This window comes from Suncus etruscus, chromosome 16, assembly GCF_024139225.1.
Source record: "Suncus etruscus isolate mSunEtr1 chromosome 16, mSunEtr1.pri.cur, whole genome shotgun sequence".
Classification (NCBI taxonomy): Eukaryota; Metazoa; Chordata; class Mammalia; order Eulipotyphla; family Soricidae; genus Suncus; species Suncus etruscus.
In genome coordinates this window covers 85,210,884-85,274,852 of record NC_064863.1, presented here as the reverse complement: position 1 = coordinate 85,274,852, position 63,969 = coordinate 85,210,884, and the positions used below count along the sequence as shown (strand labels likewise).

The following is a 63,969-nucleotide window of genomic DNA, read 5'->3' as shown; positions in this document are numbered from 1 at the left end:
GGTGAACTGTGAGTCACTTTCTCGTGTCTGTCTGAGTGTCAATGCAGGACAGCTGAGCCAGGCAGCCCAGTATGCAGACAAATGTCCTCAGCAAAGCTGGTTTCTGGTCTCTCGTGCTGGCCCTGCAGTTGCACCAGCCACAATGGGCCCAGCTGGGCACAGGCTCCAGTGAGCCTTCCCACTGAGTCAGCAGGGGCCCTTTCAGGACTTTCTCTAAACACCCTGAATCCCTGAAACAGAATTTCTCACTGGGAGCCAGGGGTGGTGGTGGTGGACCGTGGGGACAGCGGCTGCAGATGGCTTAGTACAGCTTGAACTTGGGGGTAGGGCTGTGGGTCACTGTTCTGATTTCAGGCCCCTTCTACTCTATTGTCTCCATAACCCCGGCTGAGTTAAACTCACTTCAGCTGTGACCAGTCCTGGCTGATGGCAGGGCTGTGGGGACAATTCCAGCTAGAGCACCCACCCTTGAACGCCCAGGAGTTGGGGACATTTGGAGGGGGACATGCTTGCTTTACTAAAGCAGCGAGGACAGTCACAGAGGATGGGGGAGTTGGAACAGCCTTACCATGGTCTTGGAGACAACTCTGCTATTGTACAGGGGTATAGGCCAGTACCTGGGTAGGGCAGTGGGCAGTACTAAGTGTGACCATGACAGCTCCTAACCCCTGAGCCTAGAGTTGTAGCTGGACAGGTTGAGATAGGCAGATTGGGAAGAAGCCAGAAGGAAAGCTCCTTTGGAAGGGAAACAGCAGCAGGCAGATGGTTCCCCCATCCAGATTCCAGCTCTGGAACTCCAGGACTTTCCGGCCCAGACAACCACCACACGAAACCACAAGCCCAGATGGCAGCTCAGCGAAGAAGCTGGTTTTCAAAACCTGCATCTTAACAGTGTTTCAGGTTAATTTCTTGACTCTATTGCATAGGTCTTACTGTTTTGTTCTAAGCCCCACCGCAAACAGAAAACTTTGTCTATCTAACTTTAGTGGTTCACAATTAATTTGCATTCATTAATGCACGTGAGTTTTAAAAGTTCTCAGCTATCTTTGTTGAAAATGAAATATGATTATAAAATTGAAATATATTAATCATGCTTCTAATTCTGTGAATCAGGCTCCTGTTCATTTGTTTAAAGTTTAACTAGAGCCCCAAAGCCAGAACAATGGACAGGACATACCAGGGCAGCCCAGGCCTGGAAGCCGGGGCAAAGGGCAGCTAAAAATGCCTTACCTTTGTCATTTTCTTTAAACTAGATATCGTCCTAGATATACCTTGAAACAAACATAAAAATAGTTGAAGGGGCAATAAGCTGACATATGCAAAATTCAGTGAGATGGAAGAGAATGTTTTTGGTTAAAAATTGAAGTATTGGGGCCGGGCGGTGGCGCTAAAGGTAAGGTGCCTGCCTTGCCTGCGCTAGCCTTGGACGGACCTCGGTTCGATCCCCCGGTGTCCCATATGGTCCCCCAAGCCAGGAGCAACTTCTGAGCACATAGCCAGGAGTAACCCCTGAGCGTTACCGGGTGTGGCCCAAAAAACAAAAACAAAAAAAAAATTGAAGTATTGTTGCAGAATTACTGCATTGTCTCTTAATGGCTTTTTTTTTTTTTTGGTTTTTGGGCCACACCCATTTGACGCTCAGGGGTTACTCCTGGCTATGCGCTCAGAAGTCGCTCCTGGCTTGGGGGACCATATGGGACGCCGGGGGATCGAACCGAGGTCCATCCTAGGCTAGCGCAGGCAAGGCAGGCACCTTACCTCCAGCGCCACCGCCCGGCCCCTTAATGGCTTATTGAATGATATATGTAATATCTCAAAAACTTATAAAAAGCTGTATGTGACTGGCACTCGGGGTCCACAGACCACTGGAGACAGTCCAACCTCTTGGCCAAGGTAATAAAATCCAATTGTTAATTGCATTGCCGACTGGTTGTCTTTCTCTCAGGTTGGTGGGGAAGGCACCAGGATTCTCAACTCGCTGTCCTGTCTTGGATGAGGGGGCTGCGAGCAGGTCTCCCCAGATAAAGACCTGTCCCCTGCAGAAGAAAAGCCATGCACCATTGATAGGTACATATTGGCCGAAGCAAACAATTGTCCCAAAAATTATTTGGCAGACTGCTCCTCTTTTAGTCAGGCTACTCTGACTCTAACATCTGAATAAATGTTTTCCAATTGCTATGATGTTTATTGTGTATCTTATGTAGCAGCCTATTTTCAAACTGTATTATCTGCAGAAATGTTCTTGTGAATTTGTTTAGAGAAATTTATGGAAAGGAGCTAGGATGTTCTAGACTTCTTCACAGTGCTTGGTGTAATAATGCTAAGAATTTCAAACTATAAGTATATTTGCAGAAAAGTTCTAATTTTTTTTGGCTTTTGGGCCACACCCAGTGATGCTCAGGGGTTACTCCTGGCTGTCTGCTCAGAAATAGCTCCTGGCAGGTACGGGGGACCATATGGGACACCGGGATTCGAACCAACCACCTTAGGTCCTGGATCGGCTGCTTGCAAGGCAAACGCCGCTGTGCTATCTCTCCGGGCCCGAAAAGTTCTAATTTTTATGCTCAGAGAAGTCTAGGAAAAATTTTGTGATATGTATAAGATATGGAAAAGGCTGATATTTTGAGAGGAATTGTGTATAATTTAAATTTTGATGATATGGGTTATGATATTAGAGTTCCTGCCTTTGGAAGAGAACAGGAATACAAAAGCTTTGTAACTTTTTTCATTTTTTTTGGTCACACCCAGCATCGCTCAGGGGTCACTCCTGGCTCTATGTTTAGAAATCGCCCCTAGCAGGCACGGAGGACCATATGGAATGCCGGGATTTGAACCATTATCCTTCTACATGCAAAGCAAATGCCTTACCTCCATGCCATCTCTCCCGCCCCACTTTTCTCATTTTTTTTTTTTTTGGTTTTTGGGCCACACCCGGTAATGCTCAGGGGTTACTCCTGGCTATGTGCTCAGAAGTTGCTCCTGGCTTGGGGGACCATATGGGACACCGGGGGATCGAACCGCGGTCCGTCCAAGGCTAGCACAGGCAAGGCAGGCACCTTACCTTTAGCGCCACCGCCCGGCCCCAACTTTTCTCATTTTTTTTTTTTTTTTGGTTTTTGGGCCACACCCGTTTGACGCTCAGGGGTTACTCCTGGCTATGTGCTCAGAAATCGCCCCTGGCTTGGGGGGGGACCATATGGGACGCCGGGGGATCAAACTGCGGTCCTTCCTTGGCTAGCGCTTGCAAGGCAGACACCTTACCTCCAGCGCCACCTACCCGGCCCCTTTTCTCATTTTTTAAGAGAGAGAGAGAGAGAGAGAGAGAGAGAGAGAGAGAGAGAGAGAGAGAGAGAGAGAGAGAGAGAGAGAGAGAGAGAGAGAGAGAGAGAGAGAGAGAGCCCCTTTTCTCATTTTTTAAGAGAGAGAGAGAGAGAGAGAGAGAGAGAGAGAGAGAGAGAGAGAGAGAGAGAGAGATGGAGATGTGCACATGGCTTATAGGGCCATGGAATAAACCGAGCTGACTCCAATGAAACCTTAACTGACTGCCTGTGAAATTATTTTGCTGTTTCTTTTTTCCCTCCCCATTCTTCCTCTCCCTCTCCTCCTCCTTCTCCTTACTTCCTGCCTCTCCTCTCCCTTTTCCTTTATCTTCTTTCTCCCCTTCCCTCCCCAGCCTTCTCCCTTTTCCTCTTCCTTCTCCTCCTTCCTCCCCTTCTCCATCCTCTTCCTCTCATTTCAACATTCTTCTCCCTCTCCACTCCCCTCCTCCCTTTCTTCTCTCCACTTCTCCCCTTTTCCTTCCTTTCTCCTCTTTTCCCTTTCACCGTCCTCCTTCTCTCCTTTCTTCCTCTTCCCATGCCCTCCTCCTTCAAAAAAATAAATAAATAAAAATAAAAAAAAGAAATTATTTTGCTGTTATCCTGCAACCTTCAGACCTGCTGGCCAAAGGGGCGACAGGCACTGTGCTGTGCCGAGAATGGCCTCACCCAGACACTAGGACTTTAATTTTTATTTTTATAAAAATTTTATAAATTTTAGAAATTATAAAAAAATCATAAAAATCTTATAAAATTTTATAAATATTTTATAAAACAACATGGAGTCTGCTAACTTCTCTTGGGCAAAAGAAAGCAAGGTCTATGCTTGGAGTCTGAAGGAGCTTCGAGAAATGGGGCTTTCTCACATTCTCTCTCCAGCTCTTCTGTGAGAGGACTCAGGTTCCTGGTATGTAGAAGCCAGCAGGGTGGAGGTCGTGACTATGAGCAATGCCAGAGGTATAGCAGGTCTAGCCCCCAAACAAACCTCAAAATAGAGCCCTTCAGAAGGATTGCATGATACTTCCTTCGCCCCAACCTTTATTTAGTTGCTGTGGCTTACCCCCAGAATCAGGTACCACCCAATGGTGGGATCAGATACCAACCAATGGTGGAAGCAGAATCAGGTACCACCCTCGGGTGGGGGCAGAATGCCAGGTCACACCCTAGGGTAGGGCACAATCACCAATCAGTTTAGGGTGAGTAACATAGTAATCCCCTAAATATTTACATACACAACACTTTAACAACAGAACTAGGCATATCTACCACCCAAGCATCAGCCTCTCTCCAGGGTCTCAAGGTTCTTTTCATCCCCTACCTCATACTCATGGCAAGTTCATTTCAATTTTTTTTTATTTTTGGTTTTTGGGTCACACCTGGCAGCACTCAGGGGTTCCTCCTGGCTCTACGCTCAGAAATCGCTCCTGGCAGACTCAGGGGACCATATGGGATGCCAGTACTTGAACCACTGTCCTTCTGCATGGAAGGCAAACGCCTTACCTCCATGCTATCTCTCCGGCCCCACTGCACCCCTTTTCAATCCACACTGTTCCCCTCCTCCCACCCATATGCTGGGGCTCTCCTTTGGGATCAATACACTATTGCTTCCTCTTTCCATTTACCCCTGGGACCCGGTTTGATTCCTGGCATCTCATATGGTCCCCCAGCCTGCCAGGGGGCGATTTCTTTTTTCTTTTTCTTTCTTTCACCAGGGGTGATTTCTGAATGCAGAGCCAGGAGTAACCCCCGAGCGCTGCGGGGTGTGGCCCCAAAACCAATCAATAAATAAAGTTAAAAATGGGGGGGCTCCCAGGCCTCCCCTAATGCCGACTGGTACATCAATGCAATGATATATGTTGCAGAGCAACCCTTGATGGGGTTGACTGATGGAGGGATGGAGGATGAGGTCTTTCTCCACCAGCTCGGACCACCGTCTGTCACCTGTTCAGCTGGTGGTTCGGAGGTGAATGCGGCGGGTATAAAGCTAACAGGCAGTCAGGCTTCAGAAGATATCAGCTTTGTTCCGTTGATAAGGCTGAAGCCAAAAGTCCCAGAATCAGCCCCAGAGAAAAAGCCTCAATTTTTTTTAAAACTGATCATAGTTTGCATTACACATTCATAATAGTGTTGGTGCTTATGGTTCGGATATACACATGTACCTCACCTCTCCACCACCAAAATGCCCAATAGCTTCCATGGCAGATCCTCAGACACTCCAGATCTCTCGAGCTGTCCTCTACCAGGAGTAGGGTGTGAGGGAGATTGTAGAATGCAGAATGTTCAAGAGTTGAATCTGCAGGGTTTTGAGCAGTGGGGTCCAGGAAATGAGGTTCTGAGGGGCGGGGTATAGGAAATACATTTCTGAGTAGTGAGGCCTAGTAGGTGGATTCTGAGGGGTGGGACCGAGGAGATGTGAAGACACTAGTCCTGATTGGAACCCAAACTCTAGGACTCTAGGTCACCCTTTCTTTTTTTTTTTTTTTTTTTTTTGGTTTTTTTTGGGCCACACCCGGCGGTGCTCAGGGGTTCCTCCTGGCTGTCTGCTCAGAAATATAGCTCCTGGCAGGCGCGGGGGACCATATGGGACACCGGGATTCGAACCAACCACCTTTGGTCCTAGATCAGCTGCTTGCAAGGCAATTGCCGCTGTGCTATCTCTCCGGGAGGTCACCCTTTCTTTACTTTTGTTTTGGCACCACAGCAGGTCAGGGGATACTCCTGGCTCTGCACTCAGGATTACTCCTGTTGGGGTTTGGGGTCTATATGGGTGCTGGGGCCCCTTGCAAGGCAAATGCTCTATCTGTTGTGTTGGAGTAACTGGTTTTCACTCTACTCAGGATAATTCTTTGCTTGTGCTCGTCACTCATGGACTAGAAGTATATCCGGATTGGTCCCCTATCCCTATTTATTCTCCACCCAAGAGGGAAGTCCTCTTCCCAATAAAGACCTTGGATCACAGGGAGAAGCCGCTTGCAGTTTCGGTTTCACAGCTAGCTTACATGCCTTCTGCTATTTTCTGCCAGCTAGCAGAAAGCTTGCGGTGGAAGCTTCCTGAACCTGTTTTATTCTCTTGAACCACGTGTGGATGATTGCTGTGTTGCCATTGCTTCCAGATACGCGTTTCCCAATCCCCCTGGCATGGGGTGATGAGACTTCTACGACACCATTGTACTATCTAGCCCTTCTCCTTGGGGGTGCTGAAGGCTGGGTAAGAGACCAGTGCATGGGCCGGAGCGGTGGTGCAAGCGGTAAGTCTGCCTTGTGCGCACTAACCTAGGACGGACCGCGGTTCGACCCCCGGCGTCCCATATGGTTCCCCAAGCCAGGAGCGATTTCTGAGCGCATAGCCAGGGGTCACCGGGTGTGGCTTCCCCAAAAAAGAGGCCACTGCGGGACCATATGACCTCTGAAGGACAGCGGGCATCGAGATCAGTGACTTTATAAGTGCTGCCTCTGAGCAGACACAGTGGCCTGGAGACTCCTGACACGGGGACATGCTGGTGCAAGGCCTCCTTGGGGAGGAGGCAAGGGAGTGAGGCACAAGGCAGGGTTCAGAGGGGCTGGGAAGCTGCTGGAGGGATGAGGGTGGCTCCCTCAGACCCCTGCAGTCCAGCTGCCCTTCTCTGGGCTGAGTGGGCAGGACCAGCCTTCCGCAGGGGATGAGCTCAGACAATCGCCTTTCCCAAGCCCAATCGCTGTGGCCTGGTGCTCCGAGGCGCAGCTTCTTCTCCTTCTCCTTCCCCTGCCCCCGGCGGTGGAGGAGCCTGTCTCCCTGGAAACGGGACTCATCACCGGCAGCGCGCTCACGAGTGGGAGCCACGGCTGCCGCACAAGCTGACTCACAGTGTCCGTTTTAGGGCTGAACACGCCATGGCAGAGCAGCTCCTCCGCTGCTTGCTTGGCAAGCCTTCCTGCCAGGCAAGGCCCAGGAAGCTGGGGACCTGCGCCCCGCTAGAAAATGACAGCGGACAGGCGCCCGGGGCGCAGCAACCGCCTCTCCCAAGTCAAGTTCGGGTAGCTTCCCACAGGGTCTTCCACGGTCGCTGGGTAGATGGTGCCGTGTCCATCTCCATCTCCGCAGGCGGCCCAAGGTCCAATTCCGTCCGCTCTTCGCCGTGTTGGCCTTCGGCTTCCCCGACAAGACGCGCCGTCCTTAGGCTCGGGGGTGTGTCTCCGGCCCCAAGTGTCCCGCGGGTGACAGGAGCGGGCGCACCCTCCAAGTGGCCACCGCGCCGTCCCTCAGCGCGTTCCCCAGGGCCAAGTTCCTAAAGGCGGCCTGAGCGGCGAGGTGACCCCGCACTCCCAGACCCGCAGCCTCATAGGCCAAGCCCATGCAAGGAGAACGGGGGGCGCAGGCCACTCGGGCCTGGGTCTCCCGGAGTCCTGCACTGGGCATCTGTCTCACCCTAGACCCCCCGCAGCGAGCGGCCTTGCTGAGAGCGAACCTCCCTCCCCGGTGGTCACCCCACTCGCGCCCCACGGCGTCCGCAGGTGCGGAGGACGCGCGGAAAGCCCCCCGCGAGCCCGGAGAAGGGGCAGCGCCCAGGAGCCGGTCCGGGGCACTCCCAGGGGCGCCAGCTCGCCCACCCCCGCGCCGAGGGGCCCCGCGAAGCCTCGCAGCCCAGCTACCCGTCCCTCCCGCTGGCTGTCCCCCACGCCTGACGCCCCAGGCCTGCAGATCCCGGCCTCGCTGCCCCTGCGCTTGGCGCCGACGTCTCCAGCTTCGCGGCCCCCGCAGCGCAGCAGGGCGCGAGAGGTGGGCGCGGCGCAGGTGGGGCCCGGGTCGCCCCCGCGGGGTGGACAGCCGGCCCCTCGGGCGGAGGGCGCGGAGGGGCGTCCCGGGGGCGAGGCGCGGGGGCGCGCCGCGTCCGGGGAGGGGCGCCGGCGGCTGGGGAGGGGGCGCGCGCGCCCTGCGGTCCCGGCGGCGCGGGAGGCGGAGGATGCGGGCTCCGGCGGCGGCGGCGGCGGAGACGCGGGCCCGGGCGGACGCGGGAGGATGAGGAGGCGGCCGGCGGTCCGGCCGTGCGGCGCCGGGAGGAGGCGCGGGCGGCGGCGGGGGCGGCGGCGGGCGGCGGCGGCGGCGGGCGCGCGGGGCGCGGGCCGGCTCGGGCGCGGAGGATGAAGTGGAGCGTCCGCGGGGCCTGCGCCGCGCTGTCGTCCTGCCTGCTGCTGGGCTGCGCGCTGAGCGCCGCCGCCGTGGGCCTCAAGTGCTTCTCGCTGGGCTCGGAGCTGCGCGGGGAGCCGTTCCGCCTGGGCGCGGCGGCGGGCGCCTTCTACTCGGGCGTGCTGCTGGCCGCCGGCCTGTCGCTGCTGGGCGCCGCGCTGCTGTGCTGCGGGGCCCGGGACGCGCCCCCGGCGGGCCCGGCGCTCGGGGTCCCCGAAGCGGCTGCGGCGGCGGCTGGAGCTCCGGAGGCCGCGCTGGGCGAGCCGGACGCGGCGGCGGCCGGGCCCCCGGGGCCGCTGAGCAGCCAGAACCTGCTGCTGCTGGGCGTGCTGGTCTTCATGCTGGGCGTGCTGAGCGCCTTCGCGGGCGCCGTGATCGACGGCGACACCGTGTCGCTGGTGGAGCGCAAGTACGCGCACTACTGCCTGGCCCCGCGCGCGCCGGGCCCCGCGCGCAGCACCCTGGACAGCGCCACGGCCGCCAAGTGCCGCCAGCTCAAGGACTACCAGCGCGGCCTGGTGCTGTCCACCGTCTTCAACGCGCTCGAGTGCCTGCTCGGCCTGCTCAGCCTGCTGCTCGTCAAGAACTACAAGTCGTCGCAGGCCCGGCGCGGCCGCCGCGGACGCCGGAGGGGAGGCCGCGCCCCGGCCCGGCCCCGCGGCGGCCCCGGGCTCCGCGCGCAGCAGCAGCCGCCGGCCGGCCGGGCGCGGCGGGGCCGGCGCGGGCGGCGCGGGCGGCGGCTGCAGCAGCAGCGGCCGAGCGAGGCGTCCATCCTGTGCCCGGAGGAGTCGGACCTGAGCGCGCCGGGGGACTGCGCGGGCTTCGCGGCGCTCCACGCCGTCTCCTACATCGACGTGGGCGTCCTGCGCGCGCTGGACGAGGCGGGCGTGGAGGTGTGCTGCGGCGGACACCCGTCGGTCGAGCTGCCGGGCTACGCGCCCCGCGACCCGGACCTCGACGCCTCCTACCCCTACTGCTGCCGGCCGCCCTGCGAGGCGGCGCGCCCCTGGGAGCCGGGCCGGGCCTGCTGAGCCGGGGGCCCGTGCACCGCGCGCCTCTGCCGTGCCGTGCCGTGCCAGGGCGCGCAGCCTGTTCGTGCTGGGGGTCCTCAGCGCCTTGGCCAGGCCCGCAGTGTCCGGTCTGCGTCTCTTCTCCGTGTCTCTTCGCGTCCGGATTCCATTTTCAAGTTTACAACCAACGGTCCAGGGTGGCCCGCCCCGCCGCTCTCCAGCAAGGCTGCTCTTCCCTGCGGGGACCCCTGGGGGGGTCCGGGGTGAGCGATCGATCGCTGGGCGAGAGGACAGAGAGACTAAGCGACTTGGAATCTCCGGAGCGAAAGATGTGGACAAGCACCCACAGCGACATTTTGTACACGGATGTGCCTGCTTTTGTTGATCCTTTCTTACTGTAAAAGCTCTCCATAAACAGTGAACATGTTTGGTAAATTTATTGCGATTTAAAATGGGTGAGTTCCTTTATTAAATGACTTGCAATGTTACTGGAAATATTCATCACGGTGCAGGTTCAGGATGCTACACACATCTATTTTTTTGGGGGGGGATAGTGGTCGAATTTGGTCAAATGTTGAATTTACACAGTTGTACTCTACTGGTTGGTTGGCTAAATCCAGCCAAGACTTGAAATGGACTTTCTCTCTGTGTAGACGAATACCAGGTCCCATTCTCCGCTCCTCTTTCTTTTCGATTTTTTTTTCTTTTTAAAACTGGTTCTGAGGTTTCTATAAGCTTAATTTTTGTTAATACATATGAACAATTCAATGCTATTTTGAAAAACCAATCAGTTTTTTTTTCCTGGCAAGATTATTTTCCTGTTGAGTCATCAATTTGTTATTCCAAATACTAAAGCATCTCATCTAAAATATACTCCTTAAATAGCCTTACATGATGTGAAGGTCATGCTTCTAAACTGCTAGGGCATACGTGTGTGCATGTTCACACATGAGAGGGGTGATTTCACACGAACGAGGAGACATGGCACAGTGGGCCAGCTGTGGGCCACTGAGAAGGCAGTCTGACTCCTGGTGGTGTGACTCCAGACAGCTGAATTGCAGAGCCACATCTGAACCGTCTTGTGGCCTGGGCCAGGATGAGGAGCACAAAAGTCTCCAGGTGAGCCACAGAGGCCTCAAGGAAGGCCCCGTTATGATCAGCAAGAGAGGAGGCAGCTCTTAGTAGGGTCAGTGCAGGCAGCCTGGGTGGGAGTCCGCTGTCCTCATGTGCCTGCCTAGGGTTTCCTCCATATTCAGCAGTCAAAGCATCGCCCCTAGGGATCTGGGTAGGCTGCGGGAAGCCCTTCTCTAGCCACAGGGATTAACCCCAAGTACCACTCTGCATGATGCTTAGACTTATTTGGGGATTTCATCAAAGAGGGAGAGGGCCAGTGTCCCCTTTCCATTTTTCTGTTGAAGCGACTCAAGAACAATTTCTCATGGCCAATTCACTAGGTTGTTAGCCACTGGTCTCTCAGGAACTGGTCCATAGTAGGACTCAGGACTCAGTGAGATCGAGATGTTACAAATGCATCTGGCCTTCCAGCAGTCTTATTTTTGGGTCAAACTCAGTGGTACTCGGGGTTTAATCCTAGATCTGTAGTAAGGACTTACTTCTGGCAGTGCATGGGGGACCATATGGGATGCTGGAGATAGAGCTGAGTTGGCTGTGAACAAGGTAAGTGCCATACCCACTGGACTATTACTCCAGCCCTACCAGCCCTTTTTTTTTTTTTTCAGAAGAAAAAAAAATCACTCAGCAGGCTTGTTTTTCAAGCCCATGTTCTCCCTTGAACACTTACTTTTCTCCTCTCACGTTTTTTTTTCCAAGCAAGTTTCATTCAATAAAAACTATCTTGCTTCACTAGAAGAATCATCACTGAACCCCTCTCTGGAAATCTCTTTTAAGTGAACAGATAGTGAGATAGTGTTTCCCAAACCCCTGTTCCCCAGAGGATCAATCATTCCAGTAGGGAATACCAGCACCCATTTTGAGAGACATTGGTTTATTCAGCTAGTCTGGTCATTGGTTCTTAAAGCCTGTCCTCTGTTCTCATACTACCAGGGCACAGACCATAAAATTAGGCAAAATATGTGATACATGCAGCAAGCACAGCTTTTTAGATATTTTCCCTGCTCACCAGAGTCAAATCAATAAGAAGTTACCAGATGTTCCCTATCCCCCAGCCCAGCTCCTCTGGTCTCCCAGAGCAATGGTGAGACTAGAGACCACCTAGAACTGTACTCAGGTTGTGTGTGTGTGTGTGTGTGTGTGTGTGTGTGTGTGTGTATCTGTGTGCGCCCACGACCACAAGAGGTAGGCACAGGACTGGCCCTGCAGAGGTTGCTAAAAGGGGAATGTCCGCTGAGAACAAACATGTTCACAGCACTGAAATGAGAAGTCAGTCTTTGTCTCCTGCAGGGTCTCACTGGCAGCATTTATGTAGCTTAATGTGTAACAGATGTTCTCTCAGTATTTCAAATTTGCAGTCAGAATTGGTCGACTCCTTCAGGTTTCACTCTTGTATAGTAGAGAAGGCAGAGGCAAGCAGAGTGAGCACCCACTCTACCCATTTTTTTGGGGGGGGCAGGGAGCAGGGAAGCAACTGAGTCTTGTCAGGGAACACAGACTTGTATCTTCCAAACACCAACTTGATGAGGTTTCAAGGTTGTGTTTGGGGCTGGAGCAGGAGGGAGAGTTCAATGAACCGGAGTACATTTTTTCACATCAGACAGTCCAAGGTTCAATTCCAGAGCACTGCTGGGATAGTACCTAAGTACTGAGTCAGGATATGGTGCCCAAACCAAGACAAAACAAAAAAGAAGTGTTTCTAATCTATGAATATTGTTAACTTTGGTTTATAGAGGTTAAGAACAATGTGGAACACCAAGGTTTTACCTTTTACAGCATACTAGAGAAAATCAAAGGATCTTTTAGTCCTGGTGTCCCTGTATTCCATCGTTCTGTTCTCATGTGAGTGGAGAATCACGAGTTGCTTCCTTGCAGGATGACTTCCTGCTGCTCTTCTAGCTCTGGTCCTTGAGGTTGTCTGGCTTACAGCAGACTTAATGGAAGCTTTTAGCTTAGCCTCTGCAGGGTGGTTTCTTCACGCTCATCAGAAGGCAACATCAGCTTTCACACTATTTTGGAGTTTGGGCCACACCAGTTGGTGCTTGGGGCTTATTCCTGGCTCTGTGCTCAGGATCACTCTTGGTGAACTGGAAGGACTATATGGGGTGCCAGGCATCGAATCCTGGCTGACTGTGCAAGGTTGGCCTGTTGCACTATAAATTCATCCCCAAAGCTTTTGTACCTTCAAAAGTGAAAAAGTGAGCCGTATTCTGCTTTTAAGACTCAAAATGGGGGCCAGAGATAGTATAGCGGTAGGGTATTTGCCTTGCAAGCGCCGACCCAGGACCAGTGGGATTCAAATCCCGACATCCCAATATGGTCCCTTGAGCCTGCCAGGAGCTATTTCTGAGCACAGAGCCGGAGTAACCCCTGAGCGCAGCCAGGTGTGACCCCCCCCAAAACAAAACAAAACAAACAAACAAAAAAAGACTCAAAATGAACTTCCTAAGAGTTCATAGCAGTTTGTTGAGTTCAGAACAGGATTTTTTGGTAACAAATTATCATAAGTTTAAATTAAACTAGACACATTTTTGCCTTTCTACATGGCTTAATTCTGAGTTGTAAAGTTATTAGTATTATTATTTTGGACGTTTGGGCCACATCTGGTGGTGTTCAGGAGCTACTCCTGGTCTTGTACTCAGGAGTCATTAATGATGGTGCTTGGGGGACCATATGCCATCCCAGGGATTGAACCAGTATCAGCCATATGATACCAGCCTCTTTGTCAGCGGGAATGCTCAGCCCTCAGCAACCCAAGCCTGAACAACACAACTAAACGTGATTGAAATCCAACTAAACAGTTATTCAATTAAATCAGTTGGTGTTTGTGGTACAGGTCAAACTCCTGATGATTAAAGATTTTTTCCGTATTTCTTTTTGTCATACTCAGTGTGCTTACAAGCCTCTAGGAGGGCCATGTGGTACTGAGAACTGAACCTGGGGGTCCTGCATGTAGATGATCTTTTACCCACCTCCCTGGCCTGTAAGGTTGTTGCTTTTTTTTTTTTTTTTTGGGTCACAGCTGGCAGTGCTCAGAGGTTCCTCCTGGCTCTATGCTCAGAAATCGCCCCTGGCAGGCACAGGGGACCATATGGGATGCTGGGATTCGAACCACCATCCTTTTGAATGAAAGGCAAACGCCTTACCTCCATGCTATCTCTCCGGCCCCAAGGTTGTTGCTCTTATGGTGTAATAACATAGTGTGGACAGAACCCTTAAAAATCCTTCTATGCGGCTGGAGAGATAGCATGGAAGTAGGATGTTTGCCTTGCATGCAGAAAGACCGTAGTTCAAATCCTAGCATCCCATATGGTCCCCTGAGCCTGCCAGGAGTGATTTCTGAGCATAGAGCCAGGAGTAACCCCTGAGCACTGTCAGTGTGACCCCCAAAATTTTTGTTTTATTTTGGGCTACACCCGTTGACGCTCAGGGGTTACTCCTGGATATGCACTCAGAAATCGCTCCTGGCTTGGGGGATCATATGGGACACCAAACCGCAGTCTGTCCTAGGCTAGCGCTTGCAAGACAGATGCCTTACCTCTAGCGCCACTGCACCGGCCCCTAAATTAATTTAATTTTTTTTTGTTTTTGGGTTACACCCAGTGGTGCTCAGAAATCGCTCCTGGCAGGCACAGGGGACCATATGGGATGCTGGGATTCGAATCACCATCTGTCCTGGATCAGCTGCTTGCAAGGCAAATGCCTTATCGCTGTGCTATCTCTCTGGCCCTAAGAACCCTTAAAAATTCTTGTACACATTGGGGCTGGAATGGTGGTGCAGTGGTAAGGCATCCTGTCTGGCATGGGTGAACCTGGGATTGCAGCATTGCAGGGTAAGCAGGTGGGCTCTTAACATGCCTTAGATGGCTCCTGTAGGTGCCGAGTTGCTCGGAGACTAGCACACTTGTCCCACTTGGGGGAACAGGATGATGGGATGGTTGTCAGCCAGAAGCCAGCAAAGCACCTCACTCTGGAGCTGTACTGATGAGCTGCGCCCTGTGGCTCCACCAGCACACACTGCTGCCATCCAGTGGACGTTGCTCTTTGGTTACCTCTTGGGTGTGCCTTGGCCCCTTCTGAGCAAGGTTGTGTGTGGCCACGTTTCCCAGTGCCTGAGCTCACCATTGCTGAAAGCACCATTTTCTCTCTAATATGCTCAAGGAAACTAAATGACAGTGATAAGGAAAAGAATGATTTGGGGCTGGAGAGATAGCACAACGGTAGGGTGTTTGCCTTGCAAGCGGCTGACCCAGGACCAACTGTGGTTCAAATCCTGGCATCCCATATGGATGGTCCCCTGTGCCTGCCAGGAGAGATTTCTGAGCACAGAGCCAGGAGTAACCCGAGTGCCACCGGGTGTGGCCCAAAAAGCAAAACCAAAACAAAAGAGAAAACAAATTAATTGCACAATGTAGTATATAAATCATTCACCACCAGGGAACCTGAGTTTGTGTGCATTCTGCACATGGACATCACCACCATCATGGAGATGTATCTTGAGGACATTGTGGGCCAGGCCCTGTGCTGAAGAGTCATGGTTCCCTCAAGACCAGAGCAGCCAGTGCTGGCTAGACTCAGGCTAAGAGGACTCCTGGGCTGTGTGAAAGTTTCTATTTCCCCAGACCCATGGGTACTTGGAGCACCCGAGGACCCTGAAAGGCCCCAGGAAAGGCCCCACTTGAGGAAGTGGTGGCACACCAACTCCATCAGACTCCACTGGAACCCTGTCCTGGGTGCTCTGCTTATTCTGCCAACCCGTCTGTCTGTCTTTACTCAGCCATGCATCAGGTGGGCCAGGCTCTGCAGTGTGTGCTCACCCAACTCAAGGGCATCTGCAGCCTTTGCAAGAACTGTGGGAAGGCCAGTGTTCCCTTTCGGCTATATTTCCATGAATTAAGAAACCTGGTGTGGGCCAGGGAGATAGCTCAGGGAGCTGGGGCGCTGTTTATACGCAAGAAGCCCATCACTAATGATGGTGGCTTGGGAACCATAGGACATGATGGGTTGATCCTGTGTTGGCTGTATGAAGGCAGGCTTTATCTCCTTAGAAGCTGAGCTGTGGACTTTTTGAAAATCACACACACACACACACACACACACACACACACACACACACACACACACATGGCTTGAACCCCTTGGAAGCAGAGCAGCTGGACTTTCTGAAAATCACACACATACGCACGTACACGCGTGCAGGTGACCCGCAGGAGCTGCTGGATTTTCTGAAAATCACACACACACACACACACACACACACACACACACACACACACACACGACAAACCTGAAACCTCTATTCATCATTTTCTATTTTTATTTAGTTCCTCTTATACTTTGCCTAGAATAGGGCCACAAAGATGATAACTACCAGAAGCAGAGCACAATTGTTACATGGTTGGTCTTGAATTAACTCTTGGTCACTGCATGTTTTGAGCCTTCTCATGGCTGCAAACTTGCTTTTGATTTTTAGGTTACATCTGGCTATCCTCAGGGACCATATGTGGTACTGTGGATCAAAATGGGTCAGCTATGTGCGTAACTATTGCCTCATTTTATTAATTTTTTGTAATCTCCCCAAATTAGTTACACAGCCCATAGGGAATTTAAGAAGTTAGGAACTAGAAAACTTTAAAAGCTCAAAAGTTTCTGAAGTGATGGTCAACAAAATGCTATAACTAATATTTATTATTGCTAAATTTTCATTTTTGTTTTAACTTTTCATCATCTTGAGTCATATTTAAATTATTTTATTTTATTGTTTCTAGATTGTTTCTAATTTTGGGCCATACCCAAATGTGCTCAGGGGACCCATTCTGGATGCCAGGGATCGAATCTGGGTTGGATACATGCCAGGCAAGTACCATACCTATAATACTGCTCCAGTCAGTCTTTATTTTTTTTTTTTTTTTATTTTGGTTTTTGGGCCACACCCAGCAGTGCTCAGGGGTTACTCCTGGCTGTGCTCATAGCTACCGGCAGACACCGGGATTTGAACCAACCACCTTAGGTCCTGGGTCGGCTGCTTGCAAGGCAAACGCTGCTGTGCTCTCTGGCCCCTCCAGTCAGTCTTAAACTAAGCATTTTATTTTATTTTTTTGGTTTTTGGGCCACACCAGTAATGCTCAGGGGTTACTCCTGACTAAGCGCTGAGAAATCGCTCCTGGCTTGGGAGACCATACGGGATGCCAGGGGATCAAACCGCGGTCCGTCCTCGGCTAATGCAGGCAAGGTAGATGCCTCACTGCTTGAGCCACTGCTCCGGCCCCATAAGCATTTTATTTTATTTATTTTTATTTATTTATTTATTTTGGTTTTTGGGCCACACCCGGCTGTGCTCAGGGGTTACTCCTGGCTGTCTGCTCAGAAATAGCTCCTGGCAGGCACGGGGGACCCTATGGGACACCGGGATTCGAACCAACCACCTTAGGTCCTGGATCGGAAGCTTGCAAGGCAAACACCGCTGTGCTATCTCTCCGGGCCCTCCCATAAGCATTTTAAAGTGATCTTTTATTGAATCATATTTAACCTAAATTAAAGTACAACAGTGAAAGAAATCAAGGTTACTCAAAAACTGTCAATTCATGTTTTTTTTTTTCCTGCATCTGAAGACTCTTCATTACTTTAATGAATCCATGAAGCAAACCGTAGAATTTAAAAATACATCATTTTTGGCTGGATAGAGTTCACCAGGTTTGACCCCCAGCAGTGCATATAGCCCTCGAAGTCCTGCGAGGAGTGATTCCTGAGTGCAGAAGCAGTAGTAAGACCTGAGCACAACCAGGGTAGTTAAAACACCCCATTCTCCTACAGAAAAAGCATTTTCCTAGTGGTCCAATGATTCAGTCAATACTTTACACTGGTGAAGAAGATACAGACAGTAGCTGTTATCAGTAGACGCATCCCCTCGTAAAGGAGTTTTGGGGAAAACACACTCCATATAAATAAGTGATAACGCAGTGACGTCACTAAAATAATGTATATGGAAACTGGAAAGGAACAAATCAGTGCATAGCAGAAACAAGCATGACTCAGTGCTGAGCGGCTGTCAATGAAAAGGGAAACATGTGTTAGTACCTGTCATTTCTGTACCACAGGTGGCACACTCACATGCACACATGCACAAGTCATCAGTATTTTCACTCTGAAATGACTAGCAATTGCTCTGGAACCAGAAGGCACTGCTTTTCCTTCTGCACATTCACTGGCTCACACTCCTGCCACGGCCACTGCACTTCTGCTGCCCCCGAGAAGAGACACATAGAAACCCAGGCACCGGCATGTCAATAAGAGATCAAGCCCAAGGAGAAAAACTGGGTGATCAGGGGAGTCTCAGGGTGAGGAATACTGTGGCTCTAATTACCTTTAAACTTTTTAGTAATGGTTCTACAATCCAACACATAGACAATTTGAGAATTTTTTAGAATGCTCCTCTAGAAAGTCCTGCTTCCAGCTGCAGAAATCTGAAATCCGGAGTCTTTTTTCCTTGTTTGTTTGTTTTTGGGCCATACCTGGCAGCGCTCAGAGGTTACTCTTGGCTTTGCGCTCAGAAATCACTCGTGGCAGGCTCTGGGGATCATATGGGATGCTGGGAATCGAATCCAGGTCTGTCCTGGGTCTGCTGCATGCAAGGCAAATGTCCTACTACTATGCTATCTCTCCGGCACCTTTTTTCCTTCTTTTTTAGTGCTGGGGACCAAACCTGGGGCCTCACATATGGAAGGCAGGTGTACTACCCCTGTCTCCCTCATTGGCCGATGGCTGAAATGTTTTGAATAGCCTGGAGATACTGAGGGGCAGATGCAAGAGAATTTTCCCTAATTTCTTCTACAGTCTCAGAAACATTTTTGAAAAATGTACCCCCTCACATAGTTTATTTAATAACTACATGCTTGATCTATACTAATATATTAGACCATACTAATATGTCAAGTACTTTTTTAGGCTAGTCAAGTGAAGCAGTGGGAGTGGAGAAGGAACAAAGAAATCTGTAACTGGCTGTGATCAATTAATTGTAAACACCACTGTACTCGGATCAGTCAAGTATTTTATAAATATGAGCAGTGAGCCACAATGGATGAGCCACATTCTTAAATCTCCTTGGCCTTTCTAAAGAAGCATGCCACTTGTTTGCTCTGGTTGGAGACACTGGCTCTGAGATATCAGGAAAGCTGAAAAAGCAAGCCTTTTCAGTGCAGGAACACTTCTCCCAAATTATGAGTGTCTTCCCTTTGGTGACAAGCAATTGTTACGTGAACATAGTCTGACTTGCATAACTTTTGGGCTCTGTGACCCTCTCTACGTCCCTGAGATCTGCACCCCTCATCCTACTTGCCACCCTCGAGGGTTCTGTGTCCTTCCTCTGCCTGCCTCCCGCCCCTCAACACTGTGCTGAATCTCTGAATGGCCGCTTCAGGGTGACCCTATGTGACATGTGTCTGCTACCCTGACTCCTACCATGCATGTAGTGTCCACAGTGCACTTCTGTCCTCAGGCCAGCACTAGTGGGCACGAGGATATAGACCTGAAGCCTCTGGGTGCTGGGGGTGGGTGGGCAAGAGCTGCCCACAGGCGTGGTAAGAGTGACTCCCAGTGAAGGCAGTAAAAGCCCAGAGAGGAAGCATGTTTGTGACTGTCTGTGTGAACTCGGGTGGGGCGAGTAAGTGTCCAACACATGTCCATACCTGTGTCCACCAGTGCCTGCATGTCTTTCCCAAGGGGCCAGGGAGAGGAGCCTTGGGGCTGGCTGGAGTGACGGGCACAAGTGCTCGAGGAGGTACCTCTTAGCAAAGGGACAGGCAGGCTACTCTGATCGCCAATCAAGTCTCTCCACAGATCCAGAGCATGAACCCCCTTGGCAGCCCCTCAGAACTTTGGCCTCCCTCTCTAGTGGGAACTCCATAGGTAAGAGTTATCATTTCATGGGCTTGTGTCCCCTAAGACAAAGCTGCCCTCCTAAGCATCCTGGGAACAAGCAAGAAGATACTTCCCAAGAAGGGGGTTTTCTCCCTGTGCTGCTTATGTTGGTAACCAGGCCTGGGCAGGAGGTGGAAGAGACAGGCTGGGACCATGGTCAGTACAGGTCCTGAAACTGTACCTCAGTCCCACACAGATCACATGCACTGGCCCATGTGTTGTGGGCTAATCTTTCTTATTTTAGGGGACAAATGATAAAAAAAAAACATCTTTGGCTTCCTGGGTATATCCAGTATATAGAATAAACGACTACTTGTTAAATCTAGCTAGGCCAGAGAGACAGTATAGGAATTAAGCCATTTCTCTTATACGTATAGACTTGCTGGCTTGATCCCAGCAACACATATGGTCCCCTGAGCCCTTCCAGAAGTGATCCCTGAGCACAGAGCAGTGTCTTGAGGTCCCAAAGCAAAAGAAAAATAAAAATCAATTATGCTTCTATCAGGTTTTGTGTTGAAGGGAAAAGACTCACCTGCTAATTTCTGAACTCAGGAAGTAAACTAAATGACTAGCCCAGAGCACAGGCCCCGAGTATGTCGCAAATGTGGTTAGGAGCAAGGCTGGGATCTCCACATAGCTGTCCAGACCCACAAAGCCCACGGAGATGTCCACCGTGGAGATACTGTTGGAATTCCCCTGGAAGACAGAGAGAAGTGCTGTTCAGTTTTCATCACGGCCATGTGGACATGGAGGTGTCCAGGTCCCAGTGCCCAGTCTCTGCTGTGATCCTTCCCCAGCCTCCATCCTGAGTAGTGGGATCACATGAACTATCTTGTACCTTTGAAGAGACATGCACAGATAAGCCAAATCTGAGTCTGCATATGAGCAACAGTGATCTAGCACTATTCTATAGACCTCTCCTTAAGGCTACCCTGCTGGTCTCCTCCTAGAAACCCTGCTGCTGTGGCCCCTGGGAGGCAGAGCAGTTGCCCGAGGCAGTGGACTGGAGGTCTCGCCTTCAGTACATGTACAGCTCCAATCACCACCCACTCTGCAAACTCTTACCCAGGCCACCTGCAAATGTGACGGCACCATTCCTGTCCAAGTGCAGCAAAGGCTCCCTGGATCTATCCCACTGCCTCGGACATTCTGCAGAGGGCTAAACTCCACTGGGTCCTCCTCTAGCTCAGTGTCATTCTTCTAACATCAAGTATGTCCCCGGGTCACCACAGCAGGCTGATATGCTGGAGGGTCCCCGAAACCTGAGAGATTCCCATCTACTCTGCTTTCAGGAGTTCCCTTGGGCTCAGCCTAACAGGATCCCCTCAGGCCAGAACACTTTATTTTAAAATTAAAAATTTATTTATTTAAAATTTAAATTTATGTATTTATTTTTGTTTTATGGGCCACACCCGGCAGAGCTCAGGGGTTACTTCTGGCTCTGTGCTCCAAAATCACAGAAATCTCAGTCTCAGGGGACCATATGGGATGCCAAGGATCAAATCCAGGTCCATCTTGGGTCAGCCATTTGCAAGGCAAATACCCTACTGCTGAGCTAACACTCTGGTCCCTAAATTTTATTTTATTTTTTTTATCCAGGGCAAATAGAGATACATTTTTATTTTTAGCTTTCTTTTTTTTTTGTTTTTTTGTTTTTTTGTTTTTGGGCCACACCGGGTAACGCTCAGGGGTTACTCCTGGCTATGTGCTCAGAAGTTGCTCCTGGCTTGGGGGACCATATGGGACACCGGGGGATCGAACCGCTGTCTGTCCAAGGCTAGCACAGGCAAGGCAGGCACCTTACCTTTAGCGCCACTGCCCGGCCCCTAGCTTTCTTAATGATAGTCATTTGAAATAAACTATCCACTGACACATTTTTGGCAGCTGAATAATTACCTCTGATTCCTTTTAATGAATTAAGATACAATGAAGAGATTTTCCATGTGTTTGTACTGTTATTTGAGAAGTACTTCTTTTTAGGGGCTGAATTAAAAGCGAGTTGGGTACTTGCCTTGCACACGGTCGACCTGGGTTCAGTCCCCAGCATCCCTCCCATATGGTCTCTCGAGCCTGCCAGGAGTGATTCCCGAGTGCAAACTAAGGAGTAACACCTGAGCACTAACAAGCATGGCTGCTAATAATACTTTTTTATTTTTATTTATATTTTGTTTTTTTGGGTCACACCTGGCAGTGCTCTACGCTCAAAAATCGCTCCTGGAAGGCTTGGGGGACCATATGGGATGCCGGTATTCGAACCACCATCCTGCATGCAAGGCAAAAGCCATACCTCCATGCTCTCTCTCTGGCCCCCATATAAAAAGTTACTATAAAAAGTTGGAGCAACATTAAGTATCATTTGGATAAGATATTCCTTGGCTTCATTTTAAGTTTTGATCTTTGGTTTCCTTTTCTGCTATGTTACCAAATGGATGGATATAGATGCATTCCATAAGCACTTTATAACTTCTGTGCATACTAAAATCTCTCTCTCTCTCTCTCTTTTTTTTTTTTTTTGGTTTTTGGGCCACACCTGGCAGTGCTCAGGGGCCACTCCTGGCTCTACACTCAGAAATCGCTTCCGGCAGGTTTAGGGGACCATATGGGATGGTGGAGATGGAACCCGGGTTGGTACTGGATTGGTTATATGCAAGGCTAATGTCCCACCACTGTGCTATCACTTTGGCCCTTAGAAATTTCATTTTTATATTTTAAGGATATATTTAAAATATATGCCACATACTAATTAAATTTTTTTTATTATAACACCATAATTTACCAAGTTGTTCAGAATACAGTAATTTCAGGTATTCAATGTCCAACACCAATCCCACCACCAGTGTGAATTCTCAACCAATGTTCTCAGTTTCCCACCCACCCTCTAGCTTGCCACCTTGCAGGCACACAGTTACTTCATTTTTTTTTTTTTTTTTTTGGGTTTTGAGTCACACCCGGCAGCACTCAGGGGTTACTCCTGGCTCTACATGCAGAAATTGCCCCTGGCAAGCACGGGGGACCATATGGGATGCCGGGATTCAAACCACCGTCCTTCTGCATGAAAGGCAAATGCCTTACCTCCCTGCTATCTCTCCAGCCCCTTTCATATTTTTTTTAACCACACAAAGACAAACATAATTATAAAATTTTAGATCAATAGGGCCCGGAGAGATAGCACAGTGGCGTTTGCCTTACAAGCAGCCGATCCAGGACCTAAGGTGGTTGGTTCGAATCCCGGTGTCCCATATGGTCCCCGGTGCCTGCCAGGAGCTATTTCTGAACAGACAGCCAAGAGTAACTCCTGAGCACCGCTGGATGTGGCCCAAAAACCAAAAAAAAAAAAAATATATATATTTTTAGATCAATAAGAGTCCATTTGTGATCATTGTTCTATCTCACAATAGTGTTATTAAAGCCCTTGTTGGGGGATCTACTGTGCTGATCAGTGCTGGCTGAACTTGTGTCTGATTGTTTTGGCTCTCTGAGCTTGGTGATCTTCTATGCAACTTTCTTACCAGATGCTGCAATCCTGCTGGGCTGACAGTCGTATGAAATTTAAAGGGGTCGTGTAGCTATGTATGCAGCCAAGCAGTCCAGGAACAAGAGATCTTGGTGGTTTGGCAGTTTGATAAAGTTCAATTATGGAACTGGGTTGTTTCTGTTTCTGGGTTGTTTCAAACATACTTGGGGCCAGAGTGACAGCATAGTGGTAAGGTGTTCGCCCTGCATGTGCCAACCAGGGACCCACCCAGCATTCCTAATGGTCTCTGAGCCTGTCAGGTGTGATTCCTGAGCACAGAGCCAGGAGTAACCCCTGAGCACTGCCCCCAAACCAAAAAACCAAAACCAACCAAACAAAAAAACATACTTGGCCAACTCTGCAGTTCTGTGCTCCTGGTTACAAAATTCTCCCTCGTGACTGAGGGGTGAGGGAGGACAGAACCCCACCTCCCAACTCCAGCAGCAAAGATGCCTGGACAGAAAAGTGAGTGGGTCACTGGAAGCAGCACTAAAATAGCTGTAGACAGAGGGGTCAACCATCGACCACCTGTGGGTTAGTAGACTCAAACCAGTCCAGGACTGATATGAACACTGTTCCCTGTGACCTGTGGAAAGCAGGAAGGCCAGGCACCTGTGGACCCCCAGAAGGGCAGCAGGCCTAGACTCTTGATCACTCTGCACCCATACAGGTGCAGAAGGCAGGTAAGACCCTGACAGGAAGGGAGACACACATGAAAGTGCAGTAGGAAGAAATAAAGGGGCACTCTGCTCCTGTCCCTATAGGCCTCTGCCTGTCTGCACACGATAGCACCAGTGGCTGTTTCTGCACCATAATGGAGGCTCTGCATGTCTCCTGCCTGCAGACTTTCCCCTTAGATGGAGCCTGCAGGGCCTTGCCTTGCCCTGTTCCTGCTGTCAGGTTCTATGCTGTTAGTCCACAGAGGCAGAACCCATCTTCAGAATTGCTGTGGCCTGGGGAAGGAATTATGCATTCATAAAACATACTCATCATCTAGCAAAGAGGGGCCCAAGTTTATGAAGCCTATTGCCCCTTTCTGGAAAAAATTCAGCTTACCTCTTGCCTTTTTGACATAATCTCTAATTATACCCGAGGCTACCACTGCCCCAGCCCCAGGATAGTCCAGGGCCCAGGGTAGGGATATTAATGTTATTGGGAAACACTGGTCTAGCAGCACATCTGCAGAATTCAGAGAAGGTAGAGGAAGCAAACCATTTCTTGGTGTCAGTTCTTGCATTCCCACCTAGCCCACTGGGTTTCTTTCTTGGGTCATCCTGGTGATGCTCAGGGGTTACTCTTGGCTCCAGAAATTACTCCTGGAAGTACTCAGGGGACCATACAGAATGCTATGGATTGGACCTGGGTTAGCCTCATGCAAGGCAAACACCTTTTCCTCTGTATTATCACTCTCCCTACCACCACTCCCACTGTGATGTTGAACTTTCCAAGGAGAGATGGTACCCATTTGAGAATGGCTTCTTTAACCAGCTGTGTTAGCTTCACACTGTCCTGGGCACCCTTGGGTCTCTCTCAGAGATAGATATGCAGTAAATCAAGGTCATTTACTATGTCATATTCACATGGTTCTCTGAAGAAATATTTTAGCTTTCCAATTTATGGCAAAATTTTCTCAAGGAAGAACTAAAAGATAAATAACATATAAAATGTTCATTGTCTTGGAGACCTTAGGGATAGATCAATAGATGGAACACACGTTCAAGCCCAAGCACCACGCCAGGAGTGGCCCCAGAGCACTACTAGGTATGGCACAAAAGAATAAAAAAGTGACTAGCTTTTCACCCCACACTAACAATGAAACCCTACCTGGAAGTAAAAGAAGGCTTGGCCAAACCAATAATGCATGATGGTGACCTCAGCTGCATCGTGTTCTAGAGGCTTCCAGATGAAGGTGGTCATTATGGTCTGGATCAACAAGCTGAACACTAAGACAGGAAGGTTATGTGGTCTCAAGAGCAGGGCTGCCAGCAGTGCTAATCCGCTATAGATCTCCCACAGACCTACAGCCTTGGTCCTGACGTCTGCAGCAATCTGGTATTTTAGTAAATCTTTGATGCCCATGAACAGAATGCCAAGGACAAAGACATAAACAAAACGAGCCTCGATGATTCCCCTAAAAAAAAAAAGATGAGGTAACTTGGGCTCATTAACCCAGCTAGAAACATTTAAGTACTTATCCTTAGGCCAGAGAAATAGGTCAGCAGGTAGGACAAACTTGGTATGCTCAATCCCTGATACCCCATAAGGTTCCTGAGTACTCCAAGGAGTAATCTCTGAGTGTAGAGCCAAGAGTAAGCCTTTCACACAGTTAGGTGTGGCCCAAAACAAAAAACAACAAAAATACAGCAAAAAATACTTGTCTTGGGCCAGACCAGTTGCTTAAGTGGTAAGGCATCTGCCTTGCCCGCACTAGCCTAGGATGGACGGAGGTTCAATCCCCTGGTGTCCCATATGGTCCCCCCATGCCAGGAGCAATTTCTGAGTGCGTAGCCAGGAATAACCCCTGAGTGTCACCAGGTGCGGCCCCAAAACAAAACAAAACAAAACAAAAAAAAGTACTTGTCTTTTTGACCAAATAAACAAGTTATAAACGAACAGGAGCACCCTCCCCCAGGTAATTGCTCCAGCAAAGCAGTGTGTACCTCAGATGTGTTTGTCTGATGGAGCAACTTACAAACAATCACACCCACCTGTCCCAAGCATCATCATGATAAAAGCCAGAAAAAACATCTCTTGCAACTCAGATGAGAGCAAACATACTGTAGTACGATCATGCCTAGCTCCAACCAACTTCCTTAAGTCCACAAATGCTAACTGAGCGTGCTTGAAATCAAAGCTGATATATTAGACCATATAAATTCAGGCACACATACAATCTGGATATCAAATTAATTAAAAAATTTCTAATGTCAAGATTGATTAATCGGTGATTAACTGATAAATCACAAAATAAGAAAATGAAACCTAAAACTCCAAAGACTGCCCTAGAATCAAACAAGAAAAGTTATGTCAAAGTAAATTTTTTTTTTTTCGGTTTTTGGGCTACACCCAGTGATGTTCAGGGGGTAACCTCTGGCTAAGTGCTCAGAAATCACTCCTGGCTTGGGGGACCATATGAGACGGCAGGGATCGAACCGAAGTCCATCCTGGGTCAGCCGCATGAAAGGCAAATACCCTACTGTTGTGCTATAGCTCTTTTCCCCACTCTTCAAGATTTTTGGGCCACACCCAGTGGTCCTCAGGGGTTACTCCTGGCTCTGTGCTTAGAAATTGCTCCTGCAGGCAGAGGGGTCCATATGGGATGCCGGGATTCAAACCACCATCTGTCCTGGGTTGGCCTCGTGCAAGGCAAATGTCCTACTGCTGTGCTATCTCTCAGGCCCCTGTCACAGTAAATATTAAGAGCTATTACAAACGAAGCATTTTAGCACTTATATATAGTACCGTATTTTCCGGCGTATAAGATGACTTTTGAGGGGCCCGGAGAGATAGCACAGCGGTGTTTGCCTTGCAAGCAGCCGATCCAGGACCAAAGGTTCGAATCCCGGTGTCCCATATCCCTATGCCTGTCAGGAGCTATTTCTGAGCAGACAGCCAGGTGTGGCCCAAAACCCAAAACCCAAAACAAAAACAAAAGCAAAAACAAAAAAAAAAAACCAAAAAAACAAAGATGACTTTTGAAACAAAAAAAAGTCAACTGAAAATCGGGGGTCGTCTTATACGTCGAGTATATCCCAAAAAATGTTTCAATATGCCGCTAAACGAAAATTGTCTGAATATTGCCACAAAACGAATTTTCCAACTCGATCCTGCACCAATCACTGCCAGGCTGCTCGGACCGCCTCTCTGACTCAGCCAATCCAAGCAGGCTTTTTATGCATGCAAATTATACAGTGTTCTGGACCCAAATCTACACTGTCAAATGCCTGCTCAGATTGGCCAGAGTCAGAGAGAAAGTCTATTACACTATAAGCTTTGACCCTTTGCTTGTTGTGATGGGCTCACTGTGGTACATACAGTTGCAGCACAGGAGCGTTCTGTCTGATACAGCGAATATAGGCCTAAACCTATGTTTTAACTGTAAAATTAGGGGGTCGTCTTACATGCCCAGTCATCTTATACGCTGGAAAATATGGTACTTTTTAAAGGGATACAATTCATTACACTATAATAAATACCTATTCTTAAAACATACTTTTTTTTTTTTTTTTTTTTTTTTTTGGTTTTTTTTTTGGGCCACACCCGGTGACGCTCAGGGGTTACTCCTGGCTATGCGCTCAGAAGTCGCTCCTGGCTTGGGGGACCATATGGGACGCCGGGGGATCGAACCACGGTCCATCCGAGGCTAGCGCAGTCAAGGCAGGCACCTTACCTTTAGCGCCACCGCCCGGCCCCAAAACATACTTTTAAATAATTTCATAAATCACATTTCAAATATTTTCAGAAAAGCCAAACTTAAGCAAATAAATACATTTTAAATGAAATATTCTGTTTTGTAAAACTGAGCTAATCTTTCTCACATTTCCTTAGGAAGGTTTAGATATCTCTCTGTATTATTTCTCTGGTCCAGTTTTAGAGCCTATATTCCTGCATCTTATGCCTATGTTCCTGAACATTTTTCAGTCACACCTGGCAGCACTCAGAAGATATTCCTGGCTCGGGTCTGTCCTAGGTTGGCCTCGTGCAAGGTAAACCCCCTACCACTGTGCTATCACTCTGGCCCCTAAAATTTAATTAAGAAACAAAACAAAACAAAAAACACTCAACTGAGGCTGGTGCAATAGCACAGTGGTAGGACATTTGCCTTAAATGCAGCCAACCCAGGACAGACACTGGTTCAATTCCCATCAACCCATATGGTCTCCTGAGCCTGCCAGGAGCGATTTCTGAGTGTGGAGCCAGGAGTAACCCCCGAATGCCTCTGAGTGTGACCCCAATACAAAACAAAACAAAACAAAAAAACCCCAAAAAATCAAAACTATTTGCAGTTATAGGTAGTACTTCAGATTGTTGCCTGTATCTTATTATGAAGCCTCAGACTTGGTTGCTCCAGATTAGTTCTGAAGATGCTCAAGTCAGAGTGCTGGGGCCAGAGAGAGAGCACAGTGGCAGGGCATTTGCCTTGCATGAGGCCAACCCAGGACTGATGGTGTTTTGAATCCCAGCATCCCATATTGTCCCCTGAACCTGCCAGGGGCGATTTCTGAGCGCAGAGCCAGGAGTAACTCCTGAGCACTGCTGGGTGTAACCCAAAACCCAACCCTCCCCCCCCCCCCCAAAAAAAAGTGTTATCCACAAAGTTCCTTATATCTTAAAAGGAGCCTTATGGGCCAGAGATATAGAATGGAGGGAAGGCATTTGCCTTGCATGCAGAAGGTCGGTGGTTCAAATCCTGGCATCCCGTACTGTCCCTCGAGCCTGCAGGAGTGATTTCTGAGCGTAGAGCCAGAAGTAACCCCTGAGCGCTGCCAGGTGTGATCCCCCGCCCCCCCCCCCCCCCAAAAAAAAAAAAAACACAAAAAAACAAAAAAAGAGTCTTAGGAACTGCTTGGTTGACCCTACCACAGGACCTTGAAAAACAAAAACAAAGCTATGTTGCTGTGATGGCTGTGATGTGGAGAAGGGGTGCCTATGCCCAAACCCTTACTTAGCAGTCATCTTTCCAGGAGCGCCTGGAAAATTAGGAGAAAGCTTCACTTTTCCCATACTTTGTTTCCTAGTACGAACAATCATGTGTTGTTATTATCAAACCCATATCTTCCACATGCAAAGCTTGTGTCTAGTCCAGTGGTCGGCAACATGCGGCTCGCGAGCCACATGTGGCTCTTTACACTTTTAATATGGCTCTTCTGCATGCTGGGCGGCAGCTCCAGGAGTCAGGACTCTGCTCCTAGCCTCTGTCAGTGCGCACCCTGTGTGGCTCTCAAAATAAATTTCAATCGTGGTTTTGGCGAGATTTGGCTCAATTGAAAAAAAAAGGTTGCCGACCACTGGTCTAGTCTGTTGAGCTATTTCTCCTGGTTTAAGAACCCTCTTATTGGGGCAACAGCATAACAGTAGGGTGTTTACTTTGCACATGGTCAACTCTGGATGGATTCCGGTTCAATTCTTGGCATCCCAAGAGCCTGCCAGAAGTGATTTCTGAGTGCATAGCCAGGAGTAAATCCTGAGTGTCAGTGGGTGTGATCCCAAAACCAACCAACCAACCAACCAAACAAACAAAATAAATCTAAACAACCTCACTCTGAAGTTAGGTGAATAGAAGATCTCCCACCAAAAAATGGAAGATGATGGAATCAGTTCACTCAGGTTTGAGTCTCTAGGAACTATTGAAATTTATTAACAATGACCAGATTCCAACCCATGTTCTAGAAGGTGCAGGGAACTTTTTAAACTGAAACATTGAAAAAGATCTAACAATAGGTTTTAGTCTGTAACACTTACTGTGAAAGGGGTTTGTTGTCTTGCTGCCATGGCAACAGCACACTTCCTACAGCTGCCCGGTAGCAGTAGACACCCAGCAGGCCCAGGATCATGGCTACTTTGGAAACTGGGGAGCACCTTTTCTGAACCAACAAAAAGATCATGACGAGGGAAAGAGTGGACAGAACAGAGAGTGCAGCTTTATGATCAGAGCTGAAACAAAATGAGAAATGACAAACATTGTAAGTTGGTCTAACAAGTGATGTCATGAGCCTCTGCCAAGTGGCTTTCTAAGAACTTTAACAGCTGGTTCTGAGTATGACCAGCTCCTTTCAGGCGTACTTCTCCCCCCAATCAGGATTTTATCTTGGACCTAACTTTTGCCATGGCCCACAAATACCAGGCCTTGTGCCAGTCTCTGACAAAGAAACCAAGATTACTCACAGCCCCCAAGATGGAGGATGGTTCAAAATCTCAGGGTTTTCAGAGGGAGAAAAAGAGCAGCAAGAAGCAATGAAACATATTGATGAAATACAAAATGATATAGACAGTTTTAATGAACAAGCAACAGAAGAGATTTTAAAAGTAGAACAAAAATATAACAAACTCTTATCAACCATTCTTTCAGAAAAGGTCAGAATTAATTGCCAAAATCCCAAATTTTTGGGAAACAACATTTGCCAACCATCCACAGGTGTCTGCACTGCTTGGGCAGAACGATGAAGAGGCACTGCATTCTTTGACAAGAGTTGAAGTGACAGAGTTTGAAGATATTAAATCAGGTTACAGAATAGATTTCTATTTTGATGAAAACCCTTACTTTGAAAATCAAGTTCTCTCTAAAGAATTTCATTTGAGTACAAGTGGTGATTCAACTTCAAAGTCCACTAAAATCAAATGGAAATCTGGGAAAGATCTGAAATAATCAAGTCCGACACAGAAAAGAGCTGGCAGAAAGACAGTGCAAGGAGCCAGATGGCTTCTTCAGCTGGCTTACTGGCCACCCAGGTGCAGGTTCAGAGGAGCTAGGCAAGGTCACCAAAGACGTATTTGGTCAAATCCATTACAATACTACTTGGGTCTTAATATGAATGATGAAGAAGGAAAAGGAGGATTAGAAGACATACATAAATAGAGAGATGAGGATGAAGGTGAAGATCAAGATAATGAAGAGGGGGAAAGAGAGAAGGCAGGAGGAGAGGATTAATAGAACAGCAATGGAGTCCAATATTCCTTTTTAAATTTTCTCCAGTCCTGGGAGTAAGTTCCTTTTTTCTTTACTAGAATTCTCCTCCTCCCACTCCCAGGTGCTTAGATTTTGACTTCTTTCTTCTCTTCTTTATACTGTTTCTCAACTTAACTTTGGGGAAATACCTTTAGCAGAATGCAACAGAGAAAGAATTTCTATTCTTTTTGTTCCAAATTCATTTTATCTCATCTCAAAAAAACCTGGAACCAACACCACCATACTATGTGGGATAATAAGGGAAAAACGTGCTTCTTTAGCTTTATTGGAAGATGGTTGGTGCTTGCCACAAGCTGTTGGTCAAGAGTTCCAGTCTCCTTCCTACTTTGTCTGGATAATGTCAGTGATTACAGTGCCTTTATGTGAAAATGGACCTTAAGCAGTGCCTAACATGTATCTACTTTCTCTTGTTTAAAAAAATAGAAGGAAAGTATTTTTTAAAAGGAGGGTATAGTCAGCAGAGGATAGGTTTGAGATGCTTGTGTGGGTTGAGCAGGAAGTCTAATGACATAGCTTCTGTGGCATGTTTCATTAGGATGCATAGAAAGATGTCCTTGCAGTTTAAGATGGTGTGCTACAAGTAAAATCCTGTCTATAAATGATCTGAGCCTTGTTAGATGGGATAACCAGCTGAATCTGTAGGCTCTTATTTATTAGGGACATTTTCTATTGGAATGTTGTTCTGTTTATGTTTAAAATTTTCTTTTCGTTTTGGTGAAAAGCTAAGATATTCAGTTTTAAAAGGCAAAGTGTACAAGTTACTTGCTGCTTTGTTATTTAAATTCAAAGATTCTTAAAAAATGTAATAAGGTGCTGGTAATATTTTCATACATGGTGCCCACCTCAGCTATGCATTGGTGAGGGCTGGGCTCAGGTCTGTGAAGTGCTGCCCAGGGCTGGGTAGATGGCTCAAGGGGTGGGTGTAGCAAAGGCTTTATTTGGTGAAGGCCTGGGTCTGATACCAGCACATGTGGTGTCCAGGGTACAGCTGGCCCAAAGCACCTCTGCAGTGTGGCCCTCCGAAGCAGAAGAAAAAAAGCACTGTCCTCTGGCTCCCTCTAGCCTCACCCAAGATAAAGTGCCTCTCAGCACAGACCTGACTCTTGGCTACCTGCTTATTCCTTACCACTGTCTTCTCTTTGCTCACTAGTGCAGACTGATTCCCTCTCTGGTGGGAAGACAGTCAAAGGCTCAGTGGTGGTCCACAGAACAGCTGTCCTAGGACAGAGCTGAGGATGCTGCTCCAGGAAGGCAGGACTCTTTCTGTTCATACAGGTCATATTTTCAGAGCCGAGTGTAGAGTTAAATGTATAAGCAGCCATACTGAACAGAGCAGTAATCTCTAATAACACTGTGGAGAGATGTGGCTGGCTGGTGTTTGTGCTTGGGTCCTTCAGTCATGAGGTGTCTATGGTGGGACAGAGCCAGAGACCTCCTAGAGGGAGGCTCTGGAAATACTTTATTGCCTTTTAACTGGTATATTTTAGGGTCAGGGATATGGTGCACAGGATTAAAGCATATGCTATATATGCAGGAATTGGGTAAACCCTCAATATCACTATGGGCAACCATAGAGCACTTAAGACAGGAATAACCCCAAGGCACTGTTAACAAACAAAAGTGTACAAAACTGCTGTACAATTTATGAATTCTATTGGGTTGTTAACGGTAAGATCTGAAAATAGGACAAAGAAGAGGGGCAGACACAATATAACTGATCTCTTTTCTTTTTTTTTTTTTTTTTTTTGGTTTTTGGGTCACACCCGGCATTGCTCAGGGGTGACTCCTGGCTGTCTGCTCAGAAATAGCTCCTGGCAGGCACGGGGGACCATATGGGACGCTGGGATTCGAACCAACCACCTTTGGTCCTGGATCGGCTGCTTGCAAGGCAAACACCGCTGTGCTATCTCTCCGGGCCCTGATCTCTTTTCTTTGCAGGATATAAACAAACACAGGAATAACAAATGCTCAAAGGAAACAGCAACTGAGAACTGGTCTTCTGTAGGAAGCTGAGCATGGGGGGGGGTGGGGAAAATGGGTAGAGGGAGCACTGAGACAATGTTGGAGGGAAGGTGACATACTGGTGTAGGGTGTATGTGGCGTTAGAATGTTTTATTCATGCCTAAAATAATATTTAAAAAAAGAAAAGAAAGAAAATTGGCAATAGTAAAACAACAACAAAGGAATGTAAGTTGGGTGTTGGGGGCATGGGAGGTGACTCAAGGACTGGAGATTTTTCATGCAGGAGCTCTGGGTTCAGAATTCGGAGCCACATGGTTCCAAGCATCACTGGGAAGAGCCCTCCATTGTCGCCAATAAACAAAAACAGAAACAAAACAAACAAAAATATGCGATGCACTGAGCTCAACTTACTGCTGCAATTTCTACACTGAGATCAGATACCCACTTTCGATTGTGGTACTCTGATACCCTCCCATTTGCCACTCTCCTTTTCCTCTTCAGTTCTCAAAAGTCTGCGCTGACAATCAAAATAAATACTTTTATTTCTGTGCTAGATTCTTTTTTTTTTTTTTTTTTTTTTTTTTTTGGTTTTTTGGGCCACACCCGTTTGACGCTCAGGGGTTACTCCTGGCTATGTGCTCAGAAATCGCCCCTGGCTTGGGGGGACCATATGGGACGCCGGGGGATCGAACCGCGGTCCTTCCTTGGCTAGCGCTTGCAAGGCAGACACCTTACCTCCAGCGCCACCTACCCGGCCCCTGTGCTAGATTCTTTTGCCAAATCCCAGTTTCCCTATCTTTAATACTGCCCAATAAACCTCTGGCCAACCTGTGACAGGCTTGGGAAATAGTGATTTAGTGCCCAAGGTCCCAAACAATGTAGCTTCCCCTTCAAGAGTAGGGAGAGAAAAGGATGAGGAGGAGGGAGACACAAAGGGCAAGTCAACTCTCAGAAACTTAAGCATCTGCCCCTTCTAGTCCCAGTCTCTATGGGAGGACACAGCAGGAGACAACTCTATAGCTGCTGCAACTACAATGATAAAACACACAGGCTTTAAAATATGAACAACTGCAATGACTCTGCAATAACAGAACCATAAAGACTATTAGTAATATTAGTAATAAATACACATCCATGCATGGGTTAATGTATTATTTGATTTCTTCAGATCTCAAATATATTTCTGTCTGAATAGGAAAGAGAGGTCTACATTTTGAAAAATTTATGTGAATGGAGAATGGAGTTGGGCCAAAAGCACAATCCATGTTCTTACCTGGTGAGCCAATGTCCCACGTCAGGCCGATGGGCCCACTGTACACCGGTCTGGTTGAGTGACCGCAGGAGTCGGCAGCAGGTAAGTATCAACCATGGGCTTGCCAACACCATCCACTTCTTATAACCTCTGAGGATGTCCAGGGGGGAGGGACTCTGGTGAACTTTGTCGGGTGCTGGCATGTCACATCCAGCGCGCTGGTTCTTCAGAGCTGGTGTGGTACTTTGCGATCCTTCCACATGTGAGTGGTATGGAGGCTGACACTGGTCGCTGGGGAAGCAGTTTTTATAAATTTCATAGCACAGTACTAGACACAGGGTATTGACAAGGAAATACCAGGTCTGGTGCTCTTCTTCAATGAAGCTGCTTGCACCCAGGCTGAAGACATGGCCCAAGGTCCCCAATAAGATGAGAAGATCTAATTCTGACCATCTTGAGTCAGAATGAACTAAATTCTGTAAAAAGAAAAACAATTTTTATAAGGGAAAAAGCAGAAAATTCGATATACCTTGATGTGTGATAAGCCAGTCCCCTAGCACACTGTCAGGGAAATAGGAATACAATCTTTGATCTAGATTGCAAGGTTGTAGCTGATTGACAGCAAGATCTTGAATATCTAGACTGAACCACTGTGGCTGTGCTTGTGCTGGGACAGCTTCTGCTAGCTCTGGGAATAGTACACTCATGCTCTTGTCTTTGTGTTCTGGAACCCTGGGTCTAAGCTGGCAATAGCTAGATCCCACTACTGAAAAACCAAAGAATACCCAAATCAGTCTTCCAGAAATCCAGAAAACTTCCATGGAAATACCTTGACACAGTTGGCATAATTTTCGTATCCTTTATAAACTAGGTTGAAAACAGTTGACGTTAACAACAAGGATTTAGCATCAGGGATGTGGCTCAGTGACAATGCACAGGCTGCTCCGTGTACAGAAATTGGGCCAATCAATGACATCTCAAAATAAAAACAAGGACATAATCTCTGCCACTGCTAACCAGGTGGCATCTGGTGGACACTGTGCAGTGAAGGTGCAATGGAAAGAGGCATTGCTGACCTCTTGAAACTCTCCAGAATTCTAAGGGCTCTCAGACCCGTGGTCTGAGGAAATGTGAGGAGTAGCAACACCACAGCTAGTCTCAGACACAGGCCCCAAAAAGAGGGGGAAGAGGGTTGCACTGGGTCCCTGGGTTCAAGCCTGGTGGCCTTGATTATGGAATAACCAACCTGCCACCACACCACAATCAACTTGTAAATGGAGCCCTCAGGTCTCAGGTGCTATAATGCCTGAAGAAAAATGTCAGTTTGGAAAAGAATCCTGTATTTCTGAGGAAGGGTTTGAACATTTTTGTTCAGTGTGGTTTGGTTTCAGATTCTATTTTTGGCTTATACTGCTGCTACTTGAGGGTGGAAAACATGGGATGCTGGGTTGCACCTGGGGCTCCCTCCCAAGTTTCCTCTTGCTCTGCCTGGGATGTTCCATGAGTGACTGTCCTTTCTGTGGTGGTCTTTCTTCTTTACTACAGGTCCGCTTTTGACAGAGGGTCTCAGACATATTCTCCCACTAGCCAGGTGACTGACTATATATATGTCTGTGCATCACTGTCCTGTAGCCCAGAAACTGTCACACTTTTTTGGTTTGTTTTTGGTAATATCAGCAGTGCCGCTCAGGGGTTACTTCTGGCTCTGTGCTCAGAAATCACTCCTGGCAGGCTTGGGGGACCATATAGGATGCCAGAATCAAACCGGGGTCTGTCCAGTTTGGCCATGTGCAAAGCAAACGCCCTACTGTGCTATTGCTCGGGCCCCATTTGTTTTGATATTTGGGCCACATCCGGAATTCTCAGGGCTCACTCTTGGCTCTGTGTTCAGATCACTCCTTAGCAGGGCTTAGTAGAGGGATCATACGGGTGCCAGAAATTGAACCTGGTTTGGTCACATGCAAGGCAAGTGCCTTATCCACTGTATCTCTCTGGCCATGGATATCTTTCAAACTTAGATGCCAGTTATGGGATCTGAGCATCAGAGGCAAATAACTTGGGGTGTGAAGAGTGTTCCTTTCTGCCCTGGCTAGCATGCATAGGATTTACCCAGCTTTTGAAACAGCAAGAAATGCTGGTGCAAAAAGATAGTGTGGTGTACCTAGGAAGCAGTCTTACCTTCCCCAGAAATTGTCCACTGACAAACATCTTGCTGAGGGCAGACACCAATGCACAGAGCAGAGCTGAGATTAGGAACATCACTCCAGCTGCCATCAACCACGACAGACTACAGAAATAGCAGGAAGTCTCAGCTGAGGTGCACACAATGACGTGGACAGCCAAAAAAAACAGGAACATCAAGTAAAAGAGCAGGGAAAATACAGGGGACAAGAGAGGGACTTCCACCTCAGCCCTGGAGCTCAACGCTTGTGGAACACTAAGCAGGAGCAGGGTAAGAACCTGGAAAAGAAAACAAAAGTGGCGTCAGCAGCTGTGGGCTGGAGAGATTTTCCTGAAAATAGCTCACCGGAGGAAAAAGAAGTCAGTACTAAAGGACATGTCTGCTAGTTCAACGCCAAGAAGGCAATCAGCAGCAATGCAAACCAAGATCAACTGACGATACTCTCAACATTGGTGACTTGGGGGCCAACACACTTGCTCACTGAGGGCAACACTTGTAGCTTACAGGATCTATTTGTATTTTTCTGAGTTAGCAAATCAGGTGAACTGCTCAGTCACGTCTCCACGCTACCACCTTACCTCCAAAATCACAGCCATGCCCACCACCATCGAGTAGACGTCGTACTGGGCCACCTGTCTGCTCAGGGACAGGCTTAGGGTCTTCAGGGCCTGCAGATACTGCCGGCGAACCTTGTTTCCCAGGCTGAAAAGGACTTCCGAGTTATTTTCCTCCAAGAACAGTTTGATCCAGTTCCCATGCAACCTTTCTGACATTTTAAACTGCTCAAATCCAGGCTCTAACAAGAGGAAAAGGTTAAATATACATATCACAGACATGCATACCCGCACATCATGTCAAAATATACAAATATTGGGGCCAGAGCAATAGTACAGTGGGTGAGGTGCTTGCCTGGCAAGTGGCTGGGTTCAACAAACAGCAAACCAAACTAAAAATCCCCCAAAGTATTCAGTTATTGATGACATGTGATAAAGCCTGACACCTAGTGAAGAGAAGAAAAGGTTCTCACAAGATAAGCACCTTCAGTAAAGTGCTCAAGTTGTCTGGCTGACGATGCTAATGCTGGCCTGCAACAGAAAGCCTGAAAGCCTGCAGCCTTGCCAGCCTTGGACACATGACTGTGCACAGTAGATCCTTTCCCTGCTTCTACCGGAGAAGCCAATGATGCTCTCCAAACCTCCTCTTCCTTTCTAGCTGGGCTTTCTCCCAACATTCTTCAAGCTATGCTCCCTACAAAGTTGCCAACATCACTTGCCATATGCACAGTTAATTCGTTTTTGGGGGGTAGTGCTGGGGTATGTGGGTCACACCCAGTGGTGTTCAGGGATCATTCCTGACAGTGATCAGAGACCACATGCAGCATTGGGGATCAAACCAGGGTCGATCACCCACAAGGTGAGCGTGTTAATCACTGTGCTATCTCTCAGGGAAGGCTAGTCAGTTCTTCGTTTTTCAGTTAATTCCCCTGAACAGAACTACCAGAGTTACCCACTCCTTCCATTTTGCCATTCTTGTTTGTTTGTTTATTGTTTGTTTATTCTGGTTACAGAATCCCAGGCAGTAGAGGCTGTCAAGGTCCCCTTGGCACACACAGTAGCACTTGGGATCTGTTTCACCTCCATCCTTGTCTTGGTACTTCTAGGGTGCCGAGCCTCCTACATCTGCAAGGGTCCTTTCTCTTTGGGAGTCCAAGAGCACAGCTGCCAAGGTTGGCTCAGATTTGGACTTGAAGCCTCAATCTTGGCAAGCAGGGGCTTTATATGCCACTCAACCACTGACCTTTGAAACTCCTTTTTTTTCTTTTGTAAAAAATTTTTTTTGGTTTTGTTTTTGGGCCACACCTGCAGACTCTCAGGGATTATTCCTTGCTCTGCACTCAAAAGTCACTCCTGGGCCGGGCGGTGGCGCTGGAGGTAAGGTGCCTGCCTTACCTGCGCTAGCCTAGGAGACGGACCGCGGTTCGATCCCCCGGCGTCCCATATGGTCCCCCAAGCCAGGAGCGACTTCTGAGCGCATAGCCAGGAGTAACCCCTGAGCGTTACTGGGTGTGGCCCAAAAACCAAAAAAAAAAAAAAAAAAGTCACTCCTGGCAGGCTTGGGGAACCATATGGAATGCTGGGGATTGAACCTGGGTCCTTCCCAGGTTGGCAGTGTGCAAGGCAAATGCCCTACTGCTGTGCTATCACTCTAGCCCCTTGAAAAGAATTTTATTGGAAAACTGCTTAATTTTAGACTTCCTTAAAACCAATCCTATCTTCTGAGCACTTTGCCTGGAAACTCTGCATTTCCTACCTGAGACCCTGATGCCTCTAGTTCACTCTTTGTTGTTTTAGTTTCTGGGCCACACCCGTTGATGCTCAGGGGTTACTAGTGGCTATGCCCTCAGAAATCGCTCCTGGCTTGGCGGAACCATATGAGATGCCAGGGGATTTAACTGAGGTCCATTCTAGGCTAGCACTTGCAAGGCAGATGCCTTACCTCTAGCACCGCCGCTCCGACCCCCTCTAGTTCTCCCTTACTCAAACCTGTGCAAGAGCAGATCCTGCCTCCCTAACTCTGCCCCAGAATTAGCCCACCTGTTAGCTTCAGTCTGGCTCTCAACTCTCATCTAGTATGTGCAGCATCCAGACTGACTACTCTTCTTCTCCTGCATAAGGCAGAACTTCCACATAGGTGCCTGAGAGGTTTTGATACTGAAGATTCTAGGATTTATAGGAAGCTTTGCAACAAATCCCTATATGGCTCTGAATGAAAGTGAAACCTGCTTCATAGCAGCAAAACTCTCACAGCCCCCTGCCTCACCTTTATCTGTAGCCCCCAATTCTCTCTGCTCAGCAATCTGGTTCCTGGCCCTTCCTACAGTATGTGGGCTCTCTGACTCAACAGCCAGGTCTGCCCCACGGCCCCCACCACCTGCATTCACCACTTTTCCTCTACTTCAATTTTTCCTTAGCTCTTATGATCAATTGATACCTTCTCTCTCTTCAACTTTCTGTTTTTGTTTGTTTTGGCACACACCTGACTGTGCTCACAGCTTATCCATGGATATGAGCTCAGTGTTCCCTGCTAGTGGACCCAGAGGATCTTAAGGGATGCTGAGGATTGAATCTGGCAAGCGCCAGACCTGCTGTGGTGTTGCTCTGGCTCTCACCACCTTGGAAGGGAAGCTCTTGAGAGTTGCTCCTTTGTACTCCTGTGTTTTTAGTGCTTTGAGCAGTCCCCTGTCAAATAGGTACTTAGTGAAAAACTTAAAACATCTGTTGAATAAACTTACGAAAGAAACTAACTGCTAAGAAAATAGGAATATAATCTTCATAATTAAGAAGTAAGGGATAGTACAGAGTGATAGTACGGCAGTTTGCGTTGCACAGAGCCAACCCACTGTTCGATCCTTACCATCCTATATGGTCCAAGCCTGACAAACCCTGAGTACTGCTGGGTGTGGGACGCACACACAAACACACGATGAAGTGCCAGAGAGATAGCTCAATGGGTTGAGCAGGTCTGGGTATGATCCCCGCACTGGTAAGTATTAGCAGCACAGAGCAGGGATTAGTTTGAACACCTCCTAGTGTGGCCATCCTCTCCCCATCCCCTGAATAACCCCCAAAAGTGAGGGATACTGACTAAGAAAGAGTTCAGAGGACTGCAGGTGAGAAGCCTGGGTTTAAGACCTGGCACTGCATGATCTTCCTGTGACCTCTGAGCACAGAGCCAGGACTATCTCTGACAAGTGTGGCCTCAAAACAATAATGAACAAAAAACTGATGGAATGTTCACCAGGAAAACATGCGAAAACACCTAGAGCAAAGGGAGTATAGAGCAGGGCCCTGAATCAGGCTGTCACAATGCTGCTGAGCAAAGAGCCATGCCCAAAGCAGAACAAAGATACTATCTGAAGATTCACTAACTTCACATATGTACAATAGAGTCAGTGTCCAAAAGTAGAACGAGAATGGCATGCATAAAAAGACTGGGAACTGGGGCCGGAGAGATAGCATGGAGGTAAGGTGTTTGCCTTTCATATAGAAGGTCATTGATTCAAATCCCAGTGTCCCATATGGTCCCCCGTGCCTGCTAGGAGCAATTTCTGAGCATGGAGCCAGGAGTATCCCCTGAGCACTGCTGGGTGTGACCCAAAAACCACACACACACACACACACACACACACACACACACACACACACACACAAAGACTGGGAACAACTGGTGCTGGCAGAGATATGGGAAAAAGGACCCTCATTCACTGCTGGTGGGAAAGTTGTACAGTTGTTTCTATGGAAAACTATGTGGAGACATCTTCCAAAGTTAAGAACTGAGCTTCCATAAGGCCTAATAATTGTACTTCTTGGCACAAAAACATAAGTCAAAAGATATTTGCAGTTCCATGTGATACTCTACTTAGAAAACCCTAAAGACTCTACCAAAAAGCTTCTAGAAGCAATAGACTCATATAGCAAGGTGGCAGGCTACAAAATTAACACACAGAAATCAATGGCCTTCTTATACACAAATAATGATAGGGAAGAGATGGACATCAAGAAGGCAATCCCATTCACATTAGTGCCACACAAACTCAAATATCTTGGAGTCAACTTGACCAAAGATGTGAAGGACCTATACAAAGAAAACTATAAAGCCCTGCTCCAAGAAATAAGGGAGGACACACAGAAATGGAAACACATACCCTGCTCATGGATTGGCAGGATTAACATCATTAAAATGGCAATACTCCCCAAAGCATTGTACAGATTTAATATGATCCCTCTAAAGATACCCATGACATTCTTCAAAGAAGTGGATCAAACACTTATGAAGTTCATCTGGAACAATAAACACCCTCAAATAGCTAAAGCACTCCCAGGGAAAAGGAAAATGGGAGGCATTACTTTCCCCAACTTTAAAATGTACTACTAAGCAATAGTATCAAAACAGCATGGTATTGGAATAAAGACAGACCCTCAGATCAGTGGAATAGGCCTGAGTTCTCAGACAATGTTCCCCAGACATACAATCACCTAATTTTTGACAAAGGAGCAAGAAATCCTAAGTGGAGCAAGAGAAAACCTCTTCAACAAGTGGTGCTGACAGAACTGGTTAGCCACTTGCAAAAAAGTGGACATAGACCCCCAGTTAACATCACGTATGAAGGTAAAATCCAAATGAATTAAAGACCTTGATATCAGACCTGATACCAAAAGGTATACAGAACAACACGTCGGTAAAACACTCCATGACATGAGACGAAAGGCATCTTCAAGGAGGAAACTGCACTTTCCAAACAAGTGGAAGCAGAGATAAACAGATGGGAATACATTAAGCTGAGAAGCTTCTGCACCTCAAAAGAAATAGTGCCCAGGATACAAGAGCCACCCACAGTGTGGGAGAAATTATTCACCCAATACCCATCAGACAAGGGGCTAATATCCAAAATATACAGGGCACTGACAGAACTTTACAAGAAAAAAACATCTAATCCCATCAAAAAATGGGGAGAAGAAATGAACAGACACTTTGATAAAAAAAAAGAAATACAAATGGCCAAAAGGCACATGAAAAAATGCTCCTCATCACTAATCATCAGGGAGATGCAAATCAAAACAACGATGAGATACCACCTCACACTGCAGGGATTGGCGCACATCACAAAGAATGAGAACAATCAGTGCTGGTGGGGATGTGGAGAGAAAGGAACTCTTATCCACTGCTGGTGGGAATGCCGTCTAGTCCAACCTTTATGGAAAGCAATATGGAGATTCCTCCAAAATCTGGAAATTGAGCTCTCATTCGACCCAGCTATTCCACTCCTAGGGATATACCCTAGGAATACAAGAATACAATACAAAAACTCCTTCCTCACACCTATATTTATTGCAGCACTATTCACAATAGCCAGGCTCTGGAAACAACCAAGATGCCCTTCAACAGACGAATGGCTAAAGAAACTGGTACATATATACAATGGAATATTATGCAGCTGTCAGGAGAGATGAAGTCATGAAATTTCCTATACATGGATGTACATGGAATCTATCATGCTGAGTGAAATAAGTCAGAGGAAGAGAGAGAGACGCAGAATAATCTCACTCATCTATGGGTTTTAAGAAAAATAAGTCATTTTTGCAACAATCCTCAGAGACAATGAGAGGAGGGCTGGAACTTCCAGCTCACTCCATGAAGCTCACTGCAAAGAGTGGTGAGTGCAGTTATAGAAATAACTACACTGAGAACTACCATAATCATGTGAATGAATGAGGGAACTGAAAAGCCTGTCTAGAGTACAGGTGGGGTGGGATGGAGGGAGATTTGGGACATTGGTGGTGGGAATGTTGCACTGGTGAAGGGGGTGTTCTTTGCATGACTGAAACCTAATCACAATCATATATGTAATCAAAATGTTTAAATAAAGAAAAAAAAGTTAAAAAAAAAGATTGAGAAGCAGCCTAGGAAAAGATTTTTGGATGAAGAAACTGAGATATCTCAGTAGTAGTAACTACTACTCTGAGTAAATCTGAGAATGAAATCCTGCAAACTGCTGCAACTTAGACTGAGTTAGAGTATCATGCTGAGAGAAGTGAGTCAAAGGGAGAAGAACAAACACTGAATCATCTCACTCCTATGTGAAGTATAAAAAATATATAAGAAAATAAAGAATAGCTAGTTGCAGATCCTAAAAGTCTATCTATAGAGTGGAGTTTACTAGGTAAAGGGAGGGGAGGGGAGAGAGGGGATCTAGAAAGAGTGGTAGCCAAACAGACACTGGTGGTGGGTATGGTGTGTTGATGTAATTAAGGGAATTAGTTAATATACCCTTAAGAAGGTGATGAAACATCCTCTTCCCCATAACGGATAACTGTTCAGGTATAACTTGGCAGTTGGGGGTGGGGGGTGGGGCAGGTTAGAGACTGGAATAGAGCCTGCCGGCCAGCCGGGGGTTGGAAGCACAGGCCACCCCACTGCTGGTTGCGACTGAGACTGAAATAAAGCATCAGCCAGATGTGCTGCTCCCCGCCCCCCAGCCAGGCCTGGGACTGAAATAAAGCATTGGCCAGATACTGCTTGCTCTGCCTTTATATATTTCTTCTCTCTGTCTCTGTCTCTCTCTCTCTCCCCGCCCCTCTCCCCTCACTCTCTCTGTCTGTCTCTCTCTCTCACCTGAATCTGAAGCTACAGGCCACTTTTTCTCCTGGCTCTCTAGCCAGCAATCTCTATCTCTCTCTCTCTCTCTCTCTCTCTCTCTCTCTCTGTTTTTTGGGTCACACCCGGCAGCACTCAGGGGGTACTCCTGGCTCTGCACTCAGAAATTGCTCCTGGCGGGCTTGGGGGACCATATGGGACGCTGGGATTCAAACCACTGTCCTTCTTCATGGAAAGCAAACACCCTACCTCCATGCTATCTCTCCTGCCCCAATCTATCTCTCGAACCCACTCCCCAGGCAGACTTCAAGAGATGTGTGAAAATAAAACCCAATGTTCTTCCTATGCTCACTCTTCTGGACCATTCGGGCAGCAGTCTGGGTCACTTTATTCTAGTGTTCCTGGGTGGGCACTTCCCGGCCCTTGAAGTGGTGTACTATTTAACAATACTGAAGTTTCAAAGCATTAATAAAAAGAGGGAAAGGAAGTTCTCAAGAACTTAGTGATGGTCAGTGAGGTAAAAAAGGGACTGTACAGTCTGACAGTGGGAAAAACTAGAATGGACCTACCTTTTTCATATGATGGCACACTCTGCTGCAGCAATTTGCTAAGCTGCACTGAATTTAAGTGTAAGAATCTCAGCTGTTCTCTCATTGGTTTTCCTTCAACAACTGGGAACAAAAGTCTGCCCACACTGTTCTCTGGGATTGGCAGGCCAAGTCCTATTGATAGCGTTGCAGCCAAGTCAGTTTGTTGAACACGTTTTGGATATCGGCCATCACCTAGAAATAGGAAACTTTAAGTGACAGGCTTCTAAGCAAGTTTAGGATAATAGTCATTCTCCAATCTGACCTTCTACAATTAACATAAGTAAAATTACCTAATATCAACATAAATAAAGATGTGGTTCAGGCAATGGCTTGGATCTTGGTGCTGTACCCTGATGCCCTGCCACAAATCAAACAAAAAGAAAAAAAAAAAAACAACCCACTAATTTGGGCTAGAGAGATAGCTCGATGGTGTAAGAGTGTAATTTCCATGCAAAAGGCCTGAGTTGGATTGCTGGCACATTGTTTGATCTTCTGAACCAGGAGTGACCCCTTACTATACAGTCCTAGCAGCCCCTATGGATAAGGCCCCTAAAATAATAACAAATAAGAAATATCACTATCTGAGTTCTCTCGGTTCTGCCTAAAACTAAAGTGTCCTGAGGGTGAAAGCTCCACTGGTCACTGGTGCTCACAAACCTCTGCAGAATGAAGAGATAAGAGATAGATGGAGGGACAGAGGATGGAGGCTGATGTGATGAATGGGTGGATGGAGATAGGCATGTAGAGAAAGGGATGACTAGATGGATGGGGGGAGATGAAGATATAGGGGATCGTGGATGGAGGAAATATAGATGGATAAGAACCTGATGGATCAAAAGGTTGCATTTAGGAGCCGGCGTGGTGGCGCTAGAGGTAAGGTGTCTGCCTTGCCAGAGCTAGCCTAGGATGAACAGCGGTTCGATCCCCCGGCGTCCCATATGGCCCCCAAGCCAGGAGCGACTTCTGAGTGCATAGCCAGGAGTAACTCCTGAGCATTACCGGGTGTGGCCCAAATAAAAAACAAAAACAAAAAGGTTGCATTTAACATAGGGGCTGCATTCAAGTAGGTAAGTCACATACAAACACTGCCATGGCCATGTGTGGGAGAGGTGGAGTAGATGTCTGGTTGCTCTGCTGGGTGCTGGAGATTCACAGAGGGGCAGAAAGTGACAACTACCTTGGGAGATCAGGCACACAAGAGGAGGACGTTCTATAAAGAGAGAGGGTAACAGATGGAGAATCTTCCTTACCAGTCCTCACTTAGTGGAAGATTCATTCATTTCACAAATACTTTTTGTCATCATCACATCTAGGACATAAAGTCCAAGGCATTTAGTGATGATGAGAACGGACCAGGCCCCGCCCTCCCACTTGCAGTGTTGTGAAGAGGCAGACATCACATTGGTCACACAATCAGGTGTACGATCATAAGTTATGCTTGGAGTGAGGGTAGAAAGTATGGGATGCTACTAAAGACTAATAGAAAAATGTAGGGTGGAGGAAATCCTGAGTTACTGTAGGGCACATAAGGAAGAACTTGCCTGTCAGAGTATCTGAGGGGAGGGCAGAGGCCAGGACTGGGAAGTAACATGGAATATGGCTCAAATAGAGTTGAAGCACAGCCACAAAGCTCTATGTAGGAGCTTGGCTTTCTCTTACACCAAGGATAACAGCCAACCAGGGTTAGATCCCGGCATCCTATATGGTCTCCTTAGCACTGTCAGATGTGGCCCCCAAATAAGACAAACAACAATTACCGTCAGGTGCCAGGAGATAGCTCAAAGGGCTAGAACATATGCTCTGCATGCAGGAAGCCCATATTTGATCCCTATTATCTACCATCTAGTCCACTGAGCATCGCCAGGTATGGTCTTCAAATAGGCAAGCCACAATCAAAATCAGGGGACACAAAGCAAACAGGGACCAAAGAGATAGTTCAAGGGACACAGTGTAGGACTGTCATGAGGAGGGCAGCATTTTGATTCCTAGAATTGTATGGTCTGCTGAGAACTAGCCCCAGGGGCTGACCACTGTTGGGAGACTCACACTCTCACTAACATCACAGACATAAAGTCAAGTCAAGCTTCAAATGTTCGCCCTTCTTCTGTTCTCACCAGGTTTCCTTTCGAAGGAAGAACTAATCAGGATCAGAGGGGTGTTCACTTCTTCTATGGAAGAGGCCCCATGACTACCTGTTTCAGACATCCCATGATCTCCACAGAGGACCAGCAAATTGGGTAAAAGAGTCTGTTTCTCCTGAAAGGCAAAGGAAAAATGTTTCAACTACAGTTGAACACAAAGGATTGTGTTAAGAAAACAACTGTTAAATAAAGATATTAAAAAAAAGAAAATAACTCTTCAGTGTAGCTTTATTAAAAAGCAGTCCTTTGCGTGTTTTATATACAGAAGTCCTAGGTTTTATCCCTGGCATTACCCTATTCTCTGAGTGATGCAGGGAGTAAATCCTGAACTTTAAGCCAGCAGTAGCCCTCCAGCTTCGAAAGGTGTGGCTCCAAACCAAAAATAATAAATATTTCTGGGGTCTGGAGAGATAGTACTGTGGGTAGGGCACACATATAGTTACCAGGAGTGATCCTAAATATGACGGTTGGAAGAAATATGGCAGTTGGGCCTGGACACACCCCCTTGCCATGCTAATATATAAAGAGAAACTTGGACTGTTGAAAGAGGGGGCCCAGAATAGTGACCAGAGCAGTGCCTCCTGGCTCATGGAAGGGAAGGGTAAAGATAAAGTATTGGAGAAATGCTGCCTGCTTTGCAACTATCTGCTTTTATATCTTCTTTGAACCAGGGACTCCCCCATGCCACCTCTGGCTGGCAAAATTCCATCTAACTTCTGTCCCTTTCTGTGGAACCTCTGGGTGGCAACAGCAGGCCTCAGATACCAGGAGGAATAAAAGGAATAAGTTTCTTCTCTGCCCTCTCTCTCAGTCTCAGTGGACGACTGCTACAAGTTGGCATCCATGGATGGGCACAAGGTCCCATCCAATAGCTGGGCCTCATGGGCCTCTGTGAGCCTTGCAGCATTGGGCCCTGGCAGTCCTGGGCCTCTTGGGCTTCTGCACCTAAGCACAAAACCAGCAATAATTCATGTGCATCACCAGTTGTGGCCCCAAAACAAACAAAAATCAATACAGAGTTTGCTTTATAGACTTATTTCCAATTCTTTCAATTAACTGTGGTAGCAACATGAAGCCAATTTATTTGTACCTCAAAGGCATCAGGCTGATGGGGACTGGCGCGGTGGTGCTACAGGTAAGGTGTCTGCCTTGCCAGCGTTAGCCTAGGACAGACCACAGTTCGATCCCCTGGAGTCCCATATGGTCCCGCAAGCCAGGAGCGACTTCTGAGCTGATAGCCAGGAGTAACCCCTGAGCGTCACCGGGTGTGGCCCAAAAACCAAAAAAAAAAAAAAACAAAAAAACAAAGGCATCAGGTTGGGTGGTGGCTGGGAAAACCGGGGACATTGATGGGGGAAAGATCACACTGTGGGATTGGTGTTGGGACATTTAATGCCTGAAAACTGTATTATAAACAACTTGATAAACCATGGTGTTATAATAAAAATTTTAATTAAAAAATAAAAACGTAGAGATAGCACAGCGGTAAGGTGTTTCCCTTAGACGCAGAAGGACAGTGGTTCGAATCCCGGAATCCCATATGGTCCCCTGAGCCTGCCAGGAGCGCTTTCTAAGCATAGAGCCAGGAGTAACCCTTGAGCGCTGCCGGGTGTGACCCCCCCCAAAAGTAAACAATAACAACAACAAAAAAAAAAAACCCAGATATTTCTATATGAATCTTTCACACCCCACTTTTTTTTTTTTTGTTTTTGTTCTAGGGTCACACCTGGCAGTGCTCAGGGGTTACTCCTGGCTTTATGCTCAGAAATTGCTCCTGGGGCCCGGAGAGATAGCACAGCGGTGTTTGCCTTGCAAGCAGCCGATCCAGGACCAAAGGTGGTTGGTTCGAATCCCGGTGTCCCATATGGTCCCCTGTGCCTGCCAGGAGCTATTTCTGAGCAGACAGCCAGGAGAAACCCCTGAGCACCGCCTGGTGTGGCCAAAAAAAAAAAAGAAATCGCTCCTGGCAGGCTCAGGGGACCCTATGGGATGCCAGGATTCGAACCACCGTCCTTCTGTATGCAAGGCAAATGCCCTCCATCCATGCTATCTCTCTGGCCCCTCCCCACACATTCTTTAAAGATACTGAGTGTACAGCTCTCTCAAAGGTCATGGTCAAGCACTGTACAAGAGGTCACATGGCGAGGCCGGGCGGTGGCGCTAAAGGTAAGGTGCCTGCCTTGCCTGCGCTAGCCTTGGACGGACCGCGGTTCGATCCCCCGGTGTCCCATATGGTCCCCCAAGCCAGGAGCAACTTCTGAGCACATAGCCAGGAGTAACCCCCTGAGCATTACCCAGTGTGGCCCAAAAACCAAAAAAAAAAAAAAAAAAAAAAAAAAGAGGTCACAGAATGAGAGTCATGGGCTCTAGGTCTGAGGGCAGAGGGCTTATAACTTCCATGCTGACAGTTGCAGCAGACAATTCAGTTCATATCAGTTTTGTTACCATCAAAGATGACCTTGGAATCCAAAAGAAATCTGGATCCACCCCCCCTCCCACCCCCTATCAGTAGCCTATGCCGCTCCTTTGCCTGGAACACAACTTCACAGACACAGCTAGCCTACCATCCTTTCTTTTCTTTTGGGCGGGGGTGTCACATTCTGGTGGCACTCGGGGGTTACTCCTGGCAGGCTTGGGGTACCATATGGGATGCCAGGAATTGAGCCAAAATCTGCTAGTGGTTGGCCACATGCAAGGCAAACACTCTACTGCTATGCTATCACTCCAGCCCCTCCACCCTCCTTTCGGACCTCTGTGGAGGGATCTGAGATGAGGCTCGAGGCCTTGCCTTGCAATATGGTGGCTCTGATTCCTAGCACTACCTGTTCCCCTAAACCTGAAGTGACAAATAAAGTCTGGTATGATCCAAGAACAAAACAGAAACATAATTCAAAAAACCATTGTTTAGAGCTCATATCTTGAAGGCCAACGTTCTCACTACATTTTTAACATCTGGCCTCACTCCAAGTTGCAGTTCTCTCCTACCCTGCCCTGTGTTCCTCATAACTTATCCCTTCTAGAACCTTACCATTCTGGTGTGTACCTACCTGCTGGTTGGAGTGCAGTGCCTGTTGCTCAGTGGCACATAAAGCACTAGGAAACACCAGTAAGAGGGACAGGAGACAGGAAGGAAGAGCTGCTAGTTTAGAGGAGACGGAGGCAGGGCAGGTCAAAGTAGCAGGCACTGAGCTAGAGAATACAGGGAGTATAACACTTATCTTGCACAGGCTAACCCTGGTTTGATCCCCAGCACCCACTGCCAACTGTACCTGAACACAAAGTCAGGAGTGAACCCCGAGCACAGCTGAGTATGGCCCAAAAAACCAAAACCAATCAAAGAAATACAATCTCTGAGAAAGCTGCCTGAGTGAAGTGGGTTTATTTCCAGAGAGTCCTGGGTATGACATTTCTATACAGTCTTTGTACAGTCTGGAGCTCCATTTAGGAGCCTACTTACTTTAGACAAGGCTGCACAAGAGGAGTGTTGGCACTCACGCCGCTCACCTGCGAAAGCAGTGCAGAGTGAATCTTCCTCAGGATGCTATCCATCTCACTGAGCTTCTGCCCAATCAGGGGGTTGCTAGGCCCAAACACGTGGCCAATGTGGTCCAGCCCGAGGTAGTGGAGGATCAGCATGTCCCAATCCTCTCTCTGTAATACTTTATCCAGATGCCTTGTGACATTATCATCCACCTTTAAGGGGAGAAACATACATATGATTAACGCCATTAGTTTTCCTTAATCATCCTCCCAAGAAAAAGTGATTGTCCTTTTCATATCTCAGGGCTGGGTTACAAGATGGTACAGCAGTTAGGGCACATGCGACTGACTCTGGTTTGTTTCTCAGCACCACATGGTCTGCCAAGGCGCAGTCCTGGAGCCTTATGTGAGGTCACAGAATGAGAGTCATCTTTGGGTCCCGGCTCTGAGACATTCTGACAGCTGAAGCAGACAAGTGCACCACTGCTGGGGGTGACTGTCATCCCTGGCACGTCAGGGCTGTAACTGCATCATGTCCTTGGGCTGTGGCATTCAATCTCTGGGAATCACTGGTGGAATTAGACCTCCTGGGCATTGCTTGGGAGGTCTCCATCCCCCCAAAATCTAGGGGTTTATTTTACGTAATAGATTTCAGGGAAATAAGACAACAGAGATAGTACAGTAGAGAAGGCATTTGCCCTGCATATGGCTATGGAGATTGTGACCTGATTCAAGTATCCCGCAACATAAGATCCCTGAGCACCACCAGGGGCCACTCCTGAGTACTGAGCCAGGAATAGCCTGAGCCCCTACAATCAAAAATAAATAAATAAAAAGCCAGAAAACAAAACTATGTCCTAAAGTAACATGTAATTAATCCCTGAGAAATAGGTTTTCACTTTCTCAATTAGTTTAAGTGATCAAGGCTTGTCTGACAAAAATGTCTGCGAGTCACAGTCACTAGACGAGAGAAGAAGATGACCAAATTCAACAGGTGCCAAGTTGTTTGCTACAAGGTAATTAAGGGCTAACACGAGTCAAGTCAAGACTTGAAGCAGAGCCATCTATGTGTACTCTGAGAAAACTGTTCCTGGAGGGAAAGCAGTAAAGTCGTTTTACTTCACTGAGAGCCATTAGCTTGGTCAGCCTCGGTCACTTGGCTGGCCTACTTCCCTTCCACTAAAACATTCTCCTACAGAGGCTGAAAAGATTTCAACAGATAGGAGGCCTGAGCTCAGTCTCAGCACTGTATGGCTTAAATCAAAACAAAACCCTTGCAAAGAGAAGTGTTTGCATGACCATATAGGATTGGGAAACTTACTACACATCTGCACTAATCAACCTGGGCAAAGAATCTTCACATAGGTAGGACTGAAGATACTCAACTAGGCCCAGAATATGGTGTTATGGTGTAAGGATATGCACTCAATACCCTGCTCAGACCTACATGTTCACCAAGCTCTATGGGCCACTCTCTGCTGCCCTGCCCTTTCCCCGCCACAATCATGCCTTCATTCTTGTTGGAGATTACTCCTCCTGCATAGAGCTAATGCTCAGCTCAGTCTTTCATAACAGTACAGTCTCAGTTCACTGGGTTGCTCTGCCCTGTGTCATCTTCCTAACTCCAGGCTCTTGTTGGAGACTGTCACTCCTGCGTGGGGCCAATGCCTAGCATGACCAGGTTTTAACCAGCTCATCATAGGCTCTCACAACTCTCTACTCTGAGTATTCTTTGGAGAATCAGCTCTAAGATCTCAAGTCAGGGCATGGAGTCCTCAGGCTCTGCCTGATACTGTCCCTTACTCTCTTGTCCAATCAGAAAGTACCTGTTCACTTGTTAACACTCAGCTTAAATGGTTTCTTGGTGAGAAATCCTTCTCAATAATTTCACAGGCCCTCATCTGTTCCGGGCTTTGGGCTGCAGAGACTGTATACATGCCAGCACTTGGATTTATGTACCTGGGTTATAAATGATCATGCCCATAAACAACTTTTAGAGCTTCCATAATACTCACTACACACCACACACACACACACACACACACAATGAAGAGAATTAGGCTATATCTAGTTTGACATATTTTTGCCTTTTAAAAAAGTGCCTTGAGGTCAGAGCTAGCTCAAGCTGGAGCATATGCCTTGCGTGCAGGCCTGGGTTCAATCCTCAGTACTTCACGATCTCCAGAGCAGTGCTTGGAGTAAGCCCCAAGTAATGAACAGAAAGCAGCTCTTGAGCACCTTAGCATGGCTCAAAAACCAAACCCTAAAAAAACAGTAGCTTACCTCTGTGTAATCTGATACAAAGAATGAAGTTGTTCCATCATATTCCACAAACTGCTTTGGAAATAATTTCACCCATGTATCATCTCCATAAAAGATGATTCTTTTCCCAGCTTCTTTCACCCGATTGATCACATTGTCTTCTAGCAGTTCGGGAGAGTTGAGGTTCCTGATGACATCAATAAAGCCAGGGAGGTTTCCTGTCATCAAGGCCTAAGGGCAATGGAGGTGGATTCAAGAATTGGACATTGGAACTTCAAGTAGAATCTGGGTATGCCCAGTACTGAAAGTTGGGTCAGTGTTAGGAAAAAAAGATAAGTCATGAATGCATGAATGGATTTTTGGACAAGAATCTTAGACTTAGAAATTAAGATTTGGCCATTCTGGAGAGCACACCTTCCTGCTGATGAGGACAAGGCAGCAGAGGTGGGGCAGGAGCAGCAGAGCCTTTCAGAGCACAGACAGGAGAGCAAGGTGAGCATTGGGAGTGTGACTCAGACCTCAGACCTATTTTCACAGCCTCTCTGAAGCTTCAAGTCTGCACCACATGAAAAGCAAGTTCCATCCACTGATCTCACATGGCAGGGAATCTCACATTCATGTCTCAGGGAAAAAAATACTCACTCCCACAGAAAGGAGAACACAGATTACCCTTGCCCCTGGCAATGACATTTAGGGACCCTGAAACATCAACATTTCTTTCACATCAGTAAATGAAAATAGGAGTGAATAAAGGGACTTCTGGAATGCCAGAGCAAATCGTTCAGTACATCTTTTTGTCCTCAAAGAATGATGACAACTAGATGAAGGTATCACTTCAAGTTATTCACTTCAAACATATCCACTTCAGGGGCACTTCAAAACAATTTTTTTAAGATAGTGACAATTCAACAGCATTATACAATAGTTCTTATTTAAGATTCTTGGTAAGAAGTTTGTACATGGGCCCGGAGAGATAGCACAGCGGCGTTTGCCTTACAAGCAGCCGATCCAGGACCAAAGGTGGTTGGTTCAAATCCCAGTGTCCCATATGGTCCCCCGTGCCTGCCAGGAGCTATTTCTGAGCAGACAGCCAGGAGTAACCCCTGAGCACCACCGGGTGTGGCCCAAAAACCAAAAAAGAAGTTTGTACATGTGGCGTTCTCATGTGGGCCTACTCCTGCCCCATCTCCAGTTAGGGTAACCTTCACAGACCAAGTTCAGAAAAGCAACTGTCTAAACAGGACCATAGCCATCACTGCTGGGTTGAAGCTAGGTACATGTGCTTTAGGTCACACACAACTTTGTGCACGGCACTCATGTGTGCACTGTGTTATGTGAGCACAGTAATTTAGCCAAGTTCCTTTTCATAATGTGAGCCCTCTTACCCCAAGACTCTCTACTCTATGAAGGTAACCATTTACTTTTAGTTAATTGCCTAGTACCTTCGTACTTTTCACTGTCTGTATAAAAAACAAAGTAAAGATATAGATCTTTTACCAAAAAGGTAACAGGTTACAAAACAACCCCCCCTACACTTTTCTTCTATTTTTCAATGAATAAAAATATCACAAACCTCTTTCTATAGAAAACATACAACTATTTCACCTCCAAAGTAGATATAGTTTCAGTGGATAACTATTTTAAAAGCTTTCTATTGTAGCTCACTTGAGCTGAAATTTGGAAGGCTATATAGAGACAAGTTGATGTGATTGATGCAAAGGGCTGTGACAGGGAGAGAGCAGTATACTTGATCCATGAGGACCTGATTCAAGTGAAAAGTGAAGTGAGTGAAAAAGTGAAGAATTGGGACAAAAATACTGAGATAACATGAGGCCAAATCATGTTCCTTTGGTCCCTGTGTATACTACAATACTGCAAAAAACAACTTATCTGAGTTTTCATTCTCATCTATAAGTCGATATATAATCTTAAAGGCTCCTTCCAAGATTTAAATGACCCACAATGGCTAAAGACAGCAGGTTCACAAGGAATATCAATTTGTAAATCTTTTATGCTGCTGCTAGGAAGACAGCTCAAAATGGTAGAATAAGTGCCTAGACCTAGCAGGTCCAAGGCCCCTAATCTTGACTGCTGGTGCTGTTGTCATCCATTGACTTCTGACCCGCTCCCCAGCAATGCCAGAATCAAGTACATGGGCAGGCCTATACTGTAAGTCCATCACATTGCCAGATGTGGACCCTAGGTCCCCAAGCCACACTGTGTGGTCTTTATTAAAGAATAAAAAAAACCTTATTTTTCCAAGTAGCATGAGGTCTGCCTACTTGATAAACAACAGTAAGCACAGCTGTTTCATCCTATAATTTTATTGTTGATTATAAAAATTTTTATTACTCCATTCAGGCTGATAACAAAATAATTTCCACTTTGTTAAATTTGGAACCCAGATCTTCAGAAGAGCGCAAATATTTATTGATTATACCAAACTATTTACCTTAATTCGAGGCATAGTAACTGTAGGTGGTTTTGCTTCAGCTATGAAACTGTGAGATGCTCCTTTTTCCACAAGGTGAGTTGTGTAGGGCATAAATTGCACACCTTTTGACCCAAATACAAAATCATCTCTCAAGGCATCTATCAGCACAATAACAACTTTACTGAAGAGAGGTGGCGGCAGTGCTGTCCAGTTGGAAGTGGCTCCTAAGTATTTGAAAGGAAAAGGAACACACACTTTACCTTCCTGTCATCTGGGAATCTAATTTCTGCCCATTTTTCCATTATATACTTTGTCACATCTCCTCATCTTCACCCAAAGGGGGGAAAAAAAGCATTCTCGATAGACTAAGGGAGGGTAAGTGATGAAGTGCAGTAATGAAGTGTAGGGAGTTGCAGTATAAAGTGTGGAGCATGGGTGTGTGTGTATGTGTGTGTGTGTGTGTGTGTGTGTGTCCTAAACGAGAATCCTACAGAAGGCTTCTAGGGGGCATCACTTAAAACACAGCAAAGAAGGGACAGAAGGTGTGTGTGTGTGTGTGTGTGTGTGTGTGTGTCCTAAACGAGGATCCTACAGAAGGCTTCTAGGGGGCATCACTTAAAACACAGCATAGCAAAGAAGGGACAGAAGATGTGTGTGTGTGTGTGTGTGTGTGTGTGTGTGTGTGTGTGTGTGTCCTAAACGAGGATCCTACAGAAGGCTTCTAGGGGGCATCACTTAAAACACAGCATAGCAAAGAAGGGACAGAAGATGTGTGTGTGTGTGTGTGTCCTAACGGGGTGTGTTGTGTGTGTCTTAAACGAGGATCCTACAGAAGGCTTCTAGGGGGCATCACTTAAAACACAGCATTGCAAAGAAGGGACAGAAGACTGTGTGTGTGTGTGTGTGTGTGTGTGTGTGTGTGTGTGTGAAGGCTTCTAGGGGGCATCACTTAAAACACAGCATAGCAAAGAAGGGACAGAAGATGTGTGTGTGTGCGTGTGTGTGTGTGAAGGCTTCTAGGGGGCATCACTTAAAACACAGCATAGCAAAGAAGGGACAGAAGATGTGTGTGTGTGCGTGTGTGTGTGTGAAGGCTTCTAGGGGGCATCACTTAAAACACAGCATAGCAAAGAAGGGACAGAAGATGTGTGTGTGTGTGTGTGTGTGTGTGTGTGTGTGTGTGTGTGTGTGTGTGTGTGTGTCCTAAACGAGGATCTACAGAAGGCTTCTATGGGGGCATCACTTAAATCACAGCATTGCAAAGAAGGGACAGAAGAGAAGAAACCTTACAAAGGCTTCACGGGCTAGTTACGGTGGAGACCTGGGGCAAAGGGGTCTTGGCAATGGAGCAGCGAAGGAAAGAAGGGACGGGACTGGAGCCTTTGCGTGCTCAGACGGGCGCTGGGAAGGGGCAGCGCTTCGGGCGCGGCGGGTCAGCGGGCCAGAGCTGCCGGGAGAGACGGGGCAGCGCGCGGGGACCGGCCGGGCCACGGCCAGCCAGGAGCGGCGAGGTGGGGCTGGCGGCGTCGCAGGAGGCAGAGGAAGGGTGCTGGGGTGGGGAGCGAGCAGGAAAGAGCCCCGCAGCCCGGCAAGATGCTCCGGAGGCGGCTCGGAGGCCGAGCAGAGCCGCCGCCCGGGGAAGGCGCGTACCGGCCGAGGGTTCGGGCACGGGGGCCTCCGCTCGGGGCTCCGTCCGGGAAGGGGAACGAGCGGGCACCGGGAAGAAGCCCCGAAGGAACAGGGCCACCCCGAGCACCTCGATCGCTACGCAGCAGGTAGCGAAGGTCCCGGAGCCCAGCCGCATCGTGCCCGCCGCCGGGCCGAGGCCGGCTCCCCGGGGCGCCAATCTCGCTCGGCGGGTGCGGCGGCTTCGGCTCCAGGAAGCGGCGAGCCCGGAGCAGGGCGGCGCCACTTCCGCCCGCGCACCGGAAGTACGCAATGCGCAGGCGCCGGGACGCGCCGAAAGTGCGTAATGCGCAGGCGCACGGGGCCGCGCGCCGGAAGTGCGCAATGCGTAGGCGCCCGGAGCCGCGCGCCGGAAGTGCGCAATGCGCAGGCGCCTGGGCCGCGCTCAGTTCCCGACCCGCCTCGCCCAATCCCCGCCCACGGCCCGGGCCGCCCATCCTCGGTTACGAGGACGAAGCTGTCACTGGCAGGGCTCTGCGTGGCTCCGTCCCGGGCCGCACTCGCTGCATCGTCGGCTGCCGCAGTCTGTGCCCCACACGTGGCTGCTGCTGCCGGGCCGCAGCCCCTGTGTTCTGCACGCCCTCATGCATAGGTGCAACTTCTGCAGTCGCCCAGGTCCTGATCTGCGCCTTCCTCGCCTCCTACCCTGAGAACCCACCTGGACAAGCAGCTTGGACACTGCTTCTCAGGGCTAGACAGGTGTCCGGGCTTGTAGCGTGAGGGTCTGCAGGAGGCCCCCCGCCCCAGCCCCGACAGGTGTGATCCGGCTGAGTGCTCTCCGCACCACTAAGGTTTCTGTGCCTTCTGCCTGCTGCTTGCAGATCACTCTTCTAGATCCTACCATCATCAGGACTCACCCTCTCGAGTGTTCATCAGCAAACAACAGCCGAGCTTTCTATGATGTATTGTTATGCCCTTAGATTTTTGTATGTGCGTGGTGCCAGGGATAGGACCCAGGGCCTAACTGACACAAGGTCAAGTCCTTGGAGTGAATTATTATTATTAATTTTTATTATTTATTTATTTATTTTTGGTTTTTGGGTCACACCCGGCACCGCTCAGGGGTCACTCCTGGCTCCACGCTCAGAAATCAGTCCTGGCGTGCTTGGGGAACCATATGGCATGCCGGGATTGGAACCAATGACCTGCATGAAAGGAAAACTTGGGCCACACCCAGCAGTGCTCAGGGGTCACTCCTGGCTGTCTGCTCAGAAATAGCTCCTGGCAGGCACGGGGGACCATATGGGACACCGGGATTCAAACCAACCACCTTTGGTCCTGGATCGCCTGCTTGCAAGGCAAACGCCGCTGTGCTATCTCTCTGGGTCCGAAAGATAATTATTTAATCAAATAAAAATTTTGATTTTTTAAAAAAATATCTTTAAGTTCCATGATTATAAGGCATGATTGTAGTTGGGTTTCAGTCAAAAACCTTCATCTTCCTCCTTCCCTCTCCCTCCCTCCCTCCCTCCCTCCCCTCCCTCCCTCCCCTCCCTCCCTCCCTCCCTCCCTCCCTCCCTTCCTTCCTTCCTTCCTTCCTTCCTTCCTTCCTTCCTCCCTCCCTCCCTCCCTCCCTCCTTCCTTCCCTCCCTCTCCTCTCTCCCTCCCTCCCACACCCAGTGGCGCTCAGTGGTTTAGTCCTGGCTCTGCGCTCAGGAATTGCTTCTGGCAGGCTTGGGGGACCATATAGGATGCTGGAGATTGAACCCGGGTCAGCTCCATGCAAGGCAAACCCCTAACCACTGAGCTATCGCTTCAGCCTCTTATTCTTATTCTTTACTAAAAAGATGTGATGTAAGATAGTAAAGAAAGAATCCTATCCACACCGAAACAAGCAGCAAGAGGCCAAGATTCGAAGTCATCATCTGACCTGAATCTGTGCTTTGAAACTCCACTCTTTTTTATCTCTAAGAAAACAAAAAGACTATACCTCTCACGATTTTTTTTTTTTTTTTTTTTGCAACACCAGCGATGTTCAGGGATTGCTCCTGGTGGTGCTTAGGAGATCATGTGGGATGCCCGAGACTGAACTGGTAGTCTGCATGCAAGACAAATGCCCTACACACTGTACTATCTCCTCAGCCCAAAATTATCCGTTTTTAAAAAATAATTTTTTGTTTTGATTTTTGGGTCATGCCCGACAGCACTCAGGGTTTACTCCTGGTTCTACGCTCAGAAATAGCTCCTGGCAGGCTCAGAGGACCATACGGGATGCTGGGATTCGAACCACCATGCTATCTCTCCAGCCCCCTAAAAACAAAATTTTAATTGAATCACCATGAGATATAACTACAGAGTTGTTCACGATTGAGTCATAAGATGCCAATGCCCATTCCTTCACTAGTGTACATTTCCCATCATCACCAATGTCTCCAGTTTTCCTATCACCTCCTACCTTCCCCTTTGTCTTTATGGCAGACAAAAAATTCCCTGTTATATTTTCTTTTTTTTTTAATAATATACATTGTTTTCTAATATGATGTCATATACACTTTTCATTTTTGTTATTATTTTTTGGGTGGCATATCTTTTGGTGTTCAGGGCTTATTCTTAGCTCTGCACTCATGAATCACTCCCAATAGGCTTGGGAGACCTTATGGGATGCCAAGGATTGAACCTGGTCATCTGCATGCAAGGCCAAAGTCATACCCTTGTCTTAGTACTGTACTATGTCTCCAGCCCTATATACACCTTTTTTTTTTTTTTTTTTGGTTTTTGGGTCACACCTGGCAGCGCACAGGCATTACTCCTGGCAGGCTCGGGGGACCATATGGGATACTGGGATTCGAACCACCATCCTTCTGCATGCAAGACAAATGCCCTACCTCCATGTTTTCTCTTTGGCTCCATCTATATACACTTCTTAGAATAAAGCATACCTTTATAGGCCTAATAAAAACTCTTTTTTTGTTTTTTTTTTTGGGCCACACCCAGCATTGCTCAGGAATTACTGCTGGGCCCTGTGCTCAGAAATCATTCCTGGTAGGCTCAAGGGACCATATGCAATGCTGGGGATCAAACCTAGCTTGGCCACATGCAAGGTGAATGCCCTCCCTACTGTGCTATTGCTTTGGTCTCTCCACAAAGTTTAATAAAATTCTCCTTTCCTTTCTTTGAGTAAATTGTCTGGTTGTAGAATTTAGCTATTTTATGTAAATAAAAGACTTATTAGCATAGAATTATATATTTTACAAGTGAATATACCTGTTGTAAGATATAAATAGTATTTGAAAATACTTTGATCCATTTGCCACTAATTTACAGTTTTATAAAATTTCAAGAGCTAGGGGCCAGGGGCGGGCGGTGGTGCAAGAGGTAAGGTGCCTGCCTTGCCTGCGCTAGCCTTGGACGGACCGCGGTTCGATCCCCCGGTGTCCCATATGGTCCCCCAAGCCAGGAGCGACTTCTGAGCGCATAGCCAGGAGTAACCCCTGAGCGTTACCGGGTGTGGCCCAAAAACCAAAAAAAAAAAAAAAAAAAAAAGAGCTAGGGGCCAGAGAGGTGGCGCTAGAGGTAAGGTGTCTACCTTGCATGCGCTGTTTGATCCCCTGGAGTCCCATATGGTCCCCCAAGCCAGGAGCGATTTCTGAGCACATAGCCAGGAGTAACCCCTGAGCGTCACTGGTTGTGGCCCAAAAACCAAAAAGAAAAATTTTTTTTCAAGAGCTTAACTTTATTCATCTATCTCTGTTACCATCTCCATAATCAGTTTAAAAAATATTTCTCAGGTATGGGATATACAGAGACATAGTAAGTAAATGACAAATAGCCCAAATGTTCAAAGTTGTGCTCAGTAAGGTCTGAGCTTACCTGTGTGTGTAGGTGTGTGCTCTAGAGGGCCTCTTAGGTCATTATTGGAAGAGTGCAGGGTATGATGTTGAAAGATGAAACATCCTTGTATTATATTCATCCTTTCAACATTATAATAAATCCTGACACTTCAATACAAATGTGGAAAACTAGTACTCCTTTATAAAAATCCTTATTATGGAGTCATTTGTGTCCTTCTAAAGCTATGTGTTGAAATTCTAACACAGCCTGTAATCCTATTTAGTGGTAGGGCTTTAAAAGACAGAATTAGATTTAAGTAGGTCATTGTGGTGTGTCTTAGTTTTATGTCTTTAGATAAAGAGACAAGGGTACTGGTGAGTACTCAAAGAGCTGGGGTCTCAAACTCAATTTACCTGGGGGCCGCAGGAGGCAAAGTCAGGGTGAGGCAGGGCCGCATAAGTGATTTTGCCTACTGAATATTCGCAATAAAAAATCGCATTAGTAAGAAAAAATCGCATTAAGCATTTGCATATCCAGAAGGAACTGCTCGGGGTATCCTTTCATATAAGTTTTATCTTTTTTTTTATAACCAGATCATAGGAAGTTGGTCTTAGTCCCTAGCTAGAAACTATTCCCTTAGGTCAGTGCTTCTCAAATAGTGGGGCACGCCCCCAGGGAGGGTGCGAGGCTCCATAATGGGGGGCACGATTGACCTCGGCAAACACTGTCATAACAAGCTAAGCCCCGTGTTTATGTCTCTCTATGTCTCTAGAGCTGAGAATTGCAGTGTCCTGCTTCAAACCCCGCTTGGAAAAGCTATGCATTGCAAAATGTGCTCATTGTAAACCATTAATCCAGACATCACCTCTGATTAATAAATCAGTTTCAAATTATTTTTATATATTTTTGTTTTGCAGAGTTAAAGTATTTTTAAATAAAGGTACTATTTACAGGTCGCGGTGGGTGATGCGAAAAATGTTTTTTTTCTTTATGGGGGGCATGACAGAAAATAATTGAGAAGCACTGCGTTAGGTTAGGATATTTGTTATTAGGGAACCATTCTTCTTGTAATCCCTTAATTTACATCAGTGATGACACCTAGGCTCAGGAACTACTTTGATATGTCAGAAATTAGCCTTCCTTTTGTCCTCTGGCTCATAACTGAACTCTATTTGTATTCCAAGATTACAAACCACCCAAAGCCATGTGTGTTTGTTGTAAAAAATCAAACAATGTATATTGATAGTTTCTGTACTTTGAAAGCAACAAATGTGGGCATTCCTTTTATGATATGACTACCCCTGTACCCTTTTTTTTGTGTGTGTGGTTTTTTGGGTCACACCCGACAGGTGCTCAGGGGTTATTCCTGGCTCCAAGCTCAGAAATTGCTCCTGCAGGCACGGGGGACCATGTGGGACACCGGGATTTGAACCGATGACCTCCTGCATGAAAGGCAAACGCCTTACCTCCATGCTATCTCTCCGGCCCCTACCCCTTTACCCTTTATATACTCCCAACCTGGAGATTAAAGTTGTCTCACGTCTATTGAAGACATTGGTCTCCATACAATTTATTTTGTGTGGTTTCATTATTCATATTTTGCTGTCTGTGCAACCCACTCTTCCTGAATTGGATTAATTGAAATCCCACTGGCACTGTAGGACAGAGGCCGCCTGCAGCACCTGCCAGCACTGCTTGTTCTCATTCTTTGTGATGTGCACCAATCACTGTGACGTGAGATGCCTACCTCACAGTTGTTTTGATTTGCATCTCACTGATGACTAGTGATGTGGACACTTTTTCATGTGTCTTTTAGCCATTTGTATTTCTTCTTTGACAAAGTGTCTGTTCATTTCTTCTCCCAATTTTTTGATGGGATTAAATGTGTTTTTCTTGTAAAGTTCTGTCAGTGCGTTGTATATTTTGGAGATTAGTCCCTTATCTGAAGGGTACTGGGTGAATAGTTTCTCCCACTCAGTGGGTGTTTCTTGTATCCTGTGCACTATTTCCTTTGAGGTGCAGAAGCTTCTCAGGTTAATATATTCCTATCTGTTTATCTCTGCTTCCACTTGTTTGGAGAATGCTGTTTCCTCCTTAGATGCTTTTAGTCTTAATGTCATGGAGTGTTTTACCTACATGTTGTTCTATACACTTTATGGTTTCAGGTCTGATACCTTCGTACATGGTGTTAGCTGGGTGTCTGAGTTCGCTTTTTTGCAAGTGGCTAACTAGTTGTGCCAACCCACTTGTTGAAGAGGCTTTCCTTGCTCCATTTAAAATTTCTTGCTCCTTTATCAAAAATAAGGTGATTGTATGTCTGGGGAACATTCTCTGAGTACTCAAACCTATTCCACTGATCTGAGAGTCTGTCTTTATTCCAATACCATGCTGTTTTGATAATATCACTTTGTAATACATTATAAAAATTGGGGAAAGTAATGCCTCCCATATTCCTTTTCCCAAGGATTGCTTTAGTATTCGAGGATGTTTAATGTTCCAAATGAATTCAGAAGTGTTTGATCCACTTCTTTGAAGAATGTCATGGATATCTTTAGAGGGATCACATTAAATCTGTACAATGCTTTGGAGAGTATTGTCATTTTAATGATGTTAATCCTGCCAATCCGATGAACAGAGTATGTGTTTCCATTTTCTGCATGTCTTCTCTTATTTCTTGTAGCAGGGTTTTATAGTTTTCTTTGTATAGGTCCTTCACATCTTTTTTTTTTTTTTTTTGTGGTTTTTGGGTCACACCTGGCAGTGCTCAGGGGTTACTCCTGGCTCCATGCTCAGAAATTGCTCCTGGCAGGCATGGGAAACCATATGGGACGCCGGGAATCGAATGGATGACCTTCTGCATGAAAGGCAAACGCCTTACCTCCATGCTATCTCTCTGGCCCCGGTCCTTCACATCTTTAGTCAAGTTGACTCCAAGATATTTGAGTTTGTGGGGCACTAATGTGAATGGGGTTGTTTCCTTAATGTCCATTTCTTCCCTATCATTATTGGTGTATAAAAGGTTAACTTTTGTGTGTTAATTTTGTAGCCTGCCACATTGCTGTACGTGAATCTATAGTTTCTAGAAGCCTTTTAGTAGAGTCTTTAGGATTTTCTAAGTATAATATCATGTCATCTGCAAACAGTGAGAGTTTCACTTCTTCCTTTGTATCTGGATTCCCTTGATATATTTATTTTGCCTAATCGCTATAGCAAGTACTTCCAGTACTGTGTTGAATAGGAGTGGTGAGAGAGGACAGCCTTGTCTTGTACCAGAATTTAGAGGAAAGGCTTTTAGTTTTTCTCCATTGAGGATAATATTTGCCATTACTTGTGGTAGATTGCCTTAAGTATATTGAGAAAGGTTCCTTTCATTTCCATCTTGTTGTGAGTTTTGATCAAGAATGGGTGTTGGACCTTATCAAATGCTTCTCTGCATCTATTGATATGATCATCTGGTTTTTATTTCTCTTGTTGATGTTGTGTGTTGTGTATTATGTTGATAGACTTATGAATGTTAAACCATCCTTGAATTCTTGAGATGAAACTTACTTGATCATAGTGAATGATCTTCTTGACGAGGAATTGGATCCTATTTGCCAGGATTTTGTTGAGGATCTTTGCATCTGCGTTCATCAGGGATATGGTCTATAATTTTCTTTTTTGTAGCATCTCTGTCTGGTTTTGGTATCAAGGTGAATGTTGGCTTCATAAAAGCTATTTGGATGTGTTCCCGTTTTTTCAATTTTGTGAAAGAGCTTAGCCAGGATTGGTAGTAGTTCCTCTTGAAAGGTTTTATTTTCCTTTACTTTAAAAAAATATGGAACGCTTCACAAATTTGCATGTCATCCTTGCACAGGGGCCAGCTAATCTCTGTATCGTTCCAATTTTAGTATATGTGCTGCCGAAGCGAGCACCTCTTGAGAGGTTTGAAAGAATTCATTCGTGAATCCACCTGGGCTTGGACTTTTGTTTTTGGGCAGACATTTGATTACCATTTTAATTTCTTCAATAGTGGTATGGGTGTTTATATATGCTACATCCTCCTTATTCAATGATGAAAGGTTAGAAGAGTCCAAGAATTTATACATTTCTTCTAGGTTCTCATATTTAGTTGCATAGAGTTTCTCAAAGTAGTCTCTGTTTACCCTTTGAATCTTCTGCAATATTTGTAGTGATCTCCCCCTTTTCATTTCTAATACAGGTTATCAAGTTTCTCTCTCTCTCTCTCTCTCTCCTCTCTCTCTCTCTCTCTCTCCGCTCTGCGAGTTTTGCCAATGGTCTATCAATCGTGTTATTTTTTTCAAAGAACCAACTT

The 63,969-nt window shown here is 47.2% G+C and overlaps 2 protein-coding genes, 1 non-coding gene and 1 pseudogene across 4 annotated transcripts; 2 read left to right on the top strand and 2 right to left on the bottom strand.

Moving 5' to 3' along the window:
- The first annotated feature begins 8,330 nt into the window (after positions 1 to 8,330).
- Positions 8,331 to 9,552, top strand: TMEM271 (transmembrane protein 271). The gene has a single exon (XM_049789983.1). The coding sequence runs from the start codon at positions 8,436 to 8,438 to the stop codon at positions 9,510 to 9,512; it is 1,077 nt and encodes a 358-aa protein (XP_049645940.1). The 5' UTR covers positions 8,331 to 8,435; the 3' UTR covers positions 9,513 to 9,552.
- A 7,590-nt stretch (positions 9,553 to 17,142) lies between these two features.
- On the bottom strand, positions 17,143 to 56,001 carry PIGG (phosphatidylinositol glycan anchor biosynthesis class G). Of its 2 annotated transcripts, none has more exons than XM_049789980.1 (13): positions 55,848 to 56,001; positions 54,216 to 54,421; positions 51,785 to 51,994; positions 49,526 to 49,714; positions 45,995 to 46,136; positions 43,860 to 44,072; positions 36,714 to 36,931; positions 36,132 to 36,413; positions 33,975 to 34,429; positions 29,515 to 29,706; positions 24,877 to 25,183; positions 20,058 to 20,234; positions 17,143 to 17,484 (listed from the first exon to the last, which is right to left on the bottom strand). In XM_049789980.1, exons 1-12 carry the CDS (start codon positions 55,999 to 56,001, stop codon positions 20,067 to 20,069), a joined length of 2,736 nt encoding a protein of 911 aa, XP_049645937.1. In that variant the 3' UTR covers positions 17,143 to 17,484; positions 20,058 to 20,066. The 2 variants fall into 2 exon arrangements, with proteins under 2 accessions (XP_049645937.1, XP_049645936.1); XM_049789979.1 differs by having other exon boundaries at positions 17,143 to 17,667; positions 20,071 to 20,234.
- LOC126032550 (protein SET-like) lies at positions 29,879 to 30,839 on the top strand (annotated as a pseudogene).
- Positions 56,002 to 63,465: 7,464 nt separating the features above from the next.
- On the bottom strand, positions 63,466 to 63,568 carry LOC126033120 (U6 spliceosomal RNA). The gene has a single exon (XR_007504274.1). It is a non-coding gene; the product is annotated as a U6 spliceosomal RNA (small nuclear RNA).
- Positions 63,569 to 63,969: the final 401 nt, after the last annotated feature.

Bases quoted from the DNA above. Each gene is read 5' to 3' on its own strand.
- TMEM271 (XM_049789983.1), top strand. From the start codon at position 8,436: ATGAAGTGGAGCGTCCGCGGGGCCTGCGCCGCGCTGTCGTCCTGCCTG.
- PIGG (XM_049789979.1), bottom strand. From the start codon at position 56,001: ATGCGGCTGGGCTCCGGGACCTTCGCTACCTGCTGCGTAGCGATCGAG. The intron at 49,715-51,784 runs GTAAGCTACTGT...CTCCCCTTAAAG, and splicing joins TTGTATCAGATTACACAGAG to GTGGATGATAATGTCACAAG. The intron at 34,430-36,131 runs GTAAGACTGCTT...TTCTTTTTACAG, and splicing joins GTGGACAATTTCTGGGGAAG to AATTTAGTTCATTCTGACTC.